The following is a 72089-nucleotide window of genomic DNA, read 5'->3' as shown; positions in this document are numbered from 1 at the left end:
ACATCACGGTCCGAAAGAATCGAGATCGGCACCCCATGCCGAGATACCACTTCTCTAACATATATCTCCGCCAACTTCTCCGCTGAAGAACTCTCACGGATGGCAAGGAAGTGTGCACTCTTCGTCAACCTATCCACAATCACCCAAATGGCATCGACTCCTCTGGCAGTCCTCGGTAATTTGGTGATGAAATCCATAGTGATCTGTTCCCACTTCCACTCGGGAACCTCCAATGGCTGCAACTTACCATGCGGTCTCTGGTGCTCGGCCTTAACCCTACGGCAGGTCAAACACCTTTCAACGAACCATGCGACGTCCCTCTTCATACAGGGCCACCAATACTCTTTCCTTAAATCCAAATACATCTTCGTAGCCCCGGGATGGATCGAGAATTTCGATCGATGAGCCTCTTCCATTAAAGTAATACGCGTACCACCCACGAACGGTACCCAAATCCGCCCCTGAAACGTCAGAAGCCCTCGTCCGTCCTTAACGAACTCTGAAATTAGCCCAACGACCCGCTCTTTCTTCCGCATCTCTGGTCGCACAGCCTCGGCCTGTGCCCCACGAATAGCATCCAATACTGGAGTCATCACAGTCAATCTCAAACATACATCTCGCAATGGAGTGCTCTTCGCCCTGCGGCTCAATGCATCGGCTACCACATTAGCCTTGCCTGGGTGGTACAGGATTTCACAATCATAATCCTTGACCACATCCAACCACCTCCTCTGACGCATATTTAGGTTGGGCTGATCCATCAAGTACTTCAAGCTCTTATGGTCCGTGTATATCGTTCATCGAACCCCATATAGGTAGTGACGCCAAATCTTGAGAGCGAACACTACTGCCCCCAACTCTAAATCATGCGTGGGATATCTCGCCTCATGAGGCTTCAGCTGCCTCGACGCATAAGCTATCACATGACCCCTCTGCATCAACACTGCACCCAGTCCCGACATCGATGCATCGCAATATACTACAAAATCTTCCATCCCTTCCGGGAGAGCTAATACCGGGGCTTCGCACAACCTTTGGCGAAGTGTCTCAAAGGAGGTCTGCTGCTCTGGCCCCCATGAGAATGCAACACCTTTCCGGGTCAATCTAGTGAGCGGCACTGCGATCTTGGAGAAATCCTTAATGAATCTCCGATAATACCCTGCCAACCCAAGGAAGCTCCTGATCTCAGAGGGTGACTTCGGCACCTCCCAACTCATCACCGCCTCAACCTTGGCCAGATCGACCAATATCCCCTCCTGATTAACAACATGTCCTAGAAATTGGACCTCCCGCAACCAGAAGTCACATTTGGAGAACTTTGCATAAAGCTTCTCCGACCTCAATACCTCAAGGACCTCCCTCAAATGCTCCTCATGCTGCTCTCTAGATCTCGAATACACTAGAATGTCGTCGATAAATACAATCACTGACCGATCCAACATCGGCCTGCAAACCCTGTTCATGAGATCCATGAACACCGCCGGGGCATTGGTGAGCCCGAAAGGCATCACCACAAACTCATAATGCCCATATCGCGTCCTAAACGCTGTCTTCTGGACGTCCTCATCCCGCACTCTCACCTGATGGTACCCTGACCTCAGATCGATCTTGGAAAACCAAGATGCACCCTGCAACTGATCGAATAAATCATCGATCCTCGGTAACGGGTAACGGTTCTTGACCGTCAACTTGTTCAACTCCCGGTAATCAATGCACATCCGGTGTGAACCATCCTTCTTCTTGACGAACAGAATAGGTGCTCCCCACGGCGAGCTGCTCGGCCGAATGAATCCCTTCCCCAGCAACTCCTGGAGCTGCGAGGACAACTCTTGCATCTCAGGAGGTGCAAGACGATAAGGCACCTTAGCAATAGGCGCGGCCCCCGGAACCAGATCGATACCAAACTCTACTTGCCTCACAGGAGGTACTCCCAGCAGCTCCTCGGGAAAACATCTGGAAACTCGCACACCACTGGGACCTCCTCCACTGACCTCGGTCTCTCGGAAACCTTTCGCGTATTCATCACATACGCCACAAAACCCTTACAGCCCTGCTGTAGACACTGCCTCGCCCTAGCGGCCGAACAAAAAGCTGATCCCGAACGGGTACCCTCGCCGTACACCGAAAGAAATCCCCCACTATGGTCTCGTATAGTCACCAGCTGACGCTCACAGTCGATGACAGCGCCGAATCGGCTCAACCAGTCCATGCCCACGATGACACAGACATCACCCATCGCATTAGGAATCAGGTCAATTGGGAACTCAACCCCGAAAATCTCTAGCACGCATCCCCGGAGAACCTCCGTGGCACAAATCACTCTCTCGTCAGCTATAGAAACTCTCAGAGGCCGACTCAACGACTCACGACTAACGCTGATATGCTGACTAAAAGCTAAGGATACAAAAGACCTACTCGCACCCGAGTCAAATAACACTAGAGCAGGCACAGAGTTCACAAGGAAAGTACCTACGCGTATAATAACATAAGCATAACATCTCGACATTAAAATAATTACATGAATTACAGCATACCTGCCACAACATCGGGCGCAGTGCGGACCTCCTCCGCAGTCAGCTGAAAGGCTCTTCCCCGAGCCCTCGGGGCCTCGGCCTTCACCGGTCGAGTCGCAGTAGCTCTGGCAGCAGGTGCAGATCCCTGAAGAAGCTGAGGGCACTCGGCCTTCCGATGGCCTGTCTGGTTGCAATGAAAGCAAACTGTTAACCCCTTGGGGCACTCCCTAGCAATGTGCCCCTCCTTGCCACACTTGTAGCAAGCACCAGATCGACATGCCCCATCATGACCCTTGCCGCACTTTCCGCAAGTGCGGCCCTTCGAACCTCCTGTCCTCGAATCGGTGGACTTTATCCACTTGGCTGCCGGCTGGGACTGAGCCGGTCGCCGGTCCATCCGCTGAGACTCGGTCTCCTCCCTGGCCTAGGTCTCCAACTCGATCTCGCGCTTCCTGGCATTCGCCTGAAGCTCAGCAAAAGTATGGTAGGTGGAGTTTGACACAAACTCCCGGATATCCCTCCTCAACACACCCAAGTACCGGCTCATCCGAGCCTGATCAGTGGACACCAGCTCGGGGCAAAACATTGCCCTCTCATGAAACTTCCGCGTGATCACCGCAACAGAATCAGTACCCTGCTTGAGGGTTAAGAACTCCTGAACCAATCGTTCCCTCTCTACCGGGGGAACGTACTCGTCCCTGAACATAGCAGTAAACCCCTCCCAAGTCACTGCTGTAATCTCTTCCAAAGTGAAGTTCGCCGTCACGAACTTCTACCAATCCTTCGCTCCCAGACGGAGCTGGTTCAAAGCGAATCGTACCCTCAGGTGCTCCGGGCATGAACAAGTGTAGAAGCACCCCTCTATATCCGCGATCCACCTCATCGCAGCAATCGGATCCTGCGTCCCATCGAACTCAGGTGGCTTCGTGTTGCTGAACTCCCGGAACAGCAACGAGTCACCCCCCTGTGGCCTGGCAGCGACCACAGCTGTGGTAGTTGCAGCGGCTGCAGCTTCAGTCAATGCGGCGTACCGCTCCTCAAACATCTCCATCAGGGTGGTCTTAATAGACCCAAACATCTCCGGGATCTCAGCCCGGATCGCCGCAGCTACCTCCTCGTGAATCATCTGACGAATCTCCTCGTCACTCACACCGCTCGAACTCGCTCCGTGGCGTGGTCTAACCATGATGTCTCTGAAATACAACATAGAACTATCAGAGACTCCATCGAGTATAATCGCACTCGATAACGCAACCCTACTCAGTCTCCGATATTCAGGGATTCTTACTTGGGTCTCCCACTGACCCGGTGTCTTCGGTAGTACGGGCCCAATACTACCGACCACACCGCATCATCATTCATCCCAAGTCTTCCTCCCCAAACCCCGGATAGTGAGTACTCTACTTCTGTTATGCACTATCTACTCGTACACTAGCAAAACATCTCATATCGGTAAACTTCCCTAGACTAAGGTATCACAATTTAGGCCACTCTAGTCCTATCATGAATACCTAGTCTTCTAGCATGCATAACAATTCATATCATATAATATTGTAAGGTATTTTGGGGATCTTTACCGTTCGGGCGCTGACTGATCGTACACACTGCTTCTTTCTTGTTTACCACAAAATCATTCATAAAATTTTATGTCTTTATTTGTAAAAGTTTTCCTCAAATCCTCGGTTTGAGTTCAGTTACGCTCGAAGGTGCACCCGAATCCCTCAAACCAAGGCTCTGATACCAATTTGTAACAACGCAAATTTTCAAACAAATTTTTCATTTTAAAAATAAAGTACTTTCATTCAAAACAAGGCGTAAATAAGTTAAGTGTCATGTCAAATACAAATTGTCTAAATCCCATGATCATAAAAACATCCTTTAGTGTGTACAGATCACGCCGGCACCTTCCCACGGTCCTCGCTAGTACCTGAAACACATACATAACAACTGTAAGCATAAATGCTTAGTGAGTTCCCCAATATACAACTTACGCACATATGCCTTTCCAGGCCCTGACCTTCCTGTCCATGTGTCTCAGGGGACTTCCGTCCCTGCTGGGTAAACCTTCCGTCCCTACCCACGCCGACCTTCCGGTCCATTACACAACATATTGCCTTTCGGCCCATAACATATTGCCTTCCGGCCCATAATGTAATCGCCTTCCGGCCCATGACATACATAGCACATATAACAAATAACTTACCACATATAGCATACATATCACATATCATATCTGACCTTCCGGTCACACAGTCAACCCTTCCGGGTACAGTATAGTGAGAAGACTCACCTCGTGAATACTGAAAGCTAGCAAATCCTGAAATCACTCGTGCTCGATCCGCCGAGCTACAACCTCCCTATAACATCATATATCCCTTATTAACACTTTTATCTTCTAAGTTTAACTGCCCCTAAGAAGTCACACATAGGTCAACTATGGTCAACGGTCAATGGTCAACTTGACCGGACTCGGCGAGTGCCATGGCGACTCGGCGAGTCTAGACGTCCTCCAATTCTCTAAGATTCTCCTTCTACTCGTCGAGTATCCTCCTTGACCCAACGAGTTACTCCTGGAAGAATCGCGGGGCCACCCTGACTCAACTCGCCGAGTCTGAAGAACAACTCGACGAGTTCCAGTTAATCTTCAAGCTACTCGCCGAGTCTGTTCATCGGACTCGGCGAGTCCATGCCATGCAACCGCTCAAACTGCTTTCAAAGGTTAGAACTGCTCCGACCATTCATAGGTCTGGCCTTCCTAGACTGATCCATCACGTAAGGTCCTCATTTCGGTGCTCATGATACACCCCAAGACTTATAATTTACATATTGACCTAAGGCATAAGGATTCCAATCCAAAACCTTCATCAATTCTCGAAATGCACAGGCATGGGACATTCTGGACCTCCAAAGGTCCCAATACAGGGTTACAATCATTTGGGGGACTAGGGTAACATTCAATCTAGTCACAAAAGGGTTCCATAAACCCTAATTCCATAAACACATCCACATAGCAGAGTATACTCGAATTCTTACCTGGATGATGTACTCTCTGTGTCCCCAATCCTCAGAACGTGACTCCCTTGCTGTTCCTTTAGCCAAGCCCTTCTCTTCCTTGCACAACAACTCCTTCAAAATCACCAATGGCCTTTAACCTTGCTCCAGATGCACACAATCGATTTAGGGTTCCTCTTAGAAGGCTAAAATGAACAATGACGGCCAATAAGTCCCTTTTATACGTCCCAAACCTGAACGGTTAGGGTTTTCGCTAAACAGCGCAGACTCGCCGAGTCCATATCCGGACTCGTCGAGTCCAGTCGCAAACCCGCGACCAGGTCTGCGATCCTACTCGGCGAGTCTAGGCTCCAACTCGCCGAGTCCCCTCTTAAAACACCCCAAAAGCATAATTTTAACCATACCTGAGATTCCGGGCTGTTACATTGAGGCACCGAAAGCACGAGGGAGAGCCTTCCAGTTGACTGTGAAGGAGGTCCGCGCAACACCCGATGTCGTGGCCGGTATGTACTCTTTCATGTATTCTTTTGTATATTGAGATATTGTGCTTATATTACGTTATGCTTAGGTACTTTCCTTGTGAATTCTGTACCTGCTCTAGTGTTATTTGACTCGGGTGCGAGTCGATCTTTTGTATCGTTGGCTTTTAGCCGACACATCAGTATTAGTCAAGAGGCGTTGAGTCGACCTCTGAGAGTTTCCATAGCGGATGAGAGAGCGGTGTATGCCACTGAGGTGATTCGAGGTTGTGTACTCCAGATTTTCGGGGTAGAGTTTCCGATCGATTTAGTCCCCATTGCAATGGGAGATGTTTGTGTCATCGTGGGCAAGGACAGGTTGAGCCGATTTGCAGTGATCATCGACTGCGAGCAATGCAAGACCCTAGTAGGGAGTTCTTACGGTGTACGGCAAGGGTACACGTTCCGGTTCAGCATTTTGCTCAGCCGCCAGGGTGAGGCAGAGTCTTTAGCAGGGATGTAATGGATTTATTGTGTATGTGATGGACGCGAGATTTGAATCAGAGAGACCGAGGTCAGTGGAAGAGGTTCCGATAGTGCGTGAGTTCCTGGATGTATTCCCGGAGGAGTTTCCGGGTGTGCCTCCCGAGAGGCAGGTAGAGTTCAGTATCGATTTGGTCTCGGGGGCTACACCTATCGCCAAGGCACCCTATCGCCTTGCGCCTCCAGAGATGCAGGAGTTGTCCTCGCAGCTTCAGGAGCTGCTAGGGAAGGGATTTATACGGCCGAGCAGTTCGCCATGGGGAGCACCTATCCTTTTCGTCAAGAAAAAGGATGGTTCACACCAGATGTGCATTGATTACCGGGAGTTGAACAAGTTGACGGTCAAGAACCGTTACCCGTTGCCGAGGATTGACGATTTTTTCGATCAGTTGCAGGGAGCATCTTGGTTCTCCAAGATCGATTTGAGATCTAGATATCATCAGGCGAGGGTGCGAGATGAGGATATCCAGAAGACAGCGTTCAAGACTCGTTACGGGCATTACGAGTTCATGGTGATGCCTTTCGGGCTCACCAATGCACCAGCGGTGTTCATGGACCTCATGAACAGGGTGTGCAAACCGATGTTGGATCGCTCGGTGATCATACTCATCGATGACATTTTGGTGTATTCGAGATCTAGAGAGCAGCATGAGGAGCATTTGAGGGAGATCCTCGGGGTTTTGAGATCGGAGAGGCTTTATGCCAAATTCTCCAAGTGTGATTTATGGTTACAAGAAGTCCAGTTCCTAGGACATCTCGTTAACCAGAAAGGGATATTGGTCGACCCGGCCAAGATTGAGGCGGTGATGAGTTGGGAGGTGCTGAGGTCACCAACTGAGATCAGGAGTTTCCTAGGACTGGCAGGCTATTATCGGAGATTCATCAGGGATTTCTCCAAGATCGCCATGCCACTCATTAAGTTGACCCGGAAGGGTGTAACTTTTGCTTGGGGTCCAGAGCAGCAGGCCTCCTTCGAGGCACTTCTCCAGAGACTATCCGAAACCTCGGTGTTAGCCCTTCCGGAGGGAATAGAGGTTTTTGTGGTATATTGTGACGCGTCGACATCAGGGTTGGGAGTAGTGCTTATGCAGAGAGGGCATGTGATAGCATACGCATTGAGGCAGCTGAAGCCTCATGAGGCAAGGTATCCTACCCACAATTTAGAGTTGGGGGCAGTAGTGTTCGCCCTCAAGATCTGCCGTTACTATCTGTATGGAGTCCGGTGTACCATATACACGGATCACAAGAGCCTAAAGTACTTGATGGATCAGCCCAACCTGAATATGCGACAGAGGAGATGGATGGATGTGGTAAAGGATTCTGATTGCGAGATCCTGTATCACCCGGGTAAGGCTAACGTGGTAGCTGATGCCCTGATTCATAGGGTGGAGAGTGTTCTGATGCGAGACGCTTGTATGAGATTGACAGTGATGACTCCGGTGTTGGACACCATTCGAGGAGCCCAGGCTGAGGCCGTGAGACCAGAAAACCAGAAGAGAGAGCGAGTTATCAGACAAGTATCGGAGTTCGTTATTGATAGTCGTGGGCTTATGACATTTCTGGGTCGGATTTGGGTGCCGTTTGTGGGCGGAACGCATACCATTTTGATTGAAGAGGCACATCGATTGAAGTTCTCGATCCATCCCGGGGCCACTAAGATGTATTTGGACCTGAAAAGGGAGTATTGGTGGCCATGTATGAAGAGGGACATTGCATGGTTTGTGGAGAGGTGCCTAACCTATCGCAGGGTTAAGGCCGAGCACCAGAGACCGCACGGCAAGTTGCAGCCGTTAGAGATTCCAGAGTGGGATAAGATTACTATGGAATTTATCACCAAATTGCCGAGGACTGCGAGGGGCGTTGATGCAATTTGGGTGATTGTAGCCCGGTTGACGAAGAGCGCTCATTTCCTCGCTATCAGTGAGAGCTCTTCCGCAGAGAAGTTGGCAGAGATGTACGTGAGGGAAGTGGTATCACGACATGGAGTGCCGATCTTGATTGTCTCAGACCGAGATGTGCATTTCACTTCCAGATTCTGGAAGAAATTTCATGAGGAATTGGGTACTAGGCTGCATTTTAGTACCGCATACCACCCACAGACTGACAGACAGAGCGAGCGGACGATTCAGACGCTCGAGGATATGCTTCGGGCATGTGTGTTGGATTTCAACGGGAGTTGGGACACCTATTTTCCCTTGGTGGAGTTTTCCTACAACAACAGCCATCATTCGAGCATTGGTATGCCACCCTTTGAGCTGTTGTATGGGAGGAGGTGTCGGACCCCCATTTGCTAGGGAGAAGTAGGGCAGCATGTGATGGGTAGTACAGAGATCGTGCTTCAGACGACTGAGCAGATACAGCAGGTCAGGTAGAGGTTGTTGACCACTCAGGGTCATCAGAAGAGTTATGCGGACAGGCGCCGGTCCGAGCTAGAGTTCCAGGTCGACGACTTCGTACTCCTAAAGGTCTCTCCTTGGAAAGGAGTGACCGATTCAGGAAGAGGGGCAAGTTGAGGCCCTGATATATTGGTCCTTTCGGGGTGATCGCGAGGGTAGGCAGGTTAGCCTACCGTTCGGAGCTACCTGCAGAGCTAGGTCAGATTCACGACACCTTCCATGTGTCGCAGCTGAGAAAGTGTATAGTCGACGAGTCGGCGGTGGTGCCATTAGATATTCAGGTGCATGTGGGCCTGAACTACATTGAGAGACCAGTGGCGATTCGGGATCGAAAGATCAAGGTTCTGAGGAACAAGGAAGTGCCTCTGGTGCAGGTCCAGTGGCAACATAGGAAAAGGTCAGAGCTTACTTGGGAGCCGGAGCGTGAGATGCGTGAGCAGCATCCAAAGTTGTTTTCAGAGTGAGACTTCGAGGGCGAAGTCTGATTCTAGTGGGGAGAATTGTAACATCTGGATTCCCTGGTATATTATTTTATTCATTTAATTTTTGGAGTTATGGAGGAACTCGACGAGTTGGTGCCAAGACTCGCCGAGTAGGGCCGCGGATGTTCATCCGGGTTCACGTCCGGACTCGGCGAGTCCATGGGTAGACTTGGCGAGTCCACGCTGTTTAATGAAACCCTAATTTCCAGGGTTTAGGACCTATTTAAAGGCCCTTATTGTCGTCAATGGCGGCTACCACAACCCAGAGAGAGACTTAGATCGTTTGTGAGGTAAAGAGTGGCCATTGTTGATCATTTGTTGGTGTAAATTGAAGGAGAAGGTGATCAAGGCAAGAGAAGGCTGAAGGAAGTGCAAATCTAGTGATTTCAGAGTTCAAGGGCTTCATATTGAGGTATTCCTTCGGACTTTCTCCAGTTTTGGGTGGTTATTCATAGAGTTAGGGTTTTCACACCCTTTGGAAGATGATTATGTAGAGTATTTGGTCCCTACTCGAGTTTGTGCCTTGGATCTGGACTCAAAGAGGTCAAGAGACCATAACCCTTGGAGGTTTATGAGTCATTTTGGGGTTATTGGACTTAGGTTGACATTTTTGGGACTAAATCACCATTTGATGCCATTTTGTTGATATATAAGCATCAAGATTCAGACTTGACGTGACATTCATGCTTGGGAAGGCCAGATCTATGGATTAGGGGCATAAATCTGACCTCAGGAGGTCAATAGAGTTTGTGCATGGCATGAACTCGCCGAGTTGTTCTTGAGACTCCGCGAGTAGGGTTAGGGTTTCACGTAAATCACTCAGTGAGTAGACTTGCCGAGTTGGGGATAAATCAGTCAGTCAGAAGGGGATTAGAGGACTGGAGTTCGAGGCGGTACTCGTCGAGTTGTTCTTGTGAGTCGGAGAATTGAGTCGGGGTGGCCCCGCGATTCATGCCAGGTGTGGCTCGTCAAGCATAGGGAGGGACTAGATGTACCAAGTGGGACAAAGAGTTAGTGGGCATGTGTGTACTCGCTGAGTCGCCAGAGTGCACTCGACGAGTTAGGATAAAGTTTGACCGTTGACTTTTAGGGTTTGGTCACCAATGGTGTCTTTGAGTCAAGAGGGGGTAAAATAGTCTTTTACCCTTCTGAGGGTGCCAATAGAGGGTTGAGTCTAGTCTCGAGAGTTATATTTATGAGAGTATTTACTTTATCTGAATAGGTAGAGGCTAGGCAATATTTCTACCGAGTCAGAGATTTATCGCGACGTCTGAGGTGAGTCTTCTCACTATACTTTACCTAGTATGGTAACAGAGTTATGTGACAGAGTATTTTAGAGTTAAATGCGAGTGTATTTGCATCTTATTTATGTGTTGTGAATTATTGTGATATGTGATATGCATGATTCATAGTTACAGAGTAAGAGCTTCGGGTCCGTGGAGTTAGGGCCAGAGGGCCCATAAAGAGTTGGGGCTGGAGGGCCCCACTGAGACACATTGACCGGAGGGTCGACAAGTTATAGCCTCGAGTGGCTATTATGTGTTAGAGTGGTATTTTGGGGAATTCACTAAGCAATTATGCTTATAGTGTTATGTGTTATGTGTTTCAGATACCAGTGATGATCGAGGGAAGGCACCAACATGATTCGTACACACACATTGAGGTTTATATATTTTGACCTTGGGGTTTTGTACTGATACAATGTTGATACAATGTTTTTATTTATGAATGCAAATGATATATCATGGTTTTCAAAAGTGAAAAATTGTTCAAATTTTTATGGTGTTACAGCAACAGCGGTTTCCGCTCAATCGAAAATAGGTCTAATCCTAACATGGGTATTGGCGCCTTTGATTAAAGAATGTTCTCTTCCTTTCCGATGTTCCTGTTGTGCGCGACTTCCCTGATGTTTTTCCAAGAGAGATGTCGGGTGTGCCTCCTGAAAGGCATGTGGAGTACCGGAATGATCTGATTCTTGGTGCGGCACCAATTGCCAAGGAACTGTATCGTCTTGCACCTCCTGAGATGCAGGAGTTATCCTTTCAGTTTCAGGAGCTGTTAGGAAAGGATTTTATTCATTCAAGCAATTCTCTGTGGGCAACACCAATCATGTTTGTCAATAAAAAAGGATGGTTCACATCGGATGTGTATTGATTACCAGGAACTAAGAAAGCTAATGGTGAAGAATCGTTATCCGTTGTCGAGTATCGATCGTCTCTTCAATCAATTATAGGGGCATCTTGGTTTTCCAAGATTGATCTGAGGGCAGGCTACCATCATATGAGGGTGCAAGAGGAGGATATACAGAATATGGATTTTCAAACTCGTTATGGGCATTACGAGTTCGTGGCGATGCCTTTTGGACTCACCAACGTGCAGGCAACGTTCATGGATCTCATGTACTGGATGTATAGGCCTATGTTGGATTGGTCAGTGATTGTATTCATCGATGACATCTTGGTTTATTCAAAGACCCGAGAGCAGCATGAGGAGCATTTGTGCAAGATTCTTGGGGTTTGGAGGATGGAGAGGATATACGTCAAGTTCTCCAAGTGTGAGTTCTGGTTGCACGAGGTTCAGTTTCTGAGACACCTCGTCAATCAGAACGATATCTTGGTCAACCCAGCCAAGATATAGGCGGTGATGCGGTGGGATGTTTCAAAGCCTCCATATGAGATTCGGAGCTTCCTTGGTTTGGCGGGATATTATCATAGATTCATTTGAGATTTCTCCAAGATTGCAGTTCCTCTTACTAAGTTGAGGAGGAAGGATGGTGTGTTGAGTTGGGGGGCTGACCAGCAGGAATCATTTAAGACTCTTCGCCCGAGACTTTGTGAGGCACCATTACTTGATCTCCCTGAGGAAGTTAAGGATTTTTTGGTCTACTGTGATGGATCCATTTCATGGTTGGGTGTTGTGTTGATGCAGAGAGGGCATGCGATTGTGTATGCTTTGAGGTAGTTGAAGCCTAATGAGACGAAGTATCCCACCCATGATTTCGAATTAGGGGCAGTGGTTTTCGATCTCAAGATTTGGTGCCACTATCTTTATGGAGTTCGGAGTACAACCTATAAGGACCATAAGAGCTTGAGATATCTTATGGATCAGCCTAACCCGAACATGAGGCGGATGAGGTGGCTGGATGTAGTAAAGGATTATGAATGTGAGATTCTATATCACCCATGCAAGGCTAATGTAGTGGCCAACGCCTTGAGTCGAAGAACAGTTAGTGCCCCGATTCAAGAGGTGTGTTTGAGGATGACGGTGATGACCCCGGTCCTGGAAGCGACCAAAGAAGCACAGTCAGAGTCCATAAAGGAAGAGAACCGAAAGACTGATAGGGTGGTCGGTTAGATTTCATCCCTTGATATTGATAGTGGAGGGGTTTTGACTATTCATGGGTGGGTTTGGGTGTCGTATGTGGGTGGGGCTCAACGGGTATTGATGGAGGAGGCCTACAAGTTGATATTCTCTATTCATTCGGGGAATAACAAGATGTATCTTGACTTGAAGCATAATTATTGGTGGCCGTTTATGGAGAGGCATGTGGTTGAAGGGTTTTGAGCATTCTAACACTCCTATGGTGTATATGCAACCCTAGTGTGACAACCCGATATTTCAACTCTTTGTAACGACCAAAATGGGTCAAGTATTGTAACCACTTCTGAATAATAAAAATTTACTTTCATAATAAAATGTACAAATAAGTTCTATTTAATTTCCTTTTATGATTAAATGTCTTTGAACCATGATCGTACGTGAAAAGAACGCCCAAATCCGACTTCATATAGCGAAGTTATGATTTTTCCAAGTTTGGCTTAGCAACAGACAGCTAAAAACTCGAATCGGAGATCGAGCGACTTTTGGCCGGAATGACCTAAACGAGAATCGAAGGTCTCGACAATGGTATTCCAGCGGTAAATTCCTTAAACACGATGGGTTTTTAATAAATAATAAAAAAAAATAATTTCGGAATTTGCCGACGGAGTCTAAACGAAAGTTGTAGAGCGTAGTCTCACCTACGCGAGGATATAAAGACCATCGAAAACGGAGTTCGTATGAAGAAGATATGAATTTTTGAAGTTTATTAAATAAATTAATTATTTATTTTATTAAAAATTCGGATATTATCCGAAGGGGAGTCAGCGTTCTCAGCCGATGTACGCGCTGCGTACCCCTGTACGCCCCGCGTAACCGAGAGGATTGGCCTCTGATCGTCCACGTCGTGCTATCCGAAGAAACCGACCCGTCCGACCCGTCCGAAGCCCCGACCCGTCCGACCCACCGTCCCATCCGACCCGCCGTCCCATCCGACCCGCGTACCCAGCAACCCGTCCCATCCGAACCGAGGCAGTCGAGGCTTCGGTCATGCATGACGTACGCGTACGCGCTGCGTACGAGCGTACGCCCTGCGTACCAAGGCAGACCAGCCTTACTATAAATAGGATGCGAGGGTTTCCAAAGAAAGGGCTCATTTCTCTTCTCTCTCTCTCAACTTTGCCTCGTTTTCCGTGTTCGTTCAAACCCGAAGCTCTGGTCTTTTTGGCTCAAGTCCCGAAGGTCGATTTTACTCCCGAGATTCCCGAGAATCCCGAGGAAAATCCGTTTCCCGAGACGAAACTCTGCCCGGTTTTCCATCTCGCTATCTCCAAAACTTTCAAGTGAGTTTCATACCCCTTAATAAACCGTTTTAATTATTCTAAATACTTTTATATGCTTTCAAGGGGGGGATTACAAGTAAAACACACGAGTATTATTGTGTGTTACATAAAGAAACTCTTTTATATACTGTTATATATTCAAATCACATGCGATTTATAAACCTTTAAGGAACTTATATATATATATATATATATATATATATATATATATATATATATATATATATATATATATATATATATATATATATAACATATGTTACAATAGCATTCGATCTTTTAAAATATAAAGTTGTTGTAATGCCTGTATAAAACTAAACTGTTCTTAGATTATTCTTTTCTATCTTAGACTCTACACCAAAAATCTATGCTTTCATAAACAAGTGATTCTTTTTCTAGGTATTTCTAAACAAACAAGACACACTTTTTGAAAACTATAATAGGTATAGTTTACGAACAGATTTCTAACTCTTATGTACTAGGAAACATATATTTCAAGAAGTTTACTTTCGTATACAAGAACAAACGTAACATTTTAACAAGTAGATCTGTTTTTATACCACAATTTTGTGAGACACTAACTTCATGTACGTTCGAGTACACATTTCAAGTCCTGTATTATATACCAGAATCCCTTGGAGGGGGAGCATGGTGTTTGTGTATAGATCTATACGGGCTTGACAACCCGCGCCCTGACTGTTAGCTGCAGTCCACCGTTTGGGGTGACAAACGTCATAACATTTCAACGCCTGAAGAACGTTGTGTATAGGCATTCAGAGTCAATAGTATGGTTATAAAACTCACAAGGGGTATTAAAAATGCATTGATTTACAAGGTTTTCAAACTCATTGGTTATTTTACATTTACATACATTTTGGAAACAAACATTGGTCTTGAGTGAAGGCTACTTTTATACTAGTAGAAAATATAGGATTTTCTAAACACAAACAAACAAAGATAAAACATTTCATTTCATTCAAACATTGTCACTTAAATACTTATGAAATTCACCAGCTTAAATGCTGATCTACTCTTTCAAAATTACTTGTATGTCCCAGGAAATCAGTAATTTCAGGTATTCATTTCGCTTTTGATGAAGGGATGCTGCGGCGCCAGTTTAATCTCGTATTTTGACATCATATTGTAATTGGGTTTTGAACATGCAACTTTTGACAAATGTAAACTTTCAATTATATATATGATGGTTGTATTGCTTTCTTTACTATGTATTCATTTGTTACGTTAGCACATGAAGTCATCCGCCCCCGAACGTTTCCGCCATTCAGGTTTGGGGGTGTGACAGATTGGTATCAGAGCAATGTTTATAGTGAACTAAGTATATCGAACCACATAAGATATACAAACTATAAATGCTTAAGGGACTAATACTCTCTGACAAAACAAATTTTCTTTTTACACTTAAACAGCATTTCGTTCAACTTAAATTGATAGTTCATTTAAGTACAATTACATGCATACCACAAACTATTTTCATGTTATACAACTATACAAGTATTTAGACAAGTTGACACTACGATTGAGACTCGATATATGTAATCAGATTTTGGACAAATATAGCATGATCAACTATGTTTGCCCAAGATTGGACCAACGTATATCGAGGAATGATCGTAGTAAGCAACAAGTCAAAACTTACCAAACCATTACAAGAATCAAACACAAGAATTTAAATACTATAGGAGTATTTGCTATCTAAACTAGTTTAACTTACATGTTTTACATGTTCCGACTTTATTCAATTCTTATAACCCTATTTCTCGTACAGTCAAATGGCTGGATTTCACCACCCTGGCAACCCCTACTTTCCCAACCAAGGCAACGGAGGATGGATCGAAGATGATCCCGAAGAGGACGAGGAACCCATAGAAGTGGGTGATGACTCCGGTACCGACTCAGAGCCGGAAGTTATCGATCCACCACCCATTCAACCTCCCGTCTTCGTAAGGAACTTTCAAGGACCGACTCCCGTCTGGGGAGGTCACCTCCACCATTGGAGCCAACAGCAAAACCTACGCCCTCCCTACAGCATGTGCCGGGACTTCTATGATGTCCACGGCGGAGGTTCGGCTGATCGAGCACTCCCGGTAATGGTGGGAAAGTTAGCCAATCAGTCCTATCCGTCTGGAGTACAAGCTAGTCGACTCCGGGATATCAACGTGGAAGTGCAGGTTCACACTTCTGACATCCGTAGGCTGGACAAGATTCAAGACAACGCTCAATTCCAAACCGAAGCGTTTCAAGCGCAAATGATTGCAGCCCTCGCCGAACTAAGGGAACAACAAGCCGCTTTCGATAGGCGTCTAATGGAGTCAAAGCAATCAGATACGGAGTCAAGCTCCAAGCGCAACCTTCGACGCAAGTAGTGCTTGTCAAGGACTCAAATTTTGTTATAGCTTAGGACCTTGGATAAAAGTCTTTAAATTTCTCGAACTTTGTAATCAGAGACCCTTATAGGGGTCAAATTTTCATGATCGTTGTAACAACTTTTAATATTAATATAAGTGGCACTATTACTACTATGTTGAGTATTTCGTTCGAACCTTGAATAGTCTTTGTGAACCCAAATACTTGTTTCATACCTTTAGTCTTACAAATAACTTTCATTCTTCTATTTTAAGACTCATACTATCATCTGTTGTTGAACTATAGCGATTTAGTTCATGAGGCACATGCATTTTCCATTCTATGAAATTCTTATCCTTGTCTTTTCAATCTATAGTTGAAGGATGCCTCCGCGTAGGAATCCAAGGCGAAACAACGGTGAGGAAGCACCTATACCACCACCACCTCCACCACCCCAATTTGATGCTGTAATGTTTCAAGTAGCAGTCACCGCAGCGGTGGCAGCTGCCATGTCACAGATCAATAACTCAAGTGCTAATGGCTCGGGATCTGGCACACACCCATCCAACCATGGCGAGAGTCATGGACCACCTCGAGAATGCACCTATAAGGACTTCACTAATGCCAAGCCCTGGATGTTTTATGGTACTAGTGGTGTGATGGCCCTGAGGTAGTGGATTGAAAGGACGGAGGCAGTCTTTGAAATCTGCTCCTGCCCCGAGCACAGCAAGGTCAAATTTGCAACTTTCACCCTTCTCGATAAAGCTTTAACTTGGTGGAATGGCCACGTTAAAGTACTTACCCTAATCGTGGCGAACTCCATAAGCTGGGAGAGCTTGAAGGCCATGATGATGAGAGAATACTGCCCACGGGGAGAAATTCAAAAGCTTGAACACGAGCTATGGACTCTCGGAATGGTGGGTACCGACATCGCTACTTATACCAACAGATTCTGCGAATTGGCAATCCTTTGTCCAGATATGATTGCTCCCGAGAGCAAGAAGATAGAAAGGTACATCTGGGGACTGACGCCCCAAATGCGATCAAGCGTGTTAGCTTCTAAACTTGACACCTTTGAAAGTGCTAAGGAACTGGCACAATCTCTGATCGACTACGGAGGTCATCAGAACTCAACCACTTCTGCACCAGCACCACAGAAAGCAAACAACAACAACAACAACTACAACAACAACAACAACAACAACAACAACAACAACAACAACAACAACAACAATGGCAGGAAGAGAGCGTGGATTAAAGGGAAGGGTGGGTCTTCCCAAGAATCCGCAAAGAAACAACTGGTGTCAGTAAATGCTGCCATTGTACCTGCTACAGCCCCTACAAATACCTACCCAACAAAGCCCTATATAGGCAACCTTCCAAAATGCACCAAATGCAATTACCACCACCATGGACCTTGTCGAGATATGCAGTGCACCAACTGCAGCAGGAAAGGACACACAGCCCGTTTCTGCAAGGAACCCACAAAGCCGATCACTCAAGTTCCCGGTGCGGGTGTAGGGCAGGCTTGCTACGGTTGTGGCAAGGTGGGCCACTACAAGAGAAACTGTCCTAAGGCAGCAGGCACCGGAGGTGTGGGACGAGTTTTGGCAATAGGCCACGACGAAGCTGTAGCTGACCCAACTATAGTTGCTGGTACGTTCCTTCTTGATAATTCATACGCATGCATATTATTCGATAGTGGAGCGGAGAGAAGCTTCGTGAGTCAAAACTTTATTCATTTACTTAAACCTAAACCTAGCAGGTTAGAAAATTCATTCACTGTAGAGATGGCCAATGGAAAAACCGAAAGCACAAATTGCATATACATGGGCTGTACGTTAACATTAGACGGCCATTCTTTCCCAATCAATCTCATGCCGGTTCAAATTAAAAGTTTCGACGTCATAGTCGGCATGGATTGGTTGATTCTTCTTCGCGCCGACATCATGTGCTTTGAGAAAGCAGTCCGTCTTAACCTCCCTAACAACGAAACATTAGTTATCTACGGCGACAAATCTAGTGCAAACCTTCGCATCATTTCGTGCATCCAAGCTCGAAAGTGCTTGCGGAAGGATTGTCGAGCATTCCTAGCGCACATCGTCGATACAAGTCAAGAACTGAAGGACATCAAGAGCATCTCGGTAGTACGCGACTTTCCCGATATCTTTCCAGAAGAACTACCAGGATTACCACCGCAATGCCAAGTCGAGTTCATAATCGACTTAATTCCAGGAGCTACCCCAGTAGCGAAGTCGCCTTATCGTCTTGCACCAGCAGAGATGCAGGAACTTTCTAGTCAGCTTAATGAACTCCTTCACAAAGGATTCATAAGACCAAGTTTCTCACCTTGGGGAGCACCGGTCTTGTTTGTAAAGAAGAAAGACGGATCGTTCCGCATGTGCATCGACTACAGAGAGCTGAACAAACTTACTGTCAAGAACCGCTATCCTCTACCCCGTATTGACGACCTATTCGATCAACTTCAAGGGGCGAACTACTTCTCCAAAATAGACCTGCGATCCGGATATCACCAATTACGAGTTCTAGAGGGGGACATTCCAAAGACAGCTTTCCGAACTCGTTATGGACACTACGAATTCGTGGTGATGCCGTTCGGATTAACCAATGCACCAGCATTATTTATGGACCTAATGAATAGGGTATGCCGCCCTTACTTGGATCAGTTCGTCATCGTCTTTATCGATGATATACTTATCTACTCTCAAAGTGAGGAAGAGCATAGTCAGCACCTACGAAAAGTCCTAGAAACACTGCGAACGGAGAAACTCTATGCGAAGTTCTCTAAACGCGAATTTTGGATTCGAAGAGTCGAATTTTTAGGTCACGTTGTTAGCGAGAAAGGTATACACGTGGACCCCTCCAAAATTAAGGCTATTGAGAACTGGTCGGCACCAAAGACACCTACAGAAATTCGTCAATTTCTAGGTCTAGCTGGCTACTATCGAAGATTCATAAAGAACTTTTCGAGCATTGCGAAACCTCTTACTTCATTAACCCAGAAAGGTGTGGCCTTTGACTGGGAAGCAAAACAAGAGAAGGCATTCCAGACACTAAAGCAGGCCTTGTGCACCGCACCGATACTATCCCTCCCCGAAGGGATAGAAGACTTCGTAGTGTATTGCGATGCTTCAAATCAAGGACTTGGTTGTGTTCTTATGCAGGGAGGGAAGGTTATCGCTTATGCCTCCCGACAGCTTAAGACACACGAAGTGAACTATACGACACACGACCTCGAGTTAGGAGCAGTGGTATTTGCTCTGAAGATCTGGAGGCACTACTTATACGGAACAAAGAGTACTATATTCACCGATCACAAGAGCCTTCAACACATTTTCGATCAGAAGGAACTCAACATGCGACAACGACGATGGGTTGAGTTACTGAATGACTACGAATGCGAAATTCGTTATCATCCTGGCAAGGCCAACGTAGTAGCCGACGCCCTCAGTCGAAAGGAATACACTGGTCGGAGGGTCAAATCTCTGACCATGACTATCCATTCCCACTTATCCACACAAATTAAGGAAGCACAAATGGAAGCTTTGCAACCTAAAAATGTGGCGGGTGAATCCCTGCGAGGAATGGAGAAGAATTTAGAAGTCAAGGGTGGCGGAGCCTACTATCTCATGGACCGAATCTGGACCCCAAATCATGGTGGTTTCAGAAACGTAGTCATGACCGAGGCTCACAACTCAAGATATTCCGTTCACCCGGGTTCAGATAAAATGTATCTGGATCTTAAGAAACTGTACTGGTGGCCTAACATGAAAGCAGAAATTGCTACCTTCATGAGTAAATGTCTTACTTGCGCTAAGGTTAAGGTCGAGTATCAGAAACCGTCAGGACTACTACAACAACCAGAGATACCGGAATGGAAATGGGAGCGGATTACTATGGACTTCATAACCAAGTTACCCAAGACGACAAGTGGACTCGATACCATATGGGTCATTGTCGACAGATTGACCAAATCCGCACATTTCCTACCCATCAAGGAGACTGACAAAATGGAGAAGCTTACAAGAACTTACTTAAGGGAAGTAGTGCGACTGCATGGTGTTCCGATATCCATTATCTCCGATCGAGATAGTAGATTCACTTCAAGATTCTGGCAGTCACTACAAAGTTCCCTGGGAACTAGGCTAGACATGAGTACAGCCTACCACCCACAGACAGACGGACAAAGTGAGAGAACAATACAAACTTTAGAAGACATGCTGAGAGCCTGCGTGATTGACTTTGGAAAGGCATGGGATATTCATTTACCCCTTGTCGAATTTTCATACAACAATAGTTATCATACAAGCATAAAGGCTGCTCCGTTTGAAGCCCTCTATGGTCGAAAGTGCAGATCCCCTCTATGCTGGACTGAAGTTGGCGATACCCAGTTAGCTAGAGGAAGAGTTCCTGAAAGCACTCTCACAGGTCCGGAGATCATACGTGAAACAACAGAGAAGATCGTTCAGATTCGTGAACGATTGAAAGCCTCAAGAGACCGACAGAAAAGCTACGCTGACCAAAGGAGGAAACCTTTGGAATTATAGGTAGGAGACCACGTCTTATTAAAGGTCTCACCGTGGAAGGGTTTGATACGATTTGGAAAGCGTGGGAAACTAAATCCAAGATACATAGGGCCTTTCGAGATTCTTGCCAGAATCGGCCCTGTGGCTTACAAGCTTAACCTACCGCGCGAACTTAGTAACATCCATCCAACCTTCCACGTCTCAAATTTGAAAAAGTGCCTGTCCGACGAGACTCTTGTTATTCCACTCGACGAGATCGAGATCAACGAGAGCCTCAACTTTGTGGAAGAACCAGTAGAAATCATGGACCGAGAGGTCAAACAAACAAAACAAAGTCGCATACCCATCGTGAAGGTTCGCTGGAACGCCAAGCGGGGACCCGAATTCACATGGGAACGCGAGGATCAGATGAAACAAAAGTACCCTCATCTCTTTCTTGTTCACTAGTATCTTTACTACTTTAAATTTCGGGACGAAATTCTCTCTAACGGGGGGATGATGTGACAACCCGATATTTCAACTCTTTGTAACGACCAAAATGGGTCAAGTATTGTAACCACTTCTGAATAATAAAAATTTACTTTCATAATAAAATGTACAAATAAGTTCTATTTAATTTCCTTTTATGATTAAATGTCTTTGAACCATGATCGTACGTGAAAAGAACGCCCAAATCCGACTTCATATAGCGAAGTTATGATTTTTCCAAGTTCAGCTTAGCAACAGACAGCTAAAAACTCGAATCGGAGATCGAGCGACTTTTGGCCGGAATGACCTAAACGAGAATCGAAGGTCTCGACAATGGTATTCCAGCAGTAAAGAGTCTGGCAAAAACCGACATCACATAAAGAAGTTATGAATTTTCAAAGAAATTCCTTAAACACGATGGGTTTTTAAGAAATAATAAAAAAAAAATAATTTCGAAATTTGCCGACGGAGTCTAATCGAAAGTTGTAGAGCGTAGTCTCACCTACGCGAGGATATAAAGACCATCGAAAACGGAGTTCGTATGAAGAAGATATGAATTTTTGAAGTTTATTAAATAAATTAATTATTTATTTTATTCAAAATTCGGATATTATCCGAAGGGGAGTCAGCGTTCTCAGCCGATGTACGCGCTGCGTACCCCTGTACGCCCCACGTAACCGAGAGATTGGCCTCTGATCGTCCACGTCGCGCTATCCGAAGAAACCGACCCGTCCGACCCGTCCGAAGCCCCGACCCGTCCGACCCGCCGTCCCATCCGAACCGAGGCAGTCGAGGCTTCGGTCATGCATGACGTACGCGTACGCGCTGCGTACGAGCGTACGCCCCGCGTACCGAGACAGACTAGCCTTACTATAAATAGGATGTGAGGGTTTCCAAAGAAAGCGCTCATTTCTCTTCTCTCTCTCAACTTTGCCTCGTTTTCCGTGTCCGTTCAAACCCGAAGCTCTGGTCTTTTTGGTTCAAGTCCCGAAGGTCGATTTTACTCCCGAGATTCCCGAGAATCCCGAGGAAAATCCGTTTCCCGAGACGAAACTCTGCCCGGTTTTCCATCTCGCTATCTCCAAAACTTTCAAGTGAGTTTCATACCCCTTAATCAACCGTTTTAATTATTCTAAATACTTTTATATGCTTTCAAGGGGGGGATTACAAGTAAAACACACGAGTATTATCGTGTGTTACATAAAGAAACTCTTTTATATACTTTTATATATTCAAATCACATGCGATTTATAAACCTTTAAGGAACTTTTATATATATATAACATATGTTACAATAGCATTCGATCTTTTAAAATATAAAGTTGTTGTAATGCCTGTATAAAACTAAACTGTTCTTAGATTATTCTTTTCTATCTTAGAATCTACACCAAAAATCTATGCTTTCATAAACAAGTGATTCTTTTTCTAGGTATTTCTAAACAAACAAGACACACTTTTTGAAAACTATAATAGGTATAGTTTACGAACAGATTTCTAACTCTTATGTACTAAGAAACATATATTTCAAGAAGTTTACTTTCGTATACAAGAAAAAACGTAACATTTTAACAAGTAGATCTGTTTTTATACCACGGTTTTGTGAGACACTAACTTCATGTACGTTCGAGCACACATTTCAAGTCCTGTATTATATACCAGAATCCCTTGGAGGGGGAGCATGGTGTTTGTGTATAGATCTATACGGGCTTGACAACCCGCGCCCTGACTATTAGCTGCAGTCCACCGTTTGGGGTGACAAACGTCATAACATTCCAACGCCTGAAGAACGTTGTGTATAGGCATTCAGAGTCAATAGTATGGTTATAAAACTCACAAGGGGTATTAAAAATGCATTGATTTACAAGGTTTTCAAACTCATTGGTTATTTTACATTTACATACATTTTGGAAACAAACATTGGTCTTGAGTGAAGGCTACTTTTATACTAGTAGAAAATATAGGATTTTCTAAACACAAACAAACAAAGATAAAACATTTCATTTCATTCAAACATTGTCACTTAAATACTTATGAAATTCACCAGCTTAAATGCTGATCTACTCTTTCAAAATTACTTGTATGTCCCAGGAAATCAGTAATTTCAGGTATTCATTTCGCTTTTGATGAAGGGATGCTGCGGCGCCAATTTAATCTCGTATTTTGACATCATATTGTAATTGGGTTTTGAACATGTAACTTTTGACAAATGTAAACTTTCAATTATATATATGATGGTTGTATTGCTTTCTTTACTATGTATTCATTTGTTACGTTACCACATGAAGTCATCCGCCCCCGAACGTTTCCGCCGTTCAGGTTTGGGGGTGTGACACCTAGAAACCCTGGATCTATGTTTTATCTATTATACGTGTAAATTTGATTTATCCAAGGTTCTCATCCTAACTAGCATATCATGGGGTACTTGTAATATAAAAACTAGTAGAATGACTTACCTTTTCTTGTGGTTGATTGCTTGGAGGTTCAAGATCCTAGCACCACTAATGTGAATGCCTCAAGTGGAATCATAAATCACCAAAACAACTTGGAAGACTTTGAGAGAATATGAAGCACTCAAGAAATAGGCCCACCCTTGTTCTCACACATACTAGTGCCATTTCATGTGCCAAAGACCTCTTTATATAGTATGGTGGATTAGGGTTACATCCATGTAAACCCTAATACCCATGACCTTTCATTTCCATAGGATCCATGGCTTAAAAACTTCATGGACAATCCATGCAAGCTTAGCCTATCCAAAATGAACTTTGGCCCATTATATATATATATATATATATATATATATATATATATATATATATATATATATAAGGGTCCATATTTAATTAGTTTCTTTTGATCACTAAATTAATTCCAAATTAATTCTTGATCAATACTAATTAACTAATAAGATTTCATATTATTATATTATAACTAATAATATATTAATAAATCATAAATATACTATTCTAAAAAGATTATCCATATAAATTGTTTTGGTGAAATGCAACCCAAATGGACCATGTCGGGTCGGGTCAAGTACAAACCAAATATAGCAACTTTTGAGCACTCATGAATGTTGTAGCAACTTTTGCTATGTCTAACACCTTTGATATCTAGAAGCCCAATTCAAGACAGTCTTGATTCATACCTACTTCCAAAGTATGATTGACTGTTGAGAGTTCGAATAAAGTGATTATTCTGGAAGTCAAAACATGCGGAGTTAAACAATAGTGAACGATTGACACAAGATTGCAACACCTTACTTATAAATAAAAAACAACTTTTATTTAGTCATCAAATGTCAATTACATTTTACAAGTTTCAGAGATAGCTATCTAATCTGTAAAAGTAATATCGTCCTTCAACCCGATGCGCCTCACATGCTGCAAATGCCTAGCCATAGTCAGTCCCTTCGTGAGGGGATCTTCTTGGTTCTCTTATGACGATACCCTCTTTGTCATGAGGAGTCCTTCTTCTATCTTGTGTCTTATGAAGTGATATTTTCTGTCAATGTGTCTGGATCTGCCATGATCTCTCGGTTTCTTGGCTAAGGGAATCGCACCATTGATGTCACAGAAAATCTCCATAGGCTCCTTTATAGCTGGTACAACTCCAAGGTCTACGATGAAGTTCTTTAGCAATATCGCCTCCTTCGCCGATTCACTTGTTGCTATGTACTCTGATTCACACGTCGAATCAGCTACTGTCTCCTGTTTGGAACTTTTCTAAGTAATCTCTCATCCATTCAGGGTAAACACCCAAGCCGACTGAGAGCGGAAGATATCCTTGTCGGTCTAAAAGTTGGCGTCACTATACCCTACTACTCTCAAGTCATCAGTCCCACCAAGGCTAAGAATCCAATCCTTAGTCCTTCGCAGGTAGTTAAGATTGTTCGTTACCGTAGTCCAGTGAGCCTTGCCAGGGTTCCCTTGATATCTGTTGACCATGCTCAAAGAAAAAGCCAGATCAGGGCGGGTACAAGTCATAACATACTTGATCGAGCCAACAACGGAAGCATATGGTAATTGACTCATCTCAGCTATCTCAGCCTCCATACCCGGGCTCTGAGCCTTACTCAGTGTGGCATTGCTTTGGATTGGTAAATCACATTTCTTGGAATTCTGCATGTTGAACCTCTTTAACACCTTGTCCAAGTAGGTTCTCTTACTAACTCCAATTAGTCTTTTACTCCTATCTCTCAATATCCTTATCCAAAGGATATGGGCAGCTTGTCCAAGGTCCTTCATAGCAAAATACCTCCCAAGCCAGGATGTAATCTCCCGCAAAGTTGGGATGTCATTTCCTATGAGTAGTATGTCATGCACATACAGTACGAAAAACTTAACTATACTCCCACTAGCTCTAACATATACACATGACTCATCCTCACTTCTTGGCCATAGGTATTCTTTCAGGAGCAGTATGGGCTAATTAAGCATGGGGATCATATTGGAGTTGTGATCCAAAGGAAACTTGGGCCTTTATTACTTGGATCGTATTCGCAATTTATTTGCATATTCGAACAAATAAAAATTTTCAGGGGGCAAATTCCGCAATTGTGGCGACTCTAGGATTTCTTATAATTTGGATATGCTATTTTGGGGTAAATCTATTAGGAATAGGGCTACATAGTTATGTGTCAACCGGCGACAACCGTGTGAATCAAGTCAAGTAGTGTAGTGATTCACATGGTTCTCGCAAAGACCAAGTATATTGGGTGAAAATTCAAATTCATATTTTGTTTTTACTTTATTTAAGATTTAAGAGAATAAATATTTAAGATTTAAGAGAATAAAAATCCTTCTTCTTTTTTCTTTTCATTAGTCAACCATCTCTTAAAAATAATAGGAGTTTTTTTCTTTAAGAAAACTATCTATAAAAATAATTAGATAGAATACCTTCAACCTTGTCAACTGATAGTGAAAGAACAAAATCCGGATACATACCAATACCTATTACAGGTAGAAAAATGGAGATCGAAACAAAACCAAACTCTTTGACTTTCTAATAAAAAAAGATTCCAGCTGCGAGATGCCTGTTTCAATCCATAAATGGATTTCTCAAGCTTGCACACTCTATCAGGGTACTTTGCATTGACAAAACCCTCTGGCTGACTCATGTAAACATCCCCATCCCATTTTCCATAAAGGAAAGTAGTTTTGACATCCATTTGCCATATTTCATAATCATGAAATGCAACAATGGCTAGCATAACCCTAATAGACTTAATTTTTTCTGTTGGTGAAAAGGTTTCATCATAGTCAACTCCCTGAGTTTTGGTGAAGCCCTTCGCAACCTGTCGCGCCTTATAAGTGTGCACTTTCCCATCCATGTCGGTCTTCTTCTATGTAACGCCCGCAAATCCGGGCTAGTCAATTTAGAGGCAATAAGTGTTGAAAACGACCTTTCGAAAAAAGATTATTTAGAATAAATAATCTTAACCAAGTTGTAGAATATGATACAAGGTTTCCGTACATATAAAGAACGCCGGCATTCGAGTTATAACGAAGAAGTTATGACCCGTCGAAGTTTCACGATGGAACCGGCACGACACCATGAAGCGTAAATAGTAAATTCATGATAGAGCGTGATTTAGCTAACAGAGTTAATAATATAACTTTTAAAATAAAGTCAAAATTAGCCAATAGAGTCTAAACGAAAGTGGTATAGTATGTCCCCACCTTCGCGTGGATATAAAGAACGTCGAAAACAAAGCTCGTATGCGAAAGTTATGATTTTTAGAAGTTAAATGTGCAATTTGCGAAACTGTGATGACGTGGCACAATCCTAGTCTTCCATAGCTCCCCACGGTCTCGCATCCGATAAGGACACGTCGCCTCGCATTACGCCTCGCGTCCGAAGTTGCTTACCCACGGCGTACTTGATCTTCTGCGGTCCGAGACGAAGCCACGTTGCCCTACCCATCTGGCATCCTTATCCAAGCTCTACGCCCAGCGTAGCCAAGGATTACGCCCAACGTAATTCGAGGCCTCGCAGGGTATAAAAAGGGGGGCGAGGGTTCCGACTTTTTCACACATTTCTCACTTATCTCTCTAGTTTCTTTCTCTCCATAACTCCCCTAAACCCTCCTAAACCCTAGGAAAACCCCCTAGCAACTGAAGGAAGCCCCGAGGCTCCTAGAGTCCCGAGAAATAGGATCTTTCGGTTTCGAAATGCTGCTCCGATCAAAGCCTGGTTTTCTTTAAAATCCATTGTAAGTGAGCTACGCTTACGCAACTTTTAATATAGCTTTCAAATAATTATAGTAATGTTATTAGGTCCTTAAAATAATTATTTGGGCTATTATTATGAGTTATATTGAGTGTTATTTAACGCTTATATAATAATAATAATAATAATAATAATAATAATAATAGTCAGACTATTAATTTGTCGCGGTTATCGTTAAACTAAACCCTAGTGGTATTGGTACTAGGTTTTATCGAAGGAAAAATTGTTTTGAGAGTATCGAAGCGCTGTCCGAGTGCTGAGTCACCACCTTTCAAGTGAGTGCATAGTTACTTTCATCTTACACATAGATATGAAGTATTTTATATAAACTACATGTTATGTGTGCATATTACCTGACTACTTGCTGTCTATGTTGGATGAACGATTTTATACATGTTTTAAATTATTTAAACTGTATATGTATTTTATATCTATGAAGATGTTGGGGTAAGACAGGGGTAGTTTAATAGATGAAATATGAGTTGGATGATGAATTGAGAGGTGAAATAGACCGTGAGGTGAGGGTGAGAGGTGGACGATGTGAGAAGCCTTTTTCCCAAATGATGGCCCCGTTATTCAGCAGAGAATGGATGACAACCACAGACTACTCCAGACAATCCAGTGGAACACTAGCAGACTCGCAACCTGTAGGTATTCTGAACGATGTGTTCATCGGTGTACTCTAAAAACCCATTGACACGTATTGCGAGTGGATACTATCGATAAACGAAATAGCCCGGGCAGCTGTGGATTTAGTGCCTGTTGAGCAAACCCTGGCAGCTATAGATTTAGTGCCCGTTGAGTAAACCCTGGCAACGATGGATTTCGTGCCGATTCCTTAGGATGATCCTTAGGAACAAATTAACGAGGAGTAGACTTAAACTTAGAATGCTAAGCAATGATTGTGAGGAGTGTGTCTTAGGTATCAGAGCATTAGTTTAAGTGAACTAGGAATGTGGATTTATTTCTAGACTTAAACTTAGAACGCTAAGCAATGATTGTGAGGAGTGTGTCTTAGGTAATACACCTGAATAGACATAAGCACTAGCTTATTCAGGGAAAATGCCTAATATGCTTTTATGTGCTAAATGATTTATGATGCTAAATGTATGATCAGATCTATGGTCTGTTGCCGACCGGATTTGGAAACTTTATGTGTTCAGATTTCTAAACGTTTAATTAGAACTGGCGTGTAACTTTTCGGGGTAATTAGGAAGATTACATGTCTAAATCTTCTCTATCTATATTCTCTTCTTGATGCGCTGAACGCATGCTTCCGTGAAAATAACGTCATGGTGAAGACTCATAGAGAATTGAGTAAATAGAGGAAATGCAAAGGCTTATGATAGTGAATGACACCTATCGGAATATATCATAAGAGTGGTATCTTGCCTTTAGAATATATCAGACAGTACGTTTACAGGAATACGGTACGTCCGAAGTACACCTTCAATTAGCGGGATGAAGTAACAATCGGTGTGATTCCAGAAGTTGTCCTATCATTTGGCATGTCCATCACCAACCGAGTTGAAGCATAATTGATGATTTAAGATATGCATGGAAGAAGTCCTAGTAGAGTTTAGGGAAATTTTATGATTATTTGTACACACTCGTATGTGTTAAATTATTTTGTGATTTTAGGACTTGGCGACTGCAAGACAACACTTGGGACGAGTATAAGTAGGTGTGAAAGGTAGTGGAGGCCTATACTACCGAAAGCACATGACTCACACTTGGATCAGGGAAAGTCAAAAGGTTACCAAGAAACTAGTAATTGATTTTGTTTTATTCAAGTGTGTTGTTACCATCGTTTCGGTAATGACTAAGAAGATTGTTGATATCCCGACCCTAGTGTTCATATCACATTGAGTCCGACTATGATGAATAGGTTAAGTGGTTCAAAGAACTAAGTTTGATGTAGAGTCGGACTTAAACCAAACGATTGAAATCAAAGCGATCAATAGAAGTATCGTGCTCGTTGTTAAAGAAGTTGGTGGCTAGAAATTCTACATGTTAAAATGTGATTATATCACATTAGACCATGAAGGAAGGCATATTCCATTCCGGAATTTGACTCTAAGAGACCTGAGTCTAAGCGTTGTTACATACGATGATAGGTCATTAGAATATGGCACATCGGTCAATTGTAGTAATCAAATTACCTTATCCTAAGTTGGTTAGGAAGAAGAAGGAGTCTCTGATAAAGAATGAGCTTGTGACACGAAGGTCATGATTGAAAGTTTAACGACCAGGTGTAAGACCGAGCACCGCCTGCACTCAAGGAGTCCAAGAGTTAGATACTCGTTCGAAGCAACATAGAAGTTACAGTTATTACCTAGGATGAAGAGATAACGTATGGAGTCATTATACTGCCCAGTTTCGTTGATGATTCCGGGACGTAATCATCCTAAGGGGGAGATAATTGTAACGTCCGCAGATCTAGAATAGTCAATTTAGAGGCAATAAGTGTCGAAAATGACTTTTCGAAAAAAGATTATTTAGAATAAATAATCTTAACCAAGTTGGAGAATATGATACAAGGTTTCCATACATATAAAGAACGCCGAAATACGAGTTATAACGAAGAAGTTATGACCCGTCGAAGTTTCGCGACGGAACTGACACGACACCGGGAAGCGTAAATAATGAATTCACGATAGAGCGAGATTTAGCCTTAGTGATCTAAATGAAAGTCATAGAATACATTAAACCAAGAGCGTCCATAGAAAGAACGCCGAAATCTGACTTCGTATGAGGAAATTATGATTTTTCGAAGTTTCGGATTAGTAGTGTATAGCCCGAAATTCTAATATTAGATCGAGCAGTTTTTAGCCGACACGACCTAAACGAGAATCAAAGATCTCGTTAAGAGTAGCATAACGAGAAAAAGATGGGCGAAAACGGATGTCGGATGAAGAAGTTATAAAGTTTTAACGGACCAATCCTGTCCCGACTTGTTAATAATATAACTTCTAAAATAAAGTCAAATTAGCCAACAGAGTCTAAATGAAAGTTGTAGAGTACGTCCCCACCTTCGTGTGGATATAAAGAACGTCGAAAATAGAGCTCGTATGCAAAAGTTATGATTTTTAGAAGTTAAATGTGCAATTTGCAAAACTGTGATGACGTGGCATGATCCTAGGCTTCCCTTGCTCCCCACGGTCTCGCATCCGATAAGGACAAGTTGCCTCGCATTACGCCCCGCGTCTGAAGTTGCTTACGCCCGACATACTGGATCTTCTACGGTTCGAGATGAAGCCACGTCGCCCCACCCATCTAGCATCCTTATCCGAGATCTACGCCCAGCGTAATCCGAGGCCTCGCTGGGTACAAAAGGGGGGCGAGGGTTCCGACTTTTTCACACATTTCTCACTTATCTCTCTAGTTTCTTTCTCTCTCTAACTCCCCTAAACCTTCCTAAACCCTAGGAAAACACCCTAGCAACCGAAGGAAGCCCCGAGGCTCCCGGAGTCCCGAGAAAAAGGGTCTTTCAGTTTCGAAACGCTGCTTCGAGCAAAGCCCGGTTTTCTTTAAAATCCGCTGTAAGTGAGCTACTCTTACGCAAATTTTAATATAGCTTTCAAATAATTATAGTAATGTTATTAGGTCCTTAAAATAATTATTTGGGCTATTATTATGAGTTATATTGAGTGTTATTTAACGCTTATATAATAATAATAATAATAATAATAATAATAGTCAGACTATTAATTTGTCGCGGTTATCGTTAAACTAAACCCTAGTGGTATTGGTACTAGGTTTTATCGAAGGAAAAATTGTTTTGAGAGTATCGAAGCGCTGTCCGAGTGCTGAGTCACCACCTTTCAAGTGAGTGCATAGTTACTTTCATCTTACACATAGATATGAAGTATTTTATATAAACTACATGTTATGTGTGCATATTACCTGACTACTTGCTGTCTATGTTGGATGAACGATTTTATACATGTTTTAAATTATTTAAACTGTATATGTATTTTATATCTATGAAGATGTTGGGGTAAGACAGGGGTAGTTTAATAGATGAAATATGAGTTGGATGATGAATTGAGAGGTGAAATAGACCGTGAGGTGAGGGTGAGAGGTGGACGATGTGAGAAGCCTTTTTCCCAAATGATGGCCCCGTTATTCAGCAGAGAATGGATGACAACCACAGACTACTCCAGACAATCCAGTGGAACACTAGCAGACTCGCAACTTGTAGGTATTCTGAACGATGTGTTCATCGGTGTACTCTAAAAACCCATTGACACGTATTGCGAGTGGATACTATCGATAAACGAAATAGCCCGGGCAGCTGTGGATTTAGTGCCTGTTGAGCAAACCCTGGCAGCTATAGATTTAGTGCCCGTTGAGTAAACCCTGGCAACGATGGATTTCGTGCCGATTCCTTAGGATGATCCTTAGGAACAAATTAACGAGGAGTAGACTTAAACTTAGAATGCTAAGCAATGATTGTGAGGAGTGTGTCTTAGGTATCAGAGCATTAGTTTAAGTGAACTAGGAATGTGGATTTATTTCTAGACTTAAACTTAGAACGCTAAGAAATGATTGTGAGGAGTGTGTCTTAGGTAATACACCTGAATAGACATAATCACTAGCTTATTCAGGGAAAATGCCTAATATGCTTTTATGTGCTAAATGATTTATGATGCTAAATGTATGATCGGATCTATGGTCTGTTGCCGACCGGATTTGGAAACTTTATGTGTTCAGATTTCTAAACGTTTAATTAGAACTGGCATGTAACTTTTCAGGGTAATTAGGAAGATTACATGTCTAAATCTTCTCTATATATATTCTCTTCTTGATGCGCTGAACGCATGCTTCCGTGAAAATAACGTCATGGTGAAGACTCATAGAGAATTGAGTAAATAGAGGAAATGCAAAGGCTTATGATAGTGAATGACACCTATCGGAAGATATCATAAGAGTGGTATCTTGCCTTTAGAATATGTCAAACAGTACGTTTACAGGAATACGGTACGTCCGAAGTACACCTTCAATTAGCGGGATGAAGTAACAATCGGTGTGATTCCAGAAGTTGTCCTATCATTTGGCATGTCCATCACCAACCGAGTTGAAGCATAATTGATGATTTAAGATATGCATGGAAGAAGTCCTAGTAGAGTTTAGGGAAATTTTATGATTATTTGTACACACTCGTATGTGTTAAATTATTTTGTGATTTTAGGACTTGGCGACTGCAAGACAATACTTGGGACGAGTATAAGTAGGTGTGAAAGGTAGTGGAGGCCTATACTACCGAAAGCACATGACTCACACTTGGATCAGGGAAAGTCAAAAGGTTACCAAGAAACTAGTAATTGATTTTGTTTTATTCAAGTGTGTTGTTACCATCGTTTCGGTAATGACTAAGAAGATTGTTGATATCCCGACCCTAGTGTTCATATCACATTGAGTCCGACTATGATGAGTAGGTTAAGTGGTTCAAAGAACCAAGTTTGATGTAGCGTCCGACTTAAACCAAACGATTGAAATCAAAGCGATCAATAGAAGTATCGTGCTCGTTGTTAAAGAAGTTGGTGGCTAGAAATTCTACATGTTAAAATGTGATTATATCACATTAGACCATGAAGGAAGGCATATTCCATTCCGGAATTTGACTATAAGAGACCTGAGTCTAAGCGTTGTTACATACGATGATAGGTCATTAGAATATGGCACATCGGTCAATTGTAGTAATCAAATTACCTTATCCTAAGTTTGTTAGGAAGAAGAAGGAGTCTTTGATAAAGAATGAGCTTGTGACACGAAGGTCATGATTGAAAGTTTAACGAACAGGTGTAAGACCGAGCACCGCCTGCACTCAAGGAGTCCAAGAGTTAGATACTCGTTCGAAGCAACATAGAAGTTACAGTTATTACCTAGGATGAAGAGATAACGTATGGAGTCATTATACTGCCCAGTTTCGTTGATGATTCCGGGACGTAATCATCCTAAGGGGGAGATAATTGTAACGTCCGCAGATCTGGACTAGTCAATTTAGAGGCAATAAGTGTCGAAAATGACATTTCGAAAAAAGATTATTTAGAATAAATAATCTTAACCAAGTTGGAGAATATGATACAAGGTTTCCATACATATAAAGAACGCCGAAATACGAGTTATAACGAAGAAGTTATGACCCGTCGAAGTTTCGCGACGGAACTGGCACGACACCGGGAAGCGTAAATAATGAATTCACGATAGAGCGAGATTTAGCCTTAGTGATCTAAATGAAAGTCATAGAATACATTAAACCAAGAGCGTCCATAGAAAGAACGCCGACATCTGACTTCGTATGAGGAAATTATGATTTTTCGAAGTTTCGGATTAGTAGTGTATAGCCAGAAATTCTAATATTAGATCGAGCAGTTTTTAGCCGACACGACCTAAACGAGAATCAAAGATCTCGTTAAGAGTAGCATAACGAGAAAAAGATGGGCGAAAACGGACGTCGGATGAAGAAGTTATAAAGTTTTAACGGACCAATCCTGTCCCGACTTGTTAATAATATAACTTTTAAAATAAAGTCAAATTAGCCAACAGAGTCTAAATGAAAGTTGTAGAGTACGTCCCCACCTTCGTGTGGATATAAAGAACGTCGAAAATAGAGCTCGTATGCGAAAGTTATGATTTTTAGTAGTTAAATGTGCAATTTGCGAAACTGTGATGACGTGGCATGATCCTAGGCTTCCCTTGCTCCCCACGGTCTCGCATCCGAAAAGGACAAGTTGCCTCGCATTACGCCCCGCGTCTGAAGTTGCTTACGCCCGACATACTGGATCTTCTACGGTTCGAGATGAATCCACGTCGCCCCACCCATCTAGCATCCTTATCCGAGATCTACGCCCAGCGTAATCCGAGGCCTCGCTGGGTACAAAAAGGGGGGCGAGGGTTCCGACTTTTTCACACATTTCTCACTTATCTCTCTAGTTTCTTTCTCTCTCTAACTCCCCTAAACCTTCCTAAACCCTAGGAAAACACCCTAGCAACCGAAGGAAGCCCCGAGGCTCCCGGAGTCCCGAGAAAAATGGTCTTTCAGTTTCGAAACGCTGCTTCGAGCAAAGCCCGGTTTTCTTTAAAATCCGCTGTAAGTGAGCTACGCTTACGCAAATTTTAATATAGCTTTCAAATAATTATAGTAATTTTATTAGGTCCTTAAAATAATTATTTGGGCTATTATTATGAGTTATATTGAGTGTTATTTAACGCTTATATAATAATAATAATAATAGTCAGACTATTAATTTGTCGCGGTTATCGTTAAACTAAACCCTAGTGGTATTGGTACTAGGTTTTATCGAAGGAAAAATTGTTTTGAGAGTATCGAAGCGCTGTCCGAGTGCTGAGTCACCACCTTTCAAGTGAGTGCATAGTTACTTTCATCTTACACATAGATATGAAGTATTTTATATAAATTACGTGCTATGTGTGCATATTACCTGACTACTTGTTGTCTATGCTGGATGAACGATTTTATATATGTTTTAAATGATTTAAACTGTATATATATTTTATATCTACCAAAATGTTGGGGTAAGACATGGGTAGATGTAATAGATGAAATATGAGTTGGATGATGAGTTAAGAGGTGAAATAGACCGTGAGGTGAGAGTGAGAGGTAGACGATGTGAGAAGACTTTTCCCCAAATGATGGCCCCGTCATTTAGTAGAGTATGGATGACAACCATGGACTATTCTACACAGTCCAGTGAAACACTAGCAGACTCTCAACCTGTAGGTGTTGTGAACGATGTGTTCACCGGTGTACTCTAAAAACCCATTGATACGTATTGCGAGTGGATACTGTCGATAAACGAAATAGCCCTGATAGCTATGGATTTAGTGCCTGTTGAACAAACCCTGTCAGCTATAGATTTAGCGCCCGTTGAGTAAACCCTCGAAACGATGGATTTCGTGCCGATTCCTATGGATGATTCTTAGGAACGAATTAACGAGGAGTAGCTGATTCTTAGGGTAAACCCTGAAGAGTAAAGAAGATAATGGGGATGGGTAATTGGGTTAACTGTTTGACAATTAAACATAATAATTATATTATTGTTGGTTGAAAACCCTATGTACTCACCAGGTTTCCCAATCTGACCCACTTAGTTTATTTATAACACAAGTGTTAATATGAAGTCACATTACACTAAGAGATTAAGGAGATATAGATCACTAGTGATAATGAATGTATGTTCTGTTTATGTTTATGTTTCTATATTAACAATGACATCCCAAATGTTTTAAAATGAATAAAAATACATTTCTTCATAAATGCTATGATAACATATTTATCATGTTTTACTGGTATATTGTGTAACACCGAAAATTTTCAAACAAATTTTTCATTTCAAATAAGTTATTTTCATTCAAACAAAGCATAAACATTTCAAGTGTCATATCAAAATACAAGTCATCTAAATCCCAAGATCACAAAACATCCTTCAGTGTGTACAGATCATGCCGGCGCCTTCCCACGGTCCTCGCTAATACCTGAAACACATACATAACAACTGTAAGCATAAATGCTTAGTGAGTTCCCTAATATACAACTTACGCACATACGCCTTTCCAGGCCCTGACCTTCCGGTCCACGTGTCTCAGGGGACTTCCGTCCCTGCTGGGTAAACCTTCCGGTCCACAACACAACGCCTTCCGGCCCATAACATAATCGCCTTCCGGCCCATAACATATTGCCTTCCGGCCCATAACATATATAGCACGCATAACAATCAACTTATCACATATAGCACGTATATCATATATCATATATCATATCCGACCTTCTGGTCACACAGTCAAACCCTTCCGGGTACAGTATAGTGAGAAGACTCACCTCGTGAATGTCGAAAGCTAACAAATCCCAAAGTCCCTCGTACTCGATCCGCCGAGCTACAATCTCCCTATAACATCATACATCTCTTATTAACACTTTTATCTTCTAAGTTTGACTATCCCTAAGAGGTCAAACATAGGTCAACTCTGGTCAACGGTCAACTTGACCTGACTCAGCGAGTGCTAGGACAACTCGGCGAGTCTAGACGTCCTCACCAATTCTCTAAGATCCCCTTTCCACTTGTCGAGTACCCTCCTTGGCTCGACGAGTTTCTCCTGGAAGAATCGCAGGGCCACCCCGACTCAACTCGCCGAGTCTGAAGAACAACTCGACGAGTCCCAGTTAATCTTCAAGCTACTCGTCGAGTCTGTTCATCGGACTCGGCGAGTCCATGCCATGCAACCGCTCAAACTGCTTTCCAAGGTCAGAACTGCTCCGACCATTCATAGGTCTGGCCTTCCTAGACAGATTCATCACGTATGGTCCTCATTTCGGTGCTCATAATACACCCCATGACTCATAATTTACATTTTGACCTAAGGCATAAGGATTCCAATCCAAAACCTCCATTGATTCCCGAAATGCTCAGGCATGGGACATTCTGGACTTCTAAGGATCCCAATACAGGGTTCCAATCGTTTGGGGGACTAAGGTAACACTCAACCTAGCCACAAAAGGGTTTAATAAACCCTAAATCCATATACACATCAACATAGAAGGATGCAACTCGAAATCTTACCTGAATAACGTGCTCTCTGTGTCCCCAATCCTCAGAACGTGGCTCCCCTTGATGTTCCCTTAACCAAGCCTTCTCTTCCTTGCAAAACAACACTTCCAAAATCAAGAATGGTCTTCAACCTTGCTCCAGATGCTCACAATCGAAATAGGGTTTCTCTCAGAGGACTAGGGTGAACAATGACGGCCAAAAAGTCCCTTATATACGTCCTAAACCTGAACGGTTAGGGTTTTCGCTAAACAGCGCAGACTCGCCGAGTCCATATCCGGACTCGTCGAGTCCAGTCGCAAACCCGCGACCAGTTCCGCGATCCTACTCGGCGAGTCTAGGCTCCAACTCGCCGAGTCCCCTCTTAAACACCCAAAATCGTAAATATAACAATACCTGGAATTCCGGGCTATTACAACTCTCCCCCACTAGGACTAGACTTTGTCCTCGAAGTCTCACTCTGAAAATAGCTCCGGATGCTGCTCCCGCATCTCACGCTCCGGCTCCCAGGTCATTTCCGATCCCTTCCGGTGCTGCCACTGCACTAACACTAGAGGTATCTCCTTATTCCTCAGAATCTTGATCTTCCGATCTCTGATGGCCACTGGTCTCTCGGCATAATTCAGGCTCGCATCCACCTGAATGTCCTCTAATGGAACTACTGCCGACTCATCGGCTATACACTTTCTCAATTGCGACACATGAAAAGTGTCGTGGATCTGCCCCAACTCTGCTGGCAACTCCAAGCGATAGGCTACCCGGCCTATTCTTGCAATCACACGAAATGGCCCAATATACTGGGGTCCCAACTTGCCCCTCTTCCTGAATCGAATCACTCCTTTCCAAGGAGAGACCTTCAGGAGAACGAAGTCACTGACTTGAAACTCAAGCTCGGATCGGCGTCTGTCTGCATAACTCTTCTGTCGGCTCTGGGCAGTCAATAACCTCTGTCTAACCTGCTGAATCTGCTCTGTCGTCTGAAGCACGATCTCTGTACTGCCCATCACTCTCTGACGCACCTCTCCCCAGCAAATGGGGGTCCGACACCTCCTACCATACAACAGCTCAAAGGGTGGCATACCAATGCTCGAATGATGGCTGTTGTTGTAGGAAAACTCCGCCAAGGGTAAATACGCATCCCAGCTACCCCCAAAATCTAACACACACGCTCGAAGCATGTCCTCCAGCGTCTGAATCGTTCGCTCGCTCTGACCGTCTGTCTGGGGATGGTATGCGGTACTAAAATGCAATTTAGTACCCAGCTCCTCATGAAATTTCTTCCAGAATCTGGAAGTGAAGCGCACATCATGGTCTGAAACAATCGAGATCGGCACCCCATGCCGAGATACCACTTCTCTCACATATATCTCCGCCAACTTCTCCGCTGAAGAACTCTCACTGATGGCAAGGAAGTGAGCGCTCTTCGTCAACCTATCCACAATCACCCAAATTGCATCGACTCCTCTGACAGTTCTCGGCAATTTGGTGATGAAATCCATAGTGATATGTTCCCACTTCCACTCGGGAACCTCCAATGGCTGCAACTTGCCATGCGGTCTCTGGTGCTCGGCCTTAACCCTACGGCAGGTCAAGCACCTCTCCACGAACCATGCGACGTCCCTCTTCATACAGGGCCACCAATACTCTTTCCTCAAATCCAAATACATCTTCGTAGCCCCCGGATGGATCGAAAACTTCGACCGATGGGCCTCTTCCATCAAAGTATTACGCGTACCGCCCACGAATGGTACCCAAATCCAACCCTGAAACGTCATAAGCCCTCGTCCATCCTGAACGAACTCTGAAACCAACCCAACGACCCGCTCTCTCTTCTGCATCTCTGGTCGCACAGCCTCGGCCTGTGCCCTATGAATAGCATCCAATACTGGAGCTATCACAGTCAATCTCAAACATATATCTCGCAGTAGAGTGCTCTCCGCCCTGCGGCTCAATGCATCGGCTACCACATTAGCCTTGCCTGGGTGGTACAGGATCTCACAATCATAATCCTTTACCACATCCAACCACCTCCTCTGACGCATATTTAGGTTGGGCTGATCCATCAAATACTTCAAGCTCTTATGGTCCGTGTATATCGTACATCGAACCCCATACAAGTAGTGACGCCAAATCTTGAGAGCGAACACTACTGCCCCCAGCTCTAAATCGTGCGTGGGGTATCTCGACTCGTGGGGCTTCAGCTGCCTCGATGCATATGCTATTACATGACCCCTCTGCATCAACACTACACCCAGCCCCGAGATCGATGCATCGCAATATACTACAAAATCCTCCATCCCTTCCGGGAGAGCTAATACCGGGGCTTCGCACAACCTTTGGCGAAGTGTTTCAAAGGAGGTCTGCTGCTCGGGACCCCATGAGAATGCAACACCCTTCCGGGTCAATCTGGTGTGCGGCACTGCGATCTTGGAGAAATCCTTAATGAATCTCCGATAATACCCTGCCAATCCAAGGAAACTCCTGATCTCAGAAGGTGACTTCGGCACCTCCCAACTCATCACTGCCTCAACCTTGGCCGGATCGACCAATATCCCTTCCTGATTAACAACATGTCCTAGGAATTGGACCTCCCGCAACCAGAAGTCACACTTGGAGAACTTTGCATACAGCTTCTCCGATCTCAAAACCCCAAGGACCTCCCTCAAATGTTGTTCATGCTGCTCTCTAGATCTCGAATACACTAGAATATCGTCGATAAATACAATCACTGACCGATCCAACATCGGCCTGCATACCCTGTTCATGAGATCCATGAACACAGCTGGGGCGTTGGTGAGCCCGAAAGGCATCACCACAAACTCATAATGCCCATATCGCGTCCTAAACGCTGTCTTCTGGACATCCTCATCCTGCACTCTCACCTGATGGTACCCCGACCTCAGATCGATCTTGGAAAACCAAGATGCTCCCTGCAGCTGATCGAATAAATCATCGATCCTCGGTAATGGGTAACGGTTCTTGACCGTCAACTTGTTCAACTCCCAGTAATCAATGCACATCCGGTGTGAACCATCCTTCTTCTTGACGAACAGAATAGGTGCTCCCCACGGCGAGCTGCTCGGCCGAATGAATCCCTTCCCCAGCAACTCCTGAAGCTGCGAGGACAACTCTTGCATCTCTGGAGGTGCAAGACGATAAGGCACCTTAGCGATAGGCGCAGCCCCCGGAACCAGATCGATACCAAACTCTACTTGCCTCACAGGAGGTACGCTCGGCAGCTCCTCGGGGAAAACATCTGGAAACTCACGCACCACTGGGACCTCCTCAACTGATCTCGGTCTCTCGGAAACCTCCCGCGTATCCATCACATACGCCACAAAACCCTTACAGCCCTGTTGTAGACACTGCCTCGCCCTAGCGGCCGAACAAAAAGTTGATCCCGAACGGGTACCCTCACCGTACACCGAAAGAACTCCCCCACTAGGGTCTCGTATAGTCACCAGCTGACGCTCACAGTCGATGACAGCGCCGAATCGGCTCAACCAGTCCATGCCCATAATGACACAGACATCACCCATCGCAATAGGAATCAGATCAATCGGAAACTCGACCCCGAAAATCTCTAACACACATCCCCGAAGAACCTCCATGGCACAAATCACTCTCTCGTCAGCTATAGAAACTCTCAGAGGCTGACTCAACGACTCACGACTAATGTGGATATGCTGACTAAAAGCCAAAGATACAAAGGACCGACTGGCACCCGAGTCAAATAATACTAGAGCAGGCACAGACTTCACAAGGAAAGTACCTACGCATATCCTAACATAAGCATAACATCTCGTCATCAAAATAAATACATGAAATAAAGCATACCTGCCACAACATCGGGCGCAGCGCGGACCTCCTCCGCAGTCAGCTGAAAGGCTCTCCCACGAGCCCTCGGGGCCTCGGCCTTCACCGGTCGAGTCTCAGTAGTCCTGGCAGTGGGTGCAGATCCCTGAAGAAGCTGAGGGCACTCGTCCTTCCGATGGCCTGTCTGGTTGCAATGAAAGCAAACCGTAAACCCCTTGGGGCATTCCCTAGCAATGTGCCCCTCCTTGCCACACTTGTAGCAAGCACCAGATCGACATGCCCCATCATGACCCTTGCCGCACTTTCCGCAAGTGCGGCCCTTCGGACCTCTCGTCCTCGAATCGGCGGACTTAGTCCGCTTGGCTGCCGGCTGAGACTGAGCCGGCCGCCGGTCCATCCGCTGAGACTCGGCCTCCTCCCTGGCCTGGGTCTCCAACTCAATCTCGTGCTTCCTGGCATTCGCCTGAAGCTCAGCAAAGGTATGATAGGTGGAGTTTGACACAAACTCCCGGATATCCCTCCTCAAAACACCCAAGTACCGGCTCATCCGAGCCTGCTCTGTGGACACCAGCTCGGGGCAGAACATCGCCCTCTCATGAAACTTCCGCGTGATCACCGCAACCGAATCAGTACCCTGCTTGAGGGTCAAGAACTCCTGAACCAATCGTTCCCTCTCCACCAGGGGAACGTACTCGTCTTTGAACATAGAGGTAAATCCCTCCCATGTCACTGCCGAAATCTCTGCCAAAGTGAAGTTCGCCATCACGAACTTCCACCAATCCTTTGCTCCCAGACGGAGCTGGTTCAAAGCGAACCGTACCCTTAGATGCTCCGGACATGAACAAGTGTAGAAGCACCCCTCAATATCAGCGATCCACCTCATCGCAGCAATCGGATCCTGCGTCCCATCAAACTTAGGTGGCTTCGTGTTGCTGAACTCCCGAAATAGCAACGAGTCACCCCTTGTGGCCTGGCAGCGGCCACAGCGGCGGTAGCTGCAGCGGCTGCAGCCTCAGTCAATGCGGCGTACCGCTCCTCAAAAGTCTCCATCAAGGTGGTCTTAATAGACCCAAACATCTCCGGAATCTCAACCCGGATCGCTGCAGCCACCTCCTCATGAATCATCTGACGAATCTCCTCGTCACTCACACCGCTCGAACTCGCTCTGTGGCGTGGTCTAACCATGATGTCTCTGAAATACAACATAAAACTATCAGAGACTCCATCGAGTATAATCGCACTCGATAACGCAACCCTACTCAGTCTCCGATATCTAGGGATTCTTACTTGGGTCTCCCACTGACCCGGTGTCTTCGGTAGTACGGGCCCAATACTACCGACCACACCGCATCAGAATTCATCCCAAATCTTCCTCCCCAAACCCCGGATAGTGAGTACTCTACTTTTGATATGCACTATCTACCTGCACGCTATCAAGCATCTCATATCGGCAAACTTCCCTAGACTAAGGCATCACAAATCAGGCCACTCTAGTCCTATCATGAATACCTAGTCTTCTAGCATGCATAACAGTTCATATCATAACTTATCTCATAACATAACATTGTAAGGTATTTTGGGGATTTTTACCGTTCGGGCGCTGACTGATCGTACACACTGCTTCTTTCTTGTTTACCACAAAATCATTTATAAAAGTTTATGCCTTTATTTTTAAAAGTTTTCCTCAAATCCTCGGTTTGAGTTCAGTTACGCCCGAAGGTGCACCCAAATCACTCAAACCAAGGCTCTGATACCAATTTGTAACACCGAAAATTTTCAAACAAATTTTTCATTTCAAATAAGTTATTTTCATTCAAACAAAGCATAAACATTTCAAGTGTCATATCAAAGTACAAGTCATCTAAATCCCAAGATCACAAAACATCCTTCAGTGTGTACAGATCACGTCGGCGCCTTCCCACGGTCCTCGCTAATACCTGAAACACATACGTAACAATTGTAAGCATAAATGCTTAGTGAGTTCCCCAATATACAACTTACGCACATACGCCTTTCCAGGCCCTGACCTTCCGGTCCACATGTCTCAGGGGACTTCCGTCCCTGCTGGGTAAACCTTCCGGTCCTACCCACGCCGACCTTCCGGTCCACAACACAACGCCTTCCGGCCCATAACATAATCGCCTTCCGGCCCATAACATATTGCCTTCCGGTCCATAACATATATAGCACGCATAACAATCAACTTATCACATATAGCACGTATATCATATATCATATCCGACCTTCCGGTCACACAGTCAAACCCTTCCGGGTACAGTATAGTGAGAAGACTCACCTCGTGAATGTCGAAAGCTAACAAATCCCGAAGTCCCTCGTACTCGATCCGCGAAGCTACAATCTCCCTATAACATCATACATCTCTTATTAACACTTTTATCTTCTAAGTTTGACTATCCCTAAGAGGTCAAACATAGGTCAACTCTGGTCAACGGTCAACTTGACCTGACTCGGCGAGTGCTAGGACGACTCGGCGAGTCTAGACGTCCTCACCAATTCTCTAAGATCCCCTTTCCACTCATCGAGTACCTTCCTTGGCTCGACGAGTTTCTCCTGGAAGAATCGCGGGGCCACCCCGACTCAACTCGCCGAGTCTGAAGAACAACTCGACGAGTCCCAGTTAATCTTCAAGCTACTCGCCGAGTCTGTTCATCGGACTCGGCGAGTCCATGCCATGCAACCGCTCAAACTGCTTTCCAAGGTCAGAACTGCTCCGACCATTCATAGGTCTGGCCTTCCTAGACCGATTCATCACGTATGGTCCTCATTTCGGTGCTCATAATACACCCCATGACTCATAATTTACATTTTGACCTAAGGCATAAGGATTCCAATCCAAAACCTCCATTGATTCCCGAAATGCTCAGGCATGGGACATTCTAGACTTCTAAGGATCCCAATACAGGGTTCCAATCGTTTGGGGGACTAAGGTAACACTCAACCTAGCCACAAAAGGGTTTAATAAACCCTAAATCCATATACACATCAACATAGAAGGATGCAACTCGAAATCTTACCTGAATAACGTGCTCTCTGTGTCCCCAATCCTCAGAACGTGGCTCCCCTTGATGTTCCCTTAACCAAGCCTTCTCTTCCTTGCAAAACAACACTTCCAAAATCAACAATGGCCTTCAACCTTGCTCCAGATGCTCACAATCGAAATAGGGTTTCTCTCAGAGGACTAGGGTGAAGAATGACGGCCAAAAAGTCCCTTATATACGTCCCAAACCTGAACGGTTAGGGTTTTCGCTAAACAACGCAGACTCGCCGAGTCCATATCCGGACTCGTCGAGTCCAGTCGCGAACCCGCGACCAGTTCCACGATCCTACTCGGCGAGTCTAGGCTCCAACTCGCCGAGTCCCCTCTTAAACACCCAAAATCGTAAATATAACAATACCTGGAATTCCGGGCTGTTACACATTGTCAATCATGTTCTTGAAGATCCATTTGCACCCGACCATCGGTCTTTTTTGGCTGTGAAAATGTGGATGTCACATTCTTGAAGATCCATTTGCACCCGACCATCTTACGACCTGGTACATTGTCAATCATGTTCCAAACTTGATTGTTATACATGGACTGAATCGCGCTGTCCATAGCCTCTTTCCATTTAGCAAACTCAAGGCCTGCCACGGCTTCTGTATAGCTGTTAGGTCCATCCAAATTTACCAGTGTACTATCACTGATAAATGTATCACCTTCCATAGTAATATGGAAACCATAGTAATGCTTAGGTGGATTACGAACTCTACTAGAACACCTCATAGGTACAGACTCGTCAGTTGGTTCAACAGGCGTTTCCTCCTCAAGTTGTTTGCTAGGTTTTGAGGTTCCTTCACCACTTGACTCTTGAAGCTCTTCAAGGTCAATTTTCCTCCCACTATTTCCTTGGCTTATAAATTCTCTCTCGCGAAAGACCCCTCTCCTTACCACAAAGACCACATTCTCATAAGGTCTATAGAAGAGGTAACTAAAAGATTTTTGTGGGTAGCCGATGAAAATACACCGCTCACTATGAGGTTCGAGCTTATCGTGAGTCTCGTGCCTCACGAAAGCCTCGCAACCCCAAATCTTAATGTGTTCTAAAGTTGGAACTTTCCCAGTGCACATCTCATGAGGTGTTTTGTCAACCTTCTTGGTAGGGACTAGATTATGGATATGGGCGGCAGTCTCTAAGGCATACCCCCAAAATGAGAATGGTAATGAAGCTCGACTCATCATGGAACGAACCATGTTCAACAAGGTTCGATTGCGCCTCTCAGCCATACCATTAAGCTGTGGTGTTCTGGGAGTTGTCAATTTTGAAACAATTCTATATCACTTAAGATAGTCAATGAACTCTGTACTAAGATACTCTCCATCTTGATCAGATTGAAGCATCTTAATGTTCCTGCCCAGCTGATTCTCTACTTCCTGTTTAACTCTTCGAACTTTTCGAAGGTTTCTGACTTGTGCTTGATTAAGTAGACATAACCATTTCTACTGTAATCATCAGTAAAGGTCATATAGAAATGGCTCGCATCCCTTGTGGTGGCTCTGAAGGGTCCACACACATCTTTGTGTATGAGGTCCAATAAACCTTCACCCTTAGCACAAGTACCAGTGAAGGGTGACTTAGTCATTTTTCCATGTAAAGAAGACTCGCAACTATCATCATACTTTAGGTCAAATGATTCCTAGAATCCAACCTTTTGCAGTTGGCCTATGCGCTTCTTGTTAACATGTCTAAGACGATAATGCCACAAGGATGCTTTGTCCAAACTAGTGGAAGAATCAATATGCAACACATTATTTCCTAGGTTGTCTACAACCGACACAGTTTCATATACACCATCACAAGGTAATTCTTTAAAATAAAGAACACCATTATGAAAAGCATTAATACCACCACATTCATTATCAAATGAAAAATTAAATCCTTGTTTGTACAAACCATGAAAAGAAATAATATTTCTCGCCATTTCAAATGAGTAACAACATTTATTCAAATCTAACATGAACCCACTACTCAGCAATAAAGAACAAACTCCAATCTTGTTGACAGGTGAAGTTTTCCTGTTCCCCATGATCAAGTTTATCTTTCCCTGCCCCATATCCTCACTTCTTCTTAGGCCTTGCAAATAAGAACATATGTGAATACCACAACCTGTATCAAGGACCCAAGAATTAGTATGCGGTGATTGATTAGACAATATAGTGTAAATACCTCCATGGGTAGGTTTAACATTCCTATCCTTAACATCTTGCAGGTACTTGGGGCAGTTTCATTTCTAGTTCCTCTTATCATGACAATAGAAGCATTCAACTTCTTTTGGGTTGGAAGAGGGACTGACAGAACCACCTTTGGTTCCACTTGAAGGGGATTCATCAAGAGACTTTCCCTTGGTACCCTTCGAAGGGGTATTCCTCTTTTTCCCTTTACCTTGCCCGATTGCCAGAACAGGGGCGGTGTTAGTTGTAGGAGTAGTAAAAACCGATTTACCTTTGAGACCACTTTCGGCGGTCTTCAAAAGTCCTTGAAACTTGCTGAGTGTGACCTCCTCTTTATTCATATGATAGGTCATTCGGAACTGATCATAACAAGTAGGTAAGGAGTGCAGTATGATGTCAATAGCCAACTCCTCAGGGAAGTTCACGTTCAACTTCAGCAAACGGTCCACAAACCTTTGCATTTTCTGCATGTGGCTCGTGATGGGTTCACCATCCTACATTCGGGTTGTTATCATGGAAAAGATGATTTCACACCTCTCTTGACGAGCACTCTGATTGTATCTACCCATCAGGTTCATGTGCATCTCAAAAGGGTAAAAGTCATCATAGGACTTTTGGAGTTCAGCCGTCATTATGGCCAACATGATACATGCCACCTTGAAGGCATCTCTCTCAAGAGTCCTAAATTCAGCGGTCTCCTATGGAGTAGCAGTGGACTCATCGATCTCCTTCAGCTCCTTGTCGAGGACATATTCCTTGTCCTCGTAATGTGTGACCATCATGATGTTCCTGATCCAATTATTAAAGTTGGAACCATCAAAGATGACTCTCCCACAAAGATTCATGAGAGATAAGGAGCAGGTAGGGTTTGAGCCAGAAGCATTGTTGGAAGACATCTGAAAAGAAGAAAGACAAGTTTAGATTAGATAAAGAGTCCTTAATAAGACACCGAAATGTAATATTAAGGCTAGGACCCAACATAATACTTCATAACTTGGAAGAGGGATACCATAATCCATGGTATGAAATATTTGAAGGTAGGTGAATGACGATTAACCAATTTCCACCTTGAAAAAAGAAATAGGTATTAGGTTTTAATTGGATTGAAACTCCTAGATATTTTGATATTCATTGAACTTTTCAATGGCATGTTAAAATATCGATTGTGCCTTCTCAAGTTTGTGACTGGGATGTCGAGGATCAAAAACAAGGTGTGAATAACCATGCAAATTAACTTGGTACCCTTAACTTGATCACCTAATCGATGTGTCGGTTAACCACACGCGCTCCGCCGATCTATGATAAATATTAAGTTACCCTTTGTCACTCTTACTAGTCCATGTTAGTGTGCCGATTAACCACACACACTCCACTAACTACTTGGTAAGGTACAAAGTGTAATTTCATGGGTTAGCACCAAATTCACGTTCTCCTAAAGTAACTAAGATTAGGAATTTATAAAACGTTTAGTTACTTTATATTTATCATTATACTTTTAATGAGAATTATAGTCATTGTCCTACCCATTCGGCTAATGACCCTCCACCAGTCAAGGAAGCGGTGGGTGAGAGTGGACACTAATTAAGCTGTCATTTTATAGGCAACAACCTTATACTCCCCTTATAGACCGACTTCGTGAATGAGGCCTACTAACGGTAAGACTGACTTAATCTTATATATATATATATATATATATATATATATATATATATATATATATATATATATATATATATTATTAACTTATAATACTATAAAGTATAAGGGTGGAATTTTAACTTTTAAAACTCTAGGGTTTGGAATTAAAGTGTGTGTGAGACTTTACAAATTCCAAAAATTAAAGGCAAGTTTTAAACCTATTCAAAAAAAATTCATTTCTATAACTTATGAATCTTAATGGTTTTAAAGAAAAGACTTTTGGAATTCCATAACGTGAAGACAAGTTATAGAGTCCATTAATTGGGATTTAGATCAAGAATTACACTAACAAACAATTTGCAAATAATTCATATGATCTACTAAAACTCATAAGCATGAACATTCATATCAACAAATTTCAAGAATCATATAGACATAAATAAAACTTGAAACTTTGAAAATAACCTTTGAAATTGGATTAGCATAATCATTACCATATAAAAAACATATTTTACAAGTCCATATTAGTTTAGGGTAATGATTCTAGTCCAATTCCAGCAACAAAACTCGAAAATCTGCACACAAGGCCTCCTACTCGCCGAGTGCATGAACCTACTCAACGAGTAGGATGAACATTCCCTTGGAATCGTTGACCACCCCATGGACTCGGCGAGTCCACTGAACAGTGAGCACAATTGAACTTTTCAAGCAATTTGCATCAATTATAATGAAAACAAGCCTAGGCTCTGATACCACTAAAGGGTTTTCAACATTCTAACACTCCTATGGTGTACATGCAACCCTAGAAACCTTGGATCCATGTTTTCTCTATTATACATGCATATTTGATTTATCCAAGGTTCTCATCCTAACTAGCATATCGTGGGGTACTTGTAATATAAAATCTAGTAGAATGACTTACCTTTTTTTGTGGTTGATTTCTTGCAGCTTCAAGAGCCTAGCACCAATAATGTGAATGCCTCAAGTGGAATCACAAATACCCAAAAAAACTTGGAAGAATTTGAGAGAATACGAAGCAGTCTAGAAATCGGCCCACCCTTGTTCTCACACACTAGTGCCATTTCATGTGCCAAAGATCTCTTTATATAGTATGGTGGATTAGGGTTACATCTATGTAAACCCTAATACCCATGACCTTTTATTTCCATAGGATCCATGGGTTAAAAACTCCATGGACTATCCATGCAAGCTTAGCCCATCCTAAATGAACTTTGGCCCATTCTATATATATATATATATATATATATATATATATATATATATATATATATATATATATATATATATATATATATATATATATATATATATATATATATATATATATTAGAGTCCACATTTAATTAGTTTCTTTTGATCACGAAATTAATTCCAAATTAATTCTTGATCAATACTAATTAAATAATATGATTTCATATTAATATATTATAACTTATAATATATTAATAAATCATAAATATGCTATTCTCAAAAGATTATCCATACAAATTGTTTCGGTGAAATGCAACCCAAATGGACCATGTCGGGTTGGATCAAGTACATATCAAATATAGTTACGGACTTAGACACCTTATCCAATAGTTGTCTAGTTTGTGGAGCGGTGCTTGACCTGCCGGAAGGTCAAGGCCAAGCACCAACGCCCTCATGATAAGTTACAACCTTAGAGGTTCCACTATGGAAGTGGGAGAAAATCAAGATGGATTTCATTACTAAATTGCCCAAGAATGGGAAGGGTTTTGATGCTATTTGGGTGATAGTGGATTGTTTGATGAAGAGTGCTTACTTACTAGCCAAAACTGAGGGCTCTTCTGCAGAGAAGCTAGTTGAGATCTATGCTCGGGAGGTGGTGGCTCAACATGGGGTGTCGAATTCTATTGTGTTGGATCGGTATGTTCATTTTACTTCCAGATTTTGGAAGAGATTTCTTGAAGAATTAGGAACCCGATTGCATTTCAATACTGCTTATCATCAGCAGACTGACAGGCATAGCGAGCTGTGACAACCCGATATTTCAACTCTTTGTAAAGGCCTAAAAGGTCAAGTATTGTAACCACTTTTGAGTTAATAAAATTTACTTTCATAATAAAATGTCCAAATAATTATATTTAAATTCCTTCTATGTTTAAATGTCTTTAAACCATGATCGTACGTAAAAAGAACGCCCAAATCCGACTTCGTATATTGAAGTTATGATTTTTCCAAGTTCAGCTTAGCAACAGACAGCTAAAAACTCGATCGGAGATCGAGTGACTTTTGGCCGGAATGACCTAAACGAGAATCGAAGGTCTCGACAATGGTATTTCAGCGGTAAAAAGTCTGGCAAAAACCGACGTCAGATAAAGAAGTTATGAATTTTTGAAGAAATTCCTTAAACACGATGAGTTATAAAATAAATAATAAAAATAATTTCGGAATTTGCCAACAGAATCTAAACGAAAGTTATAGAGCGTAGTCTCACCTACGCGTGGATATAAAGACCATCGAAAACGGAGTTCGTATGAAGAAGATATGAATTTTTGAAGTTTATTAAATAAATTATATATTTATTTAATTCAAAAATCAAGCATTATCCGAAGAGGAGTCAGCGTCCTCATCCGAGGTACAAGCTGCATACCCCTGTACGCCCTACGTACCCGAGGGACTTGGCCTCGGATCGTCCACGTCGCCCTATGCGAGGCTACCGACCCGTCCGACCTGCCCGTCCGACCGACCCGTCCGACCCGCCGTCCCATCCGACCCGCCAGACTGATCCGTCCCATCCGAAGCCGAGGCAGTCGAGGCTACGGTCATGCATGACGTACGCGTACGCGCTACGTACGAGTGTATGCCCCGCGTACGAGGCTTCTCAGACCCCCCTATAAATAGCATGCGAGGGCTTCCGAGAAAAATGCTCACTTCTCTCCTTTCTCTCACGATCTTGCCTCGTTTTCCGTGCCCGTTCAAACCCGAAGCTCTGGTCTTTTTGCACAAGTCCCGAGGGTCGATTTTACTCCCGAGATTCCCGAGAATCCCGAGAAAAATCCATTTCCTGAGACGAAACTCTGTCTGGTTTTCCCTCTCGCTATCTTCAAACTTTAAAGTGAGTTCATACCCCCTTAAGTTACCTTTTAAATGTTCTATAAATTCTTTTATATGCTTTCAAGAGGGGATTACAAGTAAAACACACGAGTATTATCCTGTGTTACATAAAGAACTCTTTTATATGCTTTCATATATCCAAATCACATGCGATTTACAAACTTTATAAGGAACTTTCATATATATAACATATGTTAAAATAGCATTCTATCTTTTGAAATATAAATTGTTGTAATGCATGTATAAACTAAACTTTTCTTAGATTATATGTATACTTGTCTATCTTAGACTCTACACCAAAAATCTATGTTTTCATAACAAATGATTCCTTTTCTAGGTATTTCTAAACAAACGAGACACACTTTTAGAAAACTATAATAGGTATAGTTTTACGAACAAATTTCTAACTCTTATGTACTAGAAACATGAATTTCAAGAAGTCACTTTCGTATACAAGAACAAACGTAACATTTTAACAAGTAGATTTGTTTTTATACCACGGTTTTGTGAGACACTAACTTCATGTACGTTCGAGTACACATTTCAAGTCCTGTATTATATACCAGAATCCCTTGGAGGGGGAGCATGGTGTTTGTGTATAGATCTATACGGGCTTGACAACCCGCGCCCTGACTGTTAGCTGCAGTCCACCGTTTGGGGTGACAAACGTCATAATATTCCAACGCCTGAAGAACGTTGTGTATAGGCATTCCGAGTCAATAGTATGGTTATAAAACTCACATGGGGTATTAAAAATGCATTGATTTACAAGGTTTTCAAACACATTGGTTATTTTACACTTACATACATTTTAGAAACAAACATTGGTCTTGAGTGAAGGCTACTTTTATACTAGTAGAAAATATAGGATTTTCTAAACGCAAACAAACAAAGACAAAACATTTCATTTCATACAAACATTGTCACTTAAATACTCATGAAACTCACCAGCTTAAATGCTGATCTACACTTTCAAAATTACTTGTATGTCCCAGGAAATCAGTAATTTCAGGTATCATTATGCTTTTGATGAAGGGATGCTGCGGCGCCAGTTTAATCTCGTATTTTGGCATCATATTGTAATTGGTTTTGAACATGTAACTTTTGACAAATGTAAACTTTCAATTATATATATGATGGTTGTATTACTTTCTTTACTATGTATTCATTTGTTACGTTACCACATGAAGTCATCCGCCCCCGAATGTTTCCGCCGTTCAGGTTTGGGGGTGTGACATGAGCGGACTCTTCAGAGGCTTGAGGATATGTTGCATGCCTGCATCACTAATTTCGGTAGGAGTTGGAACTCCTACCTTACTTTGGCTGAGTTATCTTTCAACAACAACAACATGCGAACATTGGTATACCTCCCTTTGAGCTTCTGTATGGGAGGAGGTGTCGGACTCCTATTTGTTGGTGCGAGGCCAGACAGAGAGTTATGGGGAGCACTCAGATAGTGATCAAGATGACCGATCTTATTCAGCAAGTCAAGTAAATATTGTTGACGTCCCAGAGCCGCCAAAAGAGTTATGTGGATTGACGATGCTCTAAGCTAGAGTTTAAGGATGGAGATTTGGTGCTTCTGAAGGTATCACCCTAGAAGGGCGTTATCCGCTTCAAGAAGCAGGGCAAGATGGGCCCCAGGTTTATCGGCCCTTTCAGAGTGTTAGCCTGTGTGGGAAAGGTGGCTTACCAATTGGAGCTACCTGAGGAGTTATGTAAATTTCATGATATCTTCCATGTTTCCCAGTTGAGGAAGTGTATAGCTGATGAGAGGGTCATGGTTCCTCTGGAGGACATTCAGGTCAATGGTCGTCTGAATTATATTGAGAGGTCCCTGGCGATTCTAGATAGGAAGGTGAAGACCCTGATGAACAACGTAATGAACCTAGTCAAGGTTCAGTGGCAACACCGGGCGTACATATAGGTACACCGGGCATACTCATGTTTTCTCTAAACCCTAATTCCTATGGGTATGACCACCTCTTAAGCAACATAAACCCTCTTGGACCTTCTCATAACCAGCCTCCGTATTCTCCAAACCCTAAAATCAAACCCTAGTATGTGAAAGAGGTTTTTGAAGCTTAGAAAGTTATTCTTTTGTGCTTGGTTTTAGAAGGAAGATCTTTCAAGTGGAGATTGTGCATTCTAACTTGTATATCCAAAAACTCAATCTACTTGTGCACCTTTTCAAGGTATAAAGTTTGAATCTTCGAGCTTGTCTTATTAGATCTTGCTTAGTCTTGTATTTTGGTCCTTCAGTCCGAAAACTTGGATCTTAGTGAGTATGGAGTACTCCAGAGTCATTAAGTTGTCCTTTCAGACATTCTAAGGTGTAGTGAGTCATAAAAATGGTAGCTTGGTCTCTTTTTTTCTTTCATGCAAGAGTTGTGGGGGTTTTTATGAAGTAAAAGTTATGGGTTTTGAGTTGCAGCTCTTTCTAGCCATGCAAAGGCTTAAAGTCAGAGACTTTATGGTTTAAAACATTCTTTAAGGACCAAATCTGTAACAACCTGATATTTCAAGTCAATGTAATGACCTAAAATCAAGTATTGTAACCTATTTTGAGATGATAATAAAAATAGCGACAAAATGAAATGTTCAAAAATCTCAATGTGAATGTACTAAGTGGTAGATATCGTAACAAGGTTTTCCAAAATATAAAAAATACTAAAATCCGAGTTATAACGAAGAATTTATGACCAATCAAAGATCAGCAACACAAACGGTAAATCACTGTCAAGCATAAAACGCAAAATGTCAATAAAATACTTATTAGCCCTAGGTATCTAAATGAAAGTCGTAGATATCATTAACCCGTAAACATATATAAAAAGAATGTCCAAATATGACTTCGTATGAGGAGTTATGATTTTTCTAAGTTTCAGTTATAGCAGTAGACAGCTAAAAACTCAAAATAGAGATCGAGCGACTTATACCTAATACCATCTAAACGAGAATCCAAGACCTCGACAATAGTAGTACAAGAGTAAACAGACAGACAAAAGCGGGCGTCAAATGAAGAAGTTATGGATTTTTAACGGACTCTTCCAGTCCTGGTCTATTAAAAATATAATATTAAAAGTAAAGTCAAAATTAGCCAATGAAATTTGAACGAGAGTTGTAGAGCATAATCTCACCTACGCTTGGATATAAAGAACGTCAAAATCGGAGCTCGTATGCGAGATATATTAATTTATGAAGTTCGGGATACGAAACCCTAGACTGTCAGACAACTCACGACGTGAACCTAAAGTTCACAACGTGAGCTTGTGATTGATGTGTGTCAGAGCCGGCTACCAGAAGTCGAGTCTATAGAAGAGATAAGATCGAGCTCACGATGTGAACAACTCCATGTTCACGGCATGAGCCCTGAAAATACAGCCTATGAATAGAAGGTGAGGGTTCCGAGTTTGGTTTCTCATTTCTATCCTCTCTCCTACATTTGCTCTGTGTTTAACCTCTTGAAGCTACCCCAAAGCCCCGTTTTCATATCCAAACTCTGAAGGAAGTTCAAACCCCCGAGAAACTTGATTCTTTCCAGTCGAAGTCTTGCCCGAGTTAAACATCATTTTCATTAAATCGTCACTTCTACCAGGTGAGTTCATACCCCTATATTTTCACGTTTTTACTATATTTTAGGGGGGTAGATACAAGTGAAATGCAACAAACACTTGTGTTAAAATGCAAATCGTTACATACAATTTCTAATGTTTTACCTACTTCTTATGTATAAATGTTAAATACATAAAATAACGTTACTACAAACGATATAGATTACTTTACATGCAAAGTTGGTAATACACCAAGGTTTATCATTCAAATGAAACACACATTTTGAAAAACTATAATAGGTACAGTTTACGAGATATTCATGATATTTTACATACTATAAACACTATAAAGAGGAAATACTTACATTTACAAGAAAAATGGACTTTTCATACGTAAATCTATTGATACTAACTTTTGTGAGACGTTTGACTTCACGTAATTTCAACTACGCATTTCAAGTCATGTATTATAAAGCATAATCTCTTGTAGGGAGAGTGTGATACTTGTGTATAGATCTATATGGGACTGATAATCCCGCACCTAAACTGTTAGCTACTGTTAGACCGGCAGGTCTGGGGTGACAAATGTCGTAACACTCCAACGTCTGAAGAACGTTGTTACATATATAAATCTACTTACACAGTTTTAGGTATGGAAAATACTTATGCATTTCGGATTTTGAAACTTTTAAAACTACCACACCTTTATGGAAAATACTGGATTTTCTAGAAACCAACTCAGTCATTTTTATACATAGAGGGATACAATTCAAATATTAAAAAAACGCTTATGAACTCACCAACTTAATTGTTGAAACTTTTTCAAAACTACTTGTATTTCTCAGGGATTCAATAATACAGGTAAACACCAGCTTTTGGGGAAGGGACGCTCAGGCGTCAGTTTCTAACTTATAAAATCATCATATTGTAATTTATTTTGAAACATGTATCACATGAAACAATGTAACTTTTTAAATTATATTTATGATGGTTGTGTTTGATTTCTTTACTATTTACTCAAACTGTTATGATACTACATGAAGTCATCCGCCCTCGAACGCTTCCACCATTCTGGTTTGGGGGTGTGACAGATTGGTATCAGAGCATTGTTTATAGTGAACTAAGTATATCGAATCACATAGGATATACAAACTATAAATGCAAAGGGGAAAAACTCTCTGACTAAACATTTTCAAACAAACTATACTTTATTTAAAATAAATGTTAGTTTCATAAAGGTATAAATACATGCATGCAACAGTTTAATGTCATAGTTAGAACTATACATAAGTATTAAGACAAGTTGGACATTATGAATAGGCATCGGAATATGTAATTAGATCCAGGATGAATATAGCCTGATCAACTATATTTACCCAAGATACGACCAACGTATGCCGGGGAATAGTCATAGTGAGCAACAAGTCGAAAACTTACCAAAGTAACACTAGAATCAAACTTACAAATTTAAATGCTATAAGAGTATTTATGACACAATAAAAACAATAACAAGTGAGTAAACCCCGACATTTCATTAGGAATAGAATCGTCAATTAAATAAAAATTAAACCTATAAAAACTAAAAACTTTCACTAACAGGTCTATAATTGCAAAGTGCGTACTTTAAGGTTACACATGAGTGAGGTTGCATGGGTTTAGGATTTCTGATTTTGCTTTAGGTCCTTTTCCTTGTTTGGATGTGGGCTTAGAGTTAAGCTATTTATCCAATGGTCCATTCGATCTCAAATGTATGTAATTTGTATACACTAGGTATTTATAGGAGGACTCGGGGTAGGCTTTATCATAAAATTTTCTTTTTACACTCAAGTTTTATATATAATTCTCTTATCTCTATTCTCGATCAAACAAAATGGTAGGATTTCATATCCCCGGGGATCCTTACTACCCAAACCAAAGCAATGGAGGTTGGATTGAGGAGGATCCAGAAGAAGATCCCAAAGAGGTTCCCGAGGAAGATCCAGAAGAGGGTCTCGAAGAGGAGGAAGAGGAAGAAGATGATGAGGGTACTGAATTAGAACCGGAGGTCTACAATCCTCCCTAGGAAGCACCAAATCTCCGATGGAACTTTCAAGGCCCGGCGCCCCGCTGCGCTGTGGATCTGAAACGATGGAGTAGGGAGTAAGGACAACGCCCACCCTACGGCATAGGACAAGGCTTTTATAACCTCAGTAGCAGAGGTTCGGCTGACAGAGCACTCCCTGTCATGGTTCGTCACGTCGCCAACCAAGTCGAGTAAACAAGAGTAAACGCCAACCAAAGCATCGACATTGGTGCCACTGCCCAAATCATGGCGGTACATCTTCGTCGCCTGGATGAAGAACATGATCGAACAATAGAGCATACCTTTTCCCTCCAGAAATATGTTACCGTTGCTAGAGCCGAGGTAAGGGAGTTTCGGAAAAACCAAGCCGCAATGGAGAGGTTCATTATTGAGGCTGAACGCCAAGTAGCTCGAGCTCGGACATCCACAACAACATACCATGGTCCGTAGCGTACCACCTGCTCGGAGTAGAGCGTGTACTTCTTGCGCTATGTATATACTTATCGAGTGAGCATTGGTGCTACTCTTTCATTTATGTATGTAAACCCGACGGATTGTGAGTACACAATTCGAGGGTCTGAATGAGGTTAAATTTTCCCATTTTCATTGATGTACTCTAGACATGTGTTAAGGTCAAATTTTCCCTGATCGATGTATCGAATATTAATATCAATGAGATTGACATGCATTTATTATTTCATTGGGTATTTCATTAAATTCTTAAAATACTAAGGAAATCATGAGCTTATTTGTGTAAGTTTTCCATTTCGCAATTAACTTACAAATTCGGTAATATTCGGAACATAAAGCATATAATACTAAGACTTTCCATAATCATTTTTGAATACTTATCAAGAATTCATCTTTTAACTTATGGCAGAATCATGCTGCCAAGAAGGAATCCCCGATGCATCAATACTACAGGAACACCAACACTACCTCCACCACCACCCCCATCAATGGACAATGTTGTTTCCTAGGCTGCCGTAATAGCCGTTGTCACAGCAGCAATGACACAAATGAGTAACAATGGGTAAGGAGGAGGAATAAATAGCTCTGCCAATGGTGAACATCAAGGTCATTCCGGGGAATGCACTTACAAGGACTTCACCAACAGCAAACCCATATCCTTTAATGGTACTAGAGGAGTAATGGCCCTATCTCAATGGATAAAGAAAAAGGAAGCAGTATTCGAGATCTGCTCAAGCCAAAAAGGGAGCAAAGTAAAATTCGCTTCCTTTACTTTCTCTGAACAAGCTCTAACGTGGTGGAATGTCCACGTCAAGTCACTTACTCTGGTATTGGCTAACTCCATCGGATGGGAAAACCTAAACCAAATGCTCATGTAGGAGTACTGTCCGAGAGGCGAGGTATAAAAGCTCGAGCAAGAGCTTTGGGACCTGACTATGGTAGAGTCGGATATCACGACCTATACCAATAGGTTCAGTAACTTAGAAATACTATGCCCGGGCATGGTTGCTCTAGAGAGCAAGTTGATCGAGAGATATATCTGGGGACTGTCACCCCAGATTCAAGGAAGTGTGCTAGCTTCCAAGCCAGTTACTTTCGATAGGGCCAAACAACTGGCACAGTCCCTCATTGACCATGGTGTCTGCTGTCACACCCCAAAACCGGAACGGCGGAAACGTTCTGGGGTGGATGACGTCATGTCAAGTATCACAACACATGCATATAGTAATCAAAGTACAACAAAACATTGCATTAATAGAATAATTTTACATGGTTACATTACATAGTATCAAAGTAATACAAGCAAAATATATAAAGTGCAGCAAGGTACTTAAGCCATCTTCATCAGCAGCTCCGGGGATGTACCTGTCTAATTGCTGACCTGAGATTACAAGTTATTTGAAAAGCGAGTATCAGCATTTTTACAAACGCTGGTGAGTTCATAAATATTTAGTGTCATTTAGTCAAATAACTTTAATAAGTAGTAGTTTAAGTGTTTTCTGAGCATCAGTGTTCTTTCCAGAAAATCCTATATTTTCTTTAAATAAGGCAGCCTTCTACCAAGACTGTTCAGTGTATTGTGGTAAGAGGTATTTTCCTTTAATTGTTGTTATTATCAAAATACTGAGTTTGATTATTAAAGAAAGCAAGAGACATCAGGGAATAACATATGCCTCAGCAGTGAGGACTGCTGGCTAAGGCAAAGAATCATAGACTCCAGGAGGGTATCGAACTAACGACACGCCTGGTTCGGTCTAACAAAGGGGAGACACAGACCCCAGAAGGTACTAGGTGAAAGGTATAGCTAGTAAGGTCTAAAACAGTGAATATAGACCGCAGACGACACCAAAAGAAAAGTGCTTCTCGCAAGGTCAAAGCAAGGACTACAGACCCCAGACAGTATCGATTGAAAGATACAGCTAGCAAGGTCAAAACAGAGACAATAGACCCCAGACAGTATCAAATGAAAGATACAGCTAGCAAGGTCAAAAGAAAGACTATAGACCCCAGACAGTATCAAATGGAAGATACAGCTAGCAAGGTCAAGACAGTGTGAATCTAAAAAGTGACATCAGCATACAGTGTAAATTGCTGACGAAATACTGTTACCTTAAAGCCATGAATTATAAGGCAACCCAGGATACTCGTAACCATACTGACTAGAGTTCCAGACGCCCTACAAGCATCTATAGAATGTGACATTTGTCATCCCTTGGTATTGGTGGGCCGTGGACTGTAGCTAGCAGTCAGGGTGCGGGGTTGTCAATCCCGTATAGGCCTATACACATAATGTCCGCTCTCCCTACAGGAGACTCTGATTACCAACTAGACGACAGAGAAGGTCGCGTCCCGAAGATGCATCCCAAATAGAGGATAGTGATTTTCTAGAGGGGAGTGGGTTTCTAATGTAAGTGATATACTAGAGGTGAAGACTTTCAAACAGTGGGTAGTGTGTTTCTAAAGTAAGTGTGGAATAGAGGTAGAGATTCTTAACTGACTTGACTAGAGGATTTCCTGTATGTCCATACTCATATACATAGTATTTAACTAATGAACCAAACGACCTTTGGACGGCTACCCGATCCCACCAGACCACATCTCAACGAAGAAAAGGAAATAGGGCAGACGAGCCTTCCTATGTCTTTCAATCATTACTTATATATACCTATATAAGCACGGACATACATCTAACTATGACTACGTGCGTTTCAAGTAAAAGTGATCCTTGTGAAGTAGTAGCACCTAACAAGTGAAGTAAAAGCGTTCGCAAGCGAAGTAGAAGAGTCGAATAAGTATAAGCGTATCACGAGACAGTGACAACAATAACTGAAACGAGGGCGTATCAAGTATAAGTGATATGGAGTCGATATCAAGTATAAGTGAAGTAAAGTTGTTATCAAGTATAAGCGAAGAAGAATCGTATCACTAAGTAAGAGCGTGAATAAGTATAAGCGTCATCAGGTATAACCGGCTATCAGTATAAGTGGAAGCATTACAGAGTAGGACTATGAAATAAGTATAAGCGAATCAGCAATAACTTCACATAAAAATATACGTAAAAAGGAATCTTAATAATAAGCCTTTACGAACAGAAAATTTCACACTTTGTATACTTTTGTAAAATATGTTTGAAAATCTTGGAAAATCTTTCACAAACCAGACTAGAATGAATTTAGTTTAAAAGGTATAAGTAAAAGTTTTAAAACAATTGAAGAAGCGTTAAAGCATCCTACTCGGTAAAAACAGTGTATAGTGGCAAAATCTTGTGCATGCGGGTTATCAATCACATGTGATTGATATGATAACTGGCATGTTTAACTTGTAATCCCCCCCTATAAAAACATTTAAAAGCATTTAAAAGGTTCATTCAGGGGTATGAACTCACCTAGTGTAAGTAGGTCCAACGGAAGTGCCGTTTAGGCGTTCGGGGTCACGCAAGGACTTGAACACACACAAGGACCTATTTTAACATATGATAACATATGTTCACATACAATTAGCATATAATATACTAATTAAACAATTATACACACTCAAAGGAGTGGAAAACACTTTTGGTTGAGTGTTTGGGGTCCCGGGTAGCGTTTAAGGGTGCTAAGGGTCTCATATCAGTTGTGGAACTTTGCTAAACTCAATTATAAAGTGTGTGAATGGACTTAAAGCATCAACATGGACCAAACAAGGAGTTTACGGCCCAACCTAAGGGAGTTTACGGCCGTAAACTCCCAAGGTCGATTTCTTGGGTGTTTGATGCTTCTAGCTTGTTCATAGAATTATTCTAAGCACTTTTCCTCAAAGGCATGATTGGATTTGAGGCTTCTAAGGGTACTTTATATGAGTTTACGGCCTAGGAACTCTCCCAAGGGAGTTTACGGCTGTAAACTCTCAATCTTTGAGTTTAGTGAAGTTTTAAGCCCCTAATGCCTTTCTAGTGATTTCTAATGAAGTGTGATGCCATTTTGTGTGATTAAAACCAACATTTGAGGGGGTTTTTGGGGAGTTTACGGCCTAGATAATGCTTGGGCCGTAAACTCCAAGAAATCCCTCATTTTTCTGGTGTTTAAGCCCTTAATTCCTTCCTAGCATTTTATAGAGATAGTCTATGGTCATTTGGGGGGCAAAAACTACAATTTTTGGGCATGATTTAGGGTGTTTACGGCCTTGACCATGTCTGGGCCGTAAACTCCTTTCATTAAATCATTTTGGGGTGTTTCAAGGGTCTAAACTCAAGAGGATAAGTCCCTAAATTATGTAATAAGCCCTAGGATGAGTTTGGTGCACATTTGGGACCACGACTTGTGGAGTTTATGGCCTAAGCATGTGCTTGGGCCGTAAACTCTTCTTTGAGTCCTAAATCCATGCATTTTAGTGTTTAAACACCCCTAGGCTATATCCCTTAATAGATTCTAAGCTTATGGTCAAGTTTAAAGGCATATTTAGCACCTTTTTAGGGGTTTACGGCCCTAGGATGTTCCTGGGCCGTAAACTCCTTATCCTATGCCTTCTTGGATGGTTTTTGGGCTTTAAACATAAATCAATACGCTTAGAATAAGCTAGGGTAAGCGGACTTACAATTTGGAAGCGTTTGGTTGCGAATTCGAGGCGAAAACGGGTCTAGAGAGAGAGAGTATAGAGAGAGTGTGTAAAAGTCTCCAATGGACTCCACTCACCCATATATAGGTTTCACAGTCGGGCTCAGTGAAATTTTACCCGATACTGCCGTTAAACGGGGCTTTTGGTCGCACCCGATTTAGTGGTCGTAATAATAAAACTTGACATTTTCCAAATGAATGAAAATGTGTGTCCTGTGTTTTTATTTCCTTTTATCACGACTTAACGGCATGTTAAAGGTAATCAAATGGAATGTTTTATTTTTTTTATTTTTTTTTTTAAATTGATGCCCTCTAATTAACGGAACTTTTATACAGTGGAATATTCCGTTAACGGTAACGGGGAAATGTAACGGGACAACTTGGGTTGTCACATCTGCCAAGGATTCATGACTGATTTTCCGAAGCAACCCATAGCGAGCAACAACAACAACAACAACAACAACAACAACAACAACAACAATACCAATAATAACAAGAAGAAGAAGAAGAAGAAGAAGAAGTTTTGGAACAAAAGGAAGGGTCAATCTTCGCAAGAACCTTCCAAGAAACAACAGATAGTGGTAGTCCATGCCGCTACTACTCCCACCACTATTCTTGTTACCCATACACCAACAAAGCAATATGCTAGAAACCTACCAAAGTGCAGCAAACGAAATTACCATCACAACAGGAATTGTCGGGCGATGCACTGTAATAACTGCAACGGGAAAAAACACACTGCCCGAATTATAGCCAATACCATCTAAACGAGAATCAAGGACCTCAACAATAGTAGTACAACAGTAAAAATATAGACAAAAACGGACGTCGGATGAAGAAGTTATGGATTTTTGACAGACTTTTCCAATCCAAGCCTATTAAAAATATAGTATTAAAAGTAAAGTAAAAATTTATCACACCCCCAAACCAGAACGGCGGAAATGTTCGGGGGCGGAGGACATCATGTACAGTATCACAACAAATGTAAAATAGTAAAACAAGCAACAAAATCCAATGCATTCATATTAAAGTGTTTACATTGTATTCAAATTACACATGATGGACTCCAAATGTAAATAACAAAACAAGGACTTAACGCTATTATGCTTCGTCTTCACAGAATCTGCACATGTACCTGTCTACTATTTATCCTAAGAATACAAGCGATTTTGAAAGTGTATCAACATTCAAGTTGGTGAGTTCATAAGAATTTTTATGTTAAAAAGGGTACATTCTTTATTCTTTGAAAGTGTTACGGTGTTTCTCCAGAAAATCCAATATTTTCTTATTAGTTGAATGGAATGTAGTCTTAGAACCTTAAGAAAAAAAATTGTATAAGTTCTTTTACTTAAAGAATGAAGCTTTGAATAGATAACCTTATTTATTTCCAGAAAATGAATTTGTAAATCGCTCACTAGTAAAATAATGATGTTTGTCCTGGAAAATCCTATATTTTCCATGAGTTGAGTTGTAGTCTAATATGAACAGAGACCGAAAAGTGTAAGTAAATATGTCATACTTAGCTTTAACTACTTATAGTCTTATTATCAAATAAAACTAGCAGAAGATGTGCTCACTCTAGATTCTGAACATGTTAATAACACCTTATTAGAATTTCTTAATACAAACGAGTTATATAAAAAAATAACCATAAAGTTTCTACTCCTTAAGTTCACTTGAGAAGCATATTACTAGGTGTATGAGTCATTTTCTTAGTGTGCGAGTTCTTGTAACCATACTAGACATCAGTACCGATGTTGACGTTTGTCACCCCGGGGACTGTAGCTAACAGTCAAGGTGCAGAATCGTCAGTCTCGTATAGATTTATACACAAGTATCACGCTCTCCCTCCAAGAGAGTCTGGTTATAAGTGCAGACTTTCGTTGGGTACTACGCAAAGCCATTGTCTCACAAAATGTAATGCTAACAACGAGTTCACGTGTAATACGGTGTAAAACCTTTTAGTAAATGAAAATACAAGTCTATATTTATATATGATTACAATAAAAGCATGGATTGAGTCATAAATGATACTTAATATCCTTTATATGTTCTATCTGAATTGTATTATTTCTCATGGGTGAACACCTTTGTTCAGCGTGATACAAAGGTAATGATACCGAATGAAGTAACCTTTCATGTTCAAATAGGTATAATATATATATATATATATATATATATATATAATTAATTAAGAAGGAAACGACCTTCAGACAAATAACACCACCTTAATCCCACATCCAAACAAGAAAAAGGAATTAAGGTAATTCATTAGTGTTGAGCCCTTCAAATCTTATTTATATATTTATATGTATCTAAACACGATTTGGCAATTATAAGGTTAAAAGAGTTTATTATAACATTTAAAGAGGTTAACTCATTGACTAAATTTTGATGACTTGATGTTAGTTTATAAAGTGATTTAAAATAGTTTGTTTTGATATCACAACATGAAGTATAAAAATAACATCCTCTGTTTGATAGTTGTAAATCACATGTGATTGATTATATAACAATAATCTTTTCTACTTGCATTCCCCCCGTAAAAGCATTTAAAATCATTAAAATATAAGTTTAGGGGTATGAACTCACCTGAGAACTAGTGATTTGGACAGTGTTTCATTTCTAGGAATGTTCTTTCTTGATGTCACCCCGAGTTTCTGGTGAAGAAGCGAGCTTCACGTAGACAGCACTTCGACTGGAAGGGAGTTAGTTTCTCGGGAGATTCGGTGCGTCGGGACTTGCGTCGTGTGTTAGAGGTGTTACCAGGGCTTCAGGGTGGTTTAAAGGTGCTTAAATGTAATAAAGTATAGGAGAGAGGATGGAAATGAGCAACGAAAGCTGGAGCCCTCACATCCTATTAATAGGGTGAAAACTCGACTCTCACATCGTGAGTATGCATGACTCACGTCGTGTGTTTGGACCAGAAGATTTCATGGCATGCGTCATCCGTCTACATGCTCTGGAAGGGTCATTCATACTGTTCACGTCGTGAACACTGTACTCATGACGTGAACTCTAACATATGTCGAATTTTGGGCCCTGAACTTCATAAATTCATAACTCTCGCATACGAGTTCTGTTTTTGACATTTTTTATATCCAAGCGTAGGTGAGATTGTTCTCTACAACTTTCGTTTAGACTCCGTCGGCTAATTTTGAGTTTATTTTTAATATTATAATTTTTAATTGGCCGGGACTGGAAAAGTCCGTTAAAAATCCATAACTTCCTCATCCGATGTCCGTCTTCGTTTGTCTTTTTACCATTGTGCTACTATTGTCGAGATCTTTGATTCTTGTTTAGGTTGTGCCGACTAAAAGTCGCTCGATCTCTATTTCGAGTTTTTAGCTGTCTACTGCTAAATCCGATATTTAGAAAAATCATAACTTCCTCATATGAAGTTAGATTTTGACATCCTTTTTATATACGTTTACGGTTTAGTGATATCTAGGACTTTCATTTAGATAAGGCTAAAAATCATTTTATTGAAATTTCGTGTTACGCATGACAGTGTTTTATCGGCTTTGTCGTGAATTCTTAACTTGGTAATAACTTCTTCATTATAACTTGGATTTTAGCGTTGTTTATATTTCTGAAAACCTTGTTACGTTATCTATCACTTTATATATGCCAATTGAGATTTTTGAACACTTCAATTTTTGACGTTATTCTTATTATTTCAAAAATAGGTTACAATACTTGACTTTTAGTTCATTACATTGACTTGAAATATCGGGTTGTCACATCATCCCCCCGTTAGAGGGAATTTCATCCCGAAATTAATTCTAAGATAAGTATTTACAGACTAGGGAAAGAGATGCGATGTTTTGTTTCATCTGGTCTTTGCGCTCCCAGGTGTAATCAGGTCCTCGCTTGGCATTCCAACAGAACTTCACCATGGGTATGCAACTTTGCTTTGTTTGTTTTATTTTCCCATCCATGATTTTAACGGTTTGTTCCATAAAGGTGAGGCTCTCGTCGAGCTTGATATCGTCGAGTGAGATTACGAGAGTTTTGTTGGACAGACACTTTTTCTAGTTAGATACATGGAAAGTATGGTGTACGTTACTATGTTCGTAAGGTAGTTTAAGTTTATAAGCTACAGGGCCGATTCTAGCGATAATCTCGAAAGGTCCTACGTATCTTGGATTTAGCTTTCCATGCTTTCTGAAGCATATTAAGCCCTTCCAAGGTGAGACCTTCAAAAGAACTCGGTCACCAACCTGGGATTCCAAAGGTTTCCTTCTATTGTCTGCGTAGTTTTTTTTTATCGGTCTCTAGAGGCTTTCAGTCGTTCACGAATCTGAACGAATCTTCTCTGTCGTTTACCGTATGATCTCCGGACCTGTGAGAGTGCTGTCAGGAATGCGTCCTTTAGCTAACTGTGTGTCGCCCACCTCGTCCCAGCACCGAGGGGATCTACACTTACAGCCATATGGGGCTTCAAATGGAGCAGTTTTAGGTTCGTATGATAACTTTTGTTGTAGGAAAAACTCGACAAGGGGTAAATGAGTATCCCATGCCCTTCCAAGTTCAATCACACAGGCTCGCAACATATCTTCCAAAGTTTGAATAGTCCTCTCACTTTGTCCGTCGGTTTGCGGATGGTAGGTTGTACTCATGTCCAGCGTAGTTCCTAGGGAACTTTGTAGCGACTGCCAGAACCTTGAAGTAAATCTACTATCTCTATCAGAGATAATGAATATGGGAACACCATGCAATCGTACGATTTCCCTAGTGTAGGTTCTAGTTAGTTTCTCCATCTTGTCTGTTTCTTTGATAGGCAGGAAGTGTGCTGACTTTGTTAACCTGTTTATGATCACCCAAATGGTATCAAGACCACCCGTTGTCTTGGGCAACTTGGTTATGAAGTCCATTGTGATCCGCTCCCATTTCCATTCAGGTATCTCCAGTTGTTGTAGTAAGCATGTGGGGTTTTTCTCTGAAGTTAATGATAAGACTTATACCTAGGTCATCCACTATTACCTCATGTATAGAAGTCGCATGTAATTTAGATTGACAAAACGTTTGGATGGGTGGCTCTGCCCCAAGTCCATAACCATACAAGGAATAGGAGATAGGGCGGAATCACACATCCTACATCTTGTTAAGTCTAAATTATATACCAATCTTGTCTATACACTTAGCAGCGATATACTTAACCTAATGAGTTCTTAGTCTCTATTCTTGAACTTGACCTGCGGTACAAGTGGTCTTTCTCAGAGATTTACTGGTTATACTTCGGGTGGTTACTGACTTCTGAGACTTCTTTGGTGTTTTTCGCTTCAAGGTTATTAGTTATTGGGTAGGTTATAAGGGCATGGCACCCCTCGCATTGGTACTTCTGAAATTCTGAAGTGAGAAGTGATATAAGGGTTAGTGTTATGAATCGGAAGAATTTCATCTTACAGTTGATTTAAGGGAAGAGTTCTTTTTAGAAATTGAAATTTTGCATGGTTAGGACCAAACCAAACCATGTCGGACGATGATGTCGGAAATTCTTGATGAATTAGATATTATATTGATCTGGAAGAAGAATTGATTCCTAGGACGAATAACTAACCTTGGTGTTATTACTACAAACTCTAGTGTACCACAAATTACAAGTACAACTAAACGAGGTTTCTGATAATTTGATAACAAAAATGAATTTTCATGAAATGATCCCTATTAGGTCTCTCTCTATAACCGTTTGATGTATACAAGTCATGTATACCATCTTAATTATGAATGTCCCTAATGCAAACATGAAGCCATTATAGCTTACCTGTTAGGGTTACAAATTTTTATATGAATGCTGTGATTTGTTTCGAACGAGAGAGTAAGTAAAATTATGATTATTTATTTGGGTTTGGAAGCGTACCAAAATTATAGCAGGGTACTTTGATATGCTATGGGGTCAAAGTCCTCCTGTTCCCCCATCCTTCTTCTCGGTTGGACAGTCCCTCTTGAAATGTCCTAACTCACCACCAAGATGGCATATTATACTGATCCCAACATTGGTGGTTGAAGTGATGAACTTGACCGGAGTTCTACAGATGCGAGCAATGTGCCCCTTCCTATTGCATCTATTGCAATACGGTTCTCAACAGACTCCATAATGATGGTAGTTGCACTTACCGCAATGTGGGAGGTTTCCTAGGTACGGTGCGGTCGGTGTTGGGATAAAAGGGCTGATGGGAATATTGACTGCCCCAACTTGATGCCCTTCCGAAGGTCCTTGAGTTGAACTGTTCCCTCCCTCACTCTCGAACTTTCGTTTTAGTATATTAGGTTGGAGGTCTGGAGTGTCTTTACAAATAGACACTTGTTGTTGTATTGGGTTATCACCGTGATTGGGGTTTCCGATAACATTTCCATTAACCTTTGCATTGTTAGCATTAAAGTGAGCAATGACTGCTGCTACGGCTGTTGTGACTGCTGCTTGAAACGTAGTTGAATCTATCTGAAGGATTGGTGTTTTGTCGGCAGTTTGGTTACGTTTCTTCGGAGGCATGATTATGTTATAAGATAAGAAAACGAGTTTATGAGTGATTAAGGTTGGCTTTATATGTATTCTAATTATTCATGCAAATGTAAGTTCTTCGTTTTGTGATACTGTTCTCAATGGTTCGACCTACATCCATATGATGCAGTCCTGGTAAAGAGTAGGAGTAAGTTTCCAGAATAATCACGAGACAAGTGCCATCCGACTAAGTCATCTTGGGTTGGAGGTATTATGCTTCCCACTTTCGAGAAGATTTGATAGTGATACATAATATAGTCTAGCTAAAATAGACTTATGAATTTTGAGAAATAATCACTCTTGATTGAGATGACGTGATTCGATTTATTGATTTTAGACGAAATTACTGGTTTTTTAAGATGTAATATGTTCAGGAAAATAATCTAGGAGTAGGTCTTACATCAAACCAGAATAAGAAAATTTTAACAGTACCAAGACCTAATTGAATGAAAGTCCAAGGTCTTAACTTAAGCAAGAAGTTAGTACTAGAGTCTATACATAGACCTAAATATATCCAAAAGATAGAGTAGAGTAGACTCTACTCGTGAGGGGAGTGGTTCTGGTTGGTACTTGGTTCTGCCCTGGCTTCAGCTAACTGTTTTCCCGTTTCCTAAACTCGTCTCTACAGTGTCACTTGGTTCTGACGAAAATCCTTTGATTCAAAACGACATCCATTCAGCTCCACCTATAGGGCGTCAGTGCGAGACCTTTCAAAGTCCTGGTCATCAGTCAGATGACGAAGACAAACTGTGTTGACTCCAGAGTTAGCATGGGTCTCCATGACTTGGTCGAACTTTGCTCTTCCCTGCTCGACATTGCGAGAAATACGTCGCACCAATATAGGAAGGACTCTATATGCTGAGCCTCCCTCATTTAATTTATATCAACTCCGGTCTTCTTTTTTAGGGTATGGGTTGTCCCTGCTCATTTCTCCTCCTGCCCAAGTTCACCGCCCACAGAGGCATCGGGCCTTAAAAAGTCGGACGAGGGTTAGGGTTTTCAGCAACTTCGGGTGCATTGTAGACCTCCGGTTCTGAGTCCGAGTCTTCCTGGACGTCCTCCTCATCGTCATCATCAGAACTCCCTTCGGGTTCTTCTTCTTCTGGGACCACCAGGTTCTCATCCTCGGGTTCAGCTTCGAGCCATTCTCCGACTCCTTAATCAGGAAAGTACGAGTCCCAAGGGAGATGGAATCCAGTCATATTATTTAAGCGAGAAAAGGGATCTAAGAATCGTATAATAGACGTACTACTTAATATAATTATCGAATAATCCTTATCAGTTACTTCAATACTTGCGTAGTACATAGCAGTCATACATAATCAAAATAGAATAGACCTTCGAATAAGTGACCCTAACTCCAAATCCACAACCAAACAAGGAACAGGAAATAAATCAAGGATCGCAGATTCTAAGTCTATGACACCTTAGTCACATATAACCTTAGTGTATCCACTCAGCAACTATTGACCTACTAGTAACGACCTTTAGTTCTAAAATAAGTAATTATAATAACATAGAATACTCCAATAGTATTTTAAGTTTATGTTATGTTCTAAAGTTTTTCATTATAGTTGTAACACCCATAAAATTAAACATGCCAAATTTTAAAGTTTTAAAAATATTTAAAATGCCAATAATAAATACAAAAAGGTTTCCAAAATAGTTTCATATCAGTGTTCCCAGAAATCATAATCATAAATCGATGAACATGTATGGTCACTCCTTCGCCCTCCCGCGGTCATCCGCCAAACCTGAAAAAATAATCGATAGATGTAAGCTCAAAGGCTTAGTAAGTTACCCTCAAAATATCAACCTCAAATAACCATAAACATATCATATAACAAGCACAGAACAACCATTCATCTCAAGTCTATAGAGACTGGTCCGCCCGCACCGGGCCTTCAGTCCACCTGGTCCACTCTCTGAGTCTACAGTATGTCTGGACCGCCCGTACCGGGCCTTCAGTCTATCGGGTCCACTCTCCGAGCCTCGGCACGTCTGGACCGCCCTCGTGGGACCTTCAGCCTATCCGGACCGCTCGTCGGGCCTTCGGCCTGACAATGTACCCTTTGGGTCTGCATTCTATCCGGTCCGCCTTAGGTATGTTGGCCTACAACACAAAGCAGGACCCGCCTCAACCCAACCCCAAACAAAAATTCATGTGCGCATATAATAGATAATCACATAACAGTCCATATATAACAAACCGATCTAATAGATCATATAGCATAGCAACATCCTATCCCTGATACCGACCTAACAGGTCAATAACATAGTATGATCCTATATACCATGATATCGACCTAAACCAGGTTACTAACATAGTACTATCCTAATTACCAGGATGCCGATCTAACAGATCAATACGCATATCAAACCAATACAAGTATACAATCCGAGAAAGGGCCAGCCTTGGTACGATCCTATATACCATGATACCGACCTAAACCAGGTTACTCACATAGTACCATCCTAATTACCAGGATGCCGATCTAACAGATCAATACGCATATCAAACCAATACAAGTATACAATCTGAGAAAGGGCCAGCCTTGTCCCAAAACACCTAACCCATAATGTACAATAAAGGTATATGTCCAACTAGTCCATAGACAACCCAAACTCGAAGCCCAATATCAAAAACCCCCAACAGAGGACGTACGTCAGGCGTACCCCTCTGGTACATAGGGCGTACTTCAACTCTTGTTGATTGGAAAACGGGCCATTGACCCGGTATGCGGGGCATACTTCTACCTACGTGGGGCGTACGCGAGCTGAACAAAAACTCTCATAAGTGCTTAATGGCTTAAGCACATAAGCCCAAACTTCAGATCTATCGACCAAATATTCCTAGGACTCATAAAGTTTCGAACTTTATCACTTTGGACGTCCAGAAAGCTCTTAATCTAAGATCTTAATCCATTAAGACCTTCCTAATGCATTCATGGGACACCTAAGTCATTAGGACCTCAGTTTTAACACTCATAACCCCTTCAAGAGCCTGAAAGGACAGCTCATCTCGTCCAAATGATGACATGCACCATTTTGGGACTTTTTGGGACAAGAATGCTTCCATGAAGTTAAAATGACTAGATCTAACGCATACAAGAATAAAGTTCCAAGATTTTTACCAACTGGAACTTCTAGAACACACACCAACTTCAGATCTTCAAGCCAATCTTCTTCTCCAGGTTTTTGGTGCAATGCCTTTACCTCCAAGAGCTAAAAATACCCACCAACTCACACTCTTACACAAGAACTAGGATTTGTGGACGTTTCTGGAAGATGGAGGCCGAGAATGATGAGACAAAATGAACCATAAGGACGTTTATATAGCCCCCCACCTAAGATATTAGCGTTTCCTTCATTTATGCATACACCCAACGTACTCGGGCGCGCCCCAATACGCCCTGCATACCCATATGTATGCAAGGCGTACTCCCCCTAGACAAAAAAATTACAAATTAGCCCTTAGGCTCTTCATGGTTTTACCCTTTTATGCCCAGGGACTTCAAATGACAAAACTTTGGATGTTACAATAGTAGTGTTGGTAAGTTTTTTAACTTGCTGCAACACCACAACCATTCCTAGGCACATGCTAATCACTTCTCGGAAAAATATAGGTGATCAGCCTATATCACTCCCAGATCTGATTATATGTACCCAAGCCTGCTTGTGCTGTCCAACAACCGCAATATTTTTGTTCTGTTCTAGTATGACACATATCCTATTATCAATGCTTGTATGTATACTTTAGTTAAGTATTTTATTATTTAAACGTATAAACTCTTGGTCAGAATATTTTAATCCCGATGTGTTTATAGTTGCATATATTTTATGGGTTGATATACTCAATTCACTATAAACAAAGCTCT

Source organism: Lactuca sativa, chromosome 4 (assembly GCF_002870075.4).
Source record: "Lactuca sativa cultivar Salinas chromosome 4, Lsat_Salinas_v11, whole genome shotgun sequence".
NCBI lineage: Eukaryota > Viridiplantae > Streptophyta > Magnoliopsida > Asterales > Asteraceae > Lactuca > Lactuca sativa.
Note: the sequence above shows the minus strand (reverse complement) of the source record.